The sequence below is a fragment of the Phacochoerus africanus genome, chromosome 3, assembly GCF_016906955.1.
Source record: "Phacochoerus africanus isolate WHEZ1 chromosome 3, ROS_Pafr_v1, whole genome shotgun sequence".
NCBI lineage: Eukaryota > Metazoa > Chordata > Mammalia > Artiodactyla > Suidae > Phacochoerus > Phacochoerus africanus.
Genome location: NC_062546.1, coordinates 103,331,143 through 103,396,837, shown reverse-complemented (window position 1 = coordinate 103,396,837; position 65,695 = coordinate 103,331,143). Strand labels below are relative to the sequence as shown.

General features: G+C 47.3%; 3 protein-coding genes across 3 annotated transcripts in view; 1 reads left to right on the top strand and 2 right to left on the bottom strand.

Moving 5' to 3' along the window:
- Positions 1-5,575: 5,575 nt before the first annotated feature.
- LOC125121940 (putative protein FAM90A14P) lies at positions 5,576-8,499 on the bottom strand. Its single transcript, XM_047770233.1, has 4 exons — positions 8,380-8,499; positions 7,735-7,934; positions 7,211-7,313; positions 5,576-6,619 (listed from the first exon to the last, which is right to left on the bottom strand). The coding sequence occupies exons 1-4, from the start codon at positions 8,497-8,499 to the stop codon at positions 5,576-5,578; spliced, it is 1,467 nt and encodes a 488-aa protein (XP_047626189.1).
- A 22,926-nt stretch (positions 8,500-31,425) lies between these two features.
- LOC125121939 (ubiquitin carboxyl-terminal hydrolase 17-like protein 6) lies at positions 31,426-32,979 on the top strand. The gene has a single exon (XM_047770232.1). It carries the CDS (start codon positions 31,426-31,428, stop codon positions 32,977-32,979), a length of 1,554 nt encoding a protein of 517 aa, XP_047626188.1.
- Positions 32,980-60,067: 27,088 nt separating this feature from the next.
- Positions 60,068-65,695, bottom strand: part of DEFB1 (defensin beta 1) — a 10,664-nt gene continuing 5,036 nt past the window's right edge. Inside the window, exon 2 of the mRNA XM_047772271.1 lies at positions 60,068-60,314. Within this exon, the coding sequence (XP_047628227.1) occupies positions 60,166-60,314 (149 nt within the window). The 3' untranslated portion in view covers positions 60,068-60,165. The remainder of the gene's footprint in view (positions 60,315-65,695) is intronic.

Below are 65,695 nucleotides of genomic sequence, written 5' to 3'. Positions count from 1 at the left end.
GCACAGGACTGACTGTGTGTTGCTGGAATTCTCGAGGGATTCACCCGAGACACGATCCCATCAGACCTGAAACCCAGCCATGTACTTCTGTCCTCCAAGATCTCCTGAAAAAGTGGCTGTGCCCAGGCTCCCTTGGAGAAGATGCAGCTGAATTGGGGGATGAGGCAAGGGGGCGGGGTGGGGGTATGTTCCCCTTCTTGCCTGACCCTGTCCTGGTGCCAATTTGCAGCCCTTTCTTGGATCGATAGCTTTCAAGGACGCCTCTCCCCGTGGAGGGAGGAAGTCTGGAGTTCCCTTTGAGAACATGCTTCCCTCCCTGGGCGACACGCGTGTGTGCAACACCCAACATGCCCCACACTGGCACAGGAGTGCAAACCCCAAGGAGGAAAGCAAAGGACAGCAGGGAAGTCGTCCTCTCACAAAGCGCCCAGTGCATCCGTCAGGAACGAGCAGGGGGTCCCAGCGGCTTAACAGCCTCTCCACAGGCTGGGGAGTGAGAGAAAGCCAAGAGGTGGAGCCAAGCCTAAGTAGGGGATTTGGGCCCCCAAGTGTCTTCGTCATCCCCAAACAATCCCCGACTGCCATGAGGAATGGTTGACAAAAGCCACAGGCGAGAACCCAGGCCCCAAACCTTTAGCCTCGGGACAAACCGTGTGTCCGCTGGGGGATTCTCCGAGGGATAGCTGAGCAACGAATTCAGTCAGGCCTGCAATGCAGCACGAAGCCCCTGTCTGTCGGGAGGTCTCCGCAAGGTGGCTCCTCTCCAGGCTCCAGGACTGAATGTGCGGCCTGAAAGCGGGCCTCCCTCGCAGGGACCCTGGGGGAACGCCTTCTCCCGCCTGATCCAGGCACGTGGCAAAGTCACATGACCTTGAGGGGAACTGCCACATTCCAGGAGGCCTCCAACACGGAGCCTCCCAAGGTGGAATCCACCTGGAGAAAATGCTTGCATCTCTTGCCGACACTCCTCTGTGCAACACCAACCACCCTCCCCAAAGGCACAGAAGTGCAAACATTGAGGGAGGAAAGCGAAGCACAGAAGACAACAACCCCCCTTCACAGAACAACCCGTGGATTCATCCCAAGCGGCAGGGGGCTCCGATGGTAAAGCGCTCCGCAGCTTGGTGACTGAGGAAATGCAGAGGCCTGGTTCAGGGTCGTTTGCACATCCTGCTGTCCTTCCGACGGCTGCCTCCACACAGAAAACCTCTCGCCTCGTCTGGCGGGCAGGATACGGAATGCAGAAAGAAGTCAAGTTGCAAGGGAGAGGATCCAGGCCACACGTTCAGCCACAGGACTGACTGTGTGTGCTGGACTTCTCTGAGGGATTCACCCAAGAACACGATCCCATCAGACCCGAAACACAGCCATGAACCTCCTGTCTCCAAGACTGCTCAAAATGGCGTTCCCAGGTTCCCTTGGAGAAGATGCAGCTGAATTGGGGGATGAGGCAAGGGGGCGGGGTGGGGGGGTATGTTCCCCTTCTTGCCTGACCTGTCCTGGTGCCATTTGCATGCCTTTCTTGGATCGAGAGCTTTCAAGGACGCCTCTCCCCCGTGGAGGGAGGAAGTCTGGAGTTCCTTTGAGAACATGCTTCCCTCCCTGGGCGACACAGCGTGTGTGCAACACCCAACATGCCCCACACTGGCACGGAGTGCAAACCCCAGGAGGAAAGCAAGGACAGCAGGGAAGTCGTCCTCTCACAAAGCGCCCAGTGCATCCGTCAGGAACGAGCAGGGGGTCCCAGGGCTTAACAGCCTCTCCACAGGCTGGGGAGTGAGAGAAAGCCAGAGGGCTGGAGCCAAGCAGAATAGGGGTTTGGGCCCAAGGTCTTCGTCATCCCCAAACAATCCGACTGCCATGAGGAATGGTTGACAAAAGCCACAGGGCGAGAACCCAGGCCCCAAACCCTTTAGCCTGGGACAAACCGTGTGGCGCTGGTGGGATTCTCCGAGGGATTAGCTGAGCAACGAATTCACGTCAGGCCTGCAATGCAGCCACGAAGCCCCTGTCTGTCGGGAGAGTCTCCGCAAGGTGTCTCTCCAGGCTCCAGGACTGAATGTGCGGCCGGAAAGCGGGCCTCCCTCGCAAGGGACCCTGGGGGAACCGCCTTCTCCCGCCTGATCCAGGCACGTGGCAAAGTCACATGACCTTGAGGGGAACTGCCACATTCCAGGAGGCCTCCAACACGGAGCCTCCCAAGGCTGGAATCCACCTGGAGATAATGCTTTCATGTCTTGGGTAATATCTGATGGTATATGTCTTCCACATCTTCTTTATCCAGTCCTTTTTCAATTGACATTTTGGTTGCTCCCATATCTTGGTGTGGGCCTGTCGTCCTGCGGTGAACTCCTGGGGCGGTTGCAGCTTTCCTCTGAAGTCGTGTTTCTCTTATGGTTTTCTATGGATGTATGCCTGAAATGGCACTGCTGTGTGGTGAGCTCTTGACCCACCAGTGTTGGCCTGTGCTGACCCCTGCTGGTCCACATACAACTGTCGCTGACCCCTTCCTGTAGCCGCACTGAGAATAGGCAGATGAGAGACTTCCGGGCCCCAGGGCCCCTGAGGATGGGGACTGGGTATGGTTCCGGTGTCCTGCAGTCCCTGCTTGCCGTTCCGGGGCTGGGACGTGGGAAACTGGTGGGTGTGGAGGGATAGGCATTCTCAGGACCAAATTCCCTCTGTCCCTTGGGACATCCCTGTGAGATTTGTTAGTGCCTGTGTTTCGTGCTCTCTCATGTCTTTCCCCTCCTTGTTTTTCTCTTCCCTTTTGCTCCTATTTTCTGCCTTAATTTTTTTTTTCTTTGTGCAGACCTTGGACTCTGAAGCCAAAATATCTCATGAGACCTGGAATTACTGCCTTGTCATTCGTACAGGACAATCTGTGCTCTTATCTCCCATCACTCTAGGTTTATTTTGTTGCCGTTAATAGTGGTGGTATTATTGTTATCTTTCTGATGGCCCTTACATTTTGTTGTGAAGGTTAGTCATTATTTTTACTAGTGTTTTATTAGTAGCACTCATCATTATTAGTATTTATTAGTAATATTCTTCCTCTTTTTTTGTTGTTATGATGGATGATTTTGTGGGTGACATGTACCAGGTTGAGAGCTTCCTGCAGGACTTTGAAAAGCCTGTGGTTGCTGGTGGGCTGGTGGGCACTTCTGTGTCTTCCAGAGCAGCAGCGTGATCTCTTAGGCCAGTGAGGGGACAGAGAACATTGGCTCAGGTGGTCCTAGGGTGCACCTCAGTTTTTGGCGGTGTTGGCTTCCTGGTTCTGAGCTGAAGTAGAAGATAATGAGGACACAGGGGCAGGTGGGGACGCTTTCTAGAAAGCCAAGAGCAATATTACACATTTCCCCCCCACACCCCCGCCACCCAGTGAAGTTAGAAAACAAGGTGTAGCGCTGGAGGGCCAAGGATGCCCTCCCTCCATCTTTCAAAGCAACACACGTGTGCCTGGGATGCTTGAGGGGACTTTAGAGGGGAGTTTCAGAGGCTTGTGTAGGCCGAGGGCATCGCATAAGGCCCCCTCCCAGATGGTGAGGGTAAGTTCTTGCCCCTAGAGGGGCCCTAGGATGATAAAGTGGGGTTCTCTGACCAGAGAGGACTCAGGTTACCTCAGGAAACTGGCGGTGTCCTTGTGTATGTATGTCTTCCGGACACCCTTCATAATGACACCAGTGAATTGGACGCTCTTCATAATCAAGAAGACAATTTAATGTCTGTAGGGTTTGCATATGACATCCTAGATACGCCAAAGTCTGTGTTGTGTTCTAAATAAAGTCAGATGCCAAGAAAGGACTCTTTTCCACATGGAAGGGTAGGGGGACGTTTACCTTCAGCCAGAGCATCCAGGATTTTTCTAGATTGGATGAGGAGCCCCGGCCACCTTTGCTGTCAAGGGATTTGCAGGGTGTCCTAGAACTGCCCGAGTTTCTGGAAACTGTGTCCCTCAGGGGTCCCTGCCCACCTGCAGCTCTATTGTAAGGTACGGAGGGAGCTCTCTGGCCACCTGCACAATCTTGAACTTCCAAGGCTTCCAAGAGAGCCCCAGATCTCCGTGTGCTGACCTGTTCCACCCCGGACAATCCCGGAGCACAGAGCATGACTCCCTGAACTGCAGTGGTGGAGACCCAGCCACTGAGCTGTCCTGACGCTGAGGGCGCTGGACAGCCAGGTGGCGGGACACCTCAGCTGGTCGCCGAGGCTGCTGTAGCACTCGGAGGTCGTGCTCAACACAGGCAGCAGGCCAGGCTCCTGAACCCCCAGTGGGACCATGTGAGCCCACGTCCTGCTTTCCTGACAGGGGGTCCCACCCAGTCACCCACCCCACCCTCTTGCTGAAAACATTTGAGTGTCCAGTGGCAGGCCAGGCCACTGTCCCCTCTACCCCTAAGCGTGGTCCTGCCATTCAGGGCTTCTCCCAGGAGTCCCCAAGCCTTTCATTATCTTTTTTTTCCCTGGGCTATTTGAAAGGCTATTTTTATTTTGCAAGCAGGAGATTGTTTAACCAGGTTTTGCTTTACTCCGTCTGAATATTTGGGCTCCAGTAAGGGCAATGAGCTGCCTGCTGTCACCTGGGTAGGTGGAAGGACCTCTATCATCCCGATTTGTTTTGTTTTCATGAATTTTATTGGAGTGTAGGTGACTCACAAGGTCGTGTTGGTTTCAGCTGTCCAGCAAAGTGAATCGGCCACACATATACATATATATCCATTCCTTTTCAGATTCTCTCCCATCTGGGCCATCACGAGTACATGAAAACCCCCACCCAAGTCCAGTGTGGCCAGGGTGAGAATAACCCAGTGATGCTTCTCCCATCTTCTATGCATGCAACTCACACCGGACATGGGGAATGTGCATACAGTGACCCTGGGATCCGGGAGAGCCTGAGACTCTGTATTTTTCCTCAGCCTCAGTGCATCCCAAGCTCCTCTTTCCTCTCAGTTACATAATCTGTGTTGAGTCAAAATGACCATTAAGATGACCCCCGAGGCTGAGAAATGAAAACCACATACAATGTGTCCGATACAGGAGAACTTTATTGAAATTGAAGCAAATTTTGAAAACAAAGCTTAAAAGTAAAATTTAATGAAAAATAATAACCCAAGCACCATGGGAATTCCCCCCCACCCGGATTTACAAGGAGTGAACTCCCAGAGCCCACAGGTCTCAGCTCAGGACAGGGTACCGCTCACATCCTGCAAAGCACACAGTTGTGTCCTGTAGCCTGGTTCCAAAAGTTCAGACATTTGCCACCAAATACAGAACACTATAGCTTCCTACTAACACAACAGTGACAACTGACTCCTATATTTATCTCAATGACTTGAAAGGGGGTTAGATTCACCAAAAAAACTTGACATTCCAGTTTGGGAAGCACCATTTGGAATATGCCCATAATTCCATCCTGAGAAAGCGCAGCGTTTGCAGGTGCATGTCCCCGGGTCCGGTCTGGGTTTGCACCCACCAGAAGTGAAGAACCACTGACTTATAGGGACAGGCCGCTCCCTGTGACTTCCTCTCCTCAGGGAATCGTCACCTCCAGGGCACCTGGGGCTGGAGGACAGTCTTAGTGGCCATGGGTGTGTCCCTCCCAGTCACTCTCTTCAGAGGACGAGGACACCTGAAAGTCCTCATAGAGAACACTCCAGGAGCCTGGGGTGCGGGGACACTCAGGCTCCCTGCAGTCAGGGGGGCTCAGAGCAGGAGGGGCTGGCTTCTCAGCAGGCGGGGGAGGCATCTGGCCATGGGTGTCTCCCTCCGAGTCACTCTCTTCAGAGGAAGAGGACACCTGAAGGTCCTCGTGGAGAACACCCCAGGAGCCTGGGGTGCGGGGACACTCAGGCTCCCTGCAGTCAGGGGGGCTCAGAGCAGGAGGGGCTGGCTTCTCAGCAGGCGGGGGAGGCATCTGGCCATGGGTGTCTCCCTCCGAGTCACTCTCTTCAGAGGAAGAGGACACCTGAAGGTCCTCGTGGAGAACACCCCAGGAGCCTGGGGTGCGGGGACACTCAGGCTCCCTGCAGTCAGGGGGGCTCAGAGCAGGAGGGGCTGGCTTCTCAGCAGGTGGGGGCAGGGGAGGCCCCATGTACCTGCAGTTCCACCAGCCTTTGCCTACTCTCCTGAAGAGCATCCTGAGAGGCTGGCCTGGAACAAGGCTAGTGGGCTGAGGTTGGGCTGGGGTGCAGGCTTGGATGGCGTTGGAGACAGATCTGCCTAGTGGAGGCTGTGGGGCAGGGCTTGGCAGCTGGGCAGGTGTCTTCCTGGTCACGTGGGGCTTCACTGTGGTTCCACGTCCAGTGGTACTGCGATTAAGCTGGAGATGCTGGAAGGCCCCCAGGTTTGATGTCAGCAAGTTCTTCCAGGGGGTTCTTGCAGGGCTGAGTCTAGGTATCTTTTGGGGGTGCAGACAAGGCTGGATGGAGCTCTGGGCAGATCTCTTGCCTGGAGCCTGGACGCTGCTGCGGGGGTGCTGCAGCAGACTTTTCCTGCCAAGAGCCACCAAAGGCTGGGTGGATTTCGGGTCATCTTTCCTGACAGGTGGCCTACTTGGCTGCTCCAGTTCCAGGAGGGATTTCCTCTTGGGTGGCTGGATGAGCATTGGCCTGTGAGGATGCTGTAGCAGAAGACAAAACAGAACAACTGAAGTTAGAATTGCCTCACCGTCCAATAAAAATGCAAAGTACCTGACACACAAGTCACAGGATTCACTTTCTACATGGTGAGGTGTGCAACCTCAGGGGTGAGCATGAAAAAGAGCATGACAGCATCACCTGGATATATTTACACATCAACTAGGAAAACAGAAAGATTCCAACAGTGCCTCTTGTTAAAAAAAGAGAGGAACCAAGGCTTTTTGTCCCCTCTTCGAGGGACTGTACACAGCTTGGTGTTTTGCAGGCACTGAGGGCAAATTGAGTTTTGAGGGACAGTTTTGCAGGATGTGTCACAGTTACAGCCATGTGGTCTAACGTGAAGGAGGCTACTTACAGGACGCCACTGGCATCATCACCTCCACTTCCCCACAGCACACACTGCCAGACCTGCAAGTCAGAATGCAAATCAAAGAAACCCAGGAAAATGCCATCTGAAAAGTACTCTGAGGGATCACATTGGTGGGGAAAGACTGGTACAACTTCCCCCCCACAGGAGGAGAGGGAGGCCAACCAGGGTTGCCCAGGGGAGAGAGCGGGACCCGGGGACTCACCCTCACATAGTCGCAGGATTCCGTCACTTCCTTCCAGCACCACTGCTGCCCCTGTGGTCTCCCAGGAAGTCTCTGGAGTAACTTCAGCTGATGCCCCGCTTGCCTGCAGAACAAAGCACGTTAAGCGGCAGGATCCCAAGATCTCCTTGTCACATTTGGGACAGACAACCCCGTGGCCTCTCCTAGTTTGGGGCTGTTGTACCAACCCCTCTTCCCTCATCTCACATCCTTCCCCCACCTCCAGGGACACCTCCAGGTTTTCCCAGGACACTCCTCCTCTTTGTCTCTCTGGCCTGGGTGCCTCTCATGTACAAAGCTGCATATATATGTTCTCCAGCTCCCTGGAGTGACCTCGAGGCGTATTAGGAACTCCTGAGTGTGGCCCCCTGAGGATGTAGCCCCTGTCTGTCTCCTCAGTGTTCCTGCCATTCCTAGACCTGGCTGAGCACACGGTGTAGAAAAGGAGGGGAAGAGTCTGCAGCGAGTTCAACCCAGAGCCTGGTGCCACCTCCCCCATGGCTCACTGTGGCCTCTGCTCCTTGTCTCTCTCAGCCAGGTTACAGGTCCTCAGGGTCTGCAGGACTTGAAGCTTCCGTGGTTCCAGATTCTCCTTCCCGAGTCTGCAACCCAAGGGTTGGGGGGCCAGGGCCCCTTGCCAGCGCTTCATGGGGCACCGGACACTACTTGCTTTGTGTCCGAAGGCTCCACAGTCCCTGCACTTCACCTGTGGGTGGAGGAGAAAAAGGTCAAGGAGTCAGCAGAAATCATGGGCACATGTCCAGAGACAGTGCAAGGACAGATGGAGAGAGGCGAATATGGATTCTGGAGAAAGGACAGAGGCACATGGTTCATTAGGTGCCAGGATCTTCCTGATACTCTGGGGCTTCCCACTGCCTTTGTTAGGGAGCATCTCAAGAGGAAGGGCTGGAGGTCTCAGCAGGAACAGAAAGACCCAGATGGGAAGGTTTGGATAAGACCAGGCAGGACATAACACTAAGGAAGGGTCAGCTGGTTCTGGCCCAGGTTGCCTGAGGAGCAGATCCCAAGGCAACTGCCTTTGGGTGGGAATGGACAAGTGAGTGATGGAGCCGCCGGGACATTCCAGGTCCAAACCCTGACTCTGGAGCCCAAGCCACCCCTGGTTCCCCATGGGCTCGACCCGCACGTACCCTAGGATCTTCATCCTGTGGTGCAGGAGCCCTCTGACCCCCTGGTCCTGGGGGTCGCTTCTTTGCTTTCTGGGCTTGAAAGGATCTCCAGGTCCTAGACTGTGTGCAACGACTGGCCATCGTCCACAGCTCCTTGGAGGTCAATCTTAATTTGTGGATTGTCTCTGTATAAAGAGAGAAAACTTTGAAATTCAGGCAGAGACACAAGTCACCCATGTCTGCTCTGTCCCAAATAATGGTCCGGGGGGCCTCACGGCCAATAAACAAATCCAGGTTTCTGACACTTTGACTCCTCCTGCCCAGACAGTTCCCCGTTGTCTCCTGATTACCTGCCCACAGGTTAGGACCCTGGCTTTGTTAGAAGTTCCAGGCAGAACTCTGAATTTAGATTTGCATCCTTGGAAGACTAATTTGAGAGACTATGTTTATGTGTCCCACAATGCAATCTAAGAGATAAAATAAGACAAGATTTCCCCACGTGGACACAAATAATTATGCTATGGGAAGGCTACCTGTACTATCATGGCACAGACACTTGAAAATCAAAACGAAGTATCATAACCTCTTAAAATTCTGACTCTCGTATTTAATATCAGAGAATGAAATTTTCAAATAAAAATTCACTGAAAATAATTATTTTATTCTCCATGTGATTAGAAGATTCACTGCTGAGGATCTGGACTGTTTTCTGAAAAATATTGTGTTTTTGCCTAGTTACTAATAATGTGAAACCCACCTTTGAACCAAGGATGAGCAAGTAATTTCCCAGGCATTCAATGCCCAAAGACGGTCCCAACACGTTTTCATAACTGCTCCTCCAGTGCCAACTTCAGTGTGCCAGGATGCTAAATTCCTTAGCATTTGAATCCTCACGTAATAACAGCATTCAGAAAGATGTATTTGTCAGCCTCTGTTCTCAGAATTCCTACTGAAATTAAATTATTCAGATCATTCTCTGACACAACACCTGAAACTCAACTTAAAAGGAGGTAAAGATTTGAATAAAACCTGAAACAGTAAAACGCCTAGAAGAAAACAAAGGCAACTTGCTCTTTAACAAAGTGTCCAATCAACAGAAACATGGGTGATGAAAAATAGTACATATAGTCAATAGAAATCTATCCAGCCACCAATAAGTTGAAATGTTGTTACTTTCACCAACATAGGAACCTTACTGTTATGAGGCTAATGAAGTAACTCAGATGCAAAAGGCTTCACTTCTATTTAGAATGCTCAGACCAAATAAAAAGGAAATAAACCACGCGCTCCATGAACAAACCAAATGACCAACACCCCCCCCCACAGGCCCACAGAAGAGAACAGTGGATACTTGAAAGGAAGCTTGTGGACACAGGCACATGGTAAATGAGCTCTAATATGTGGAGACAGAGAATAAGGTATATTTTGGTGGTGAGCATGAACAATGTTTACAAAATTTGAAATCTAGTATTATACAAATTAAACATCTATTATGAATAGTCAATGTTATTTAATTTCACAAATAATATGATAAGCAAAACCTAACCTATTGACAAGCCAAATCGTTATGTATCATTACTAAAATTTTCTTCCCTGGAGAGATATGCTGCATGCCAAATGTAAAGCAAACGATGACAAGATTAAGCATAGTTTCTCCTATCTTTCACTATATTCCAAAAGATCAGGGGGGGGGGTGTGAAATACCTCAAGTGGAGGAAATAAAGCATTCTTGGTGTTTGAGGTAGTTTCAAGGGGAAATGACCCTTAGCTCACCAGGTGTCGTCTAACCCAAAGTCACACGACCTTTAGCTTTTCCTAATCGGTCAAGGAGAGTGACCACTTTTGAACCTAAAACATCATCAAGGCACCTATAAAAAGACCAAAATCTGGACTTGACTCATCTGTGGAACACAAAACAAACAAACAAACAAGCAAGCAAGCAAACAAAGGACTGAAAAAGGTGAGAGGAAATTGAAGGGCAGACTAACACACATCTCTTCAGAAAACAGACCAGTAAATGTGTGATGGGAACCACCAGGGGGCCTAACTGGTGAAAGGGTCTCAGGTTGGTAAGAGAAAACAACCAGAGATTGTGGTGCCAAGCACTTTTATGTTCAAGTGGCTTGAGATGTATTTTTTGACACAGAAAATCTTCTATTGAATGATAAAGGAAAGAAAACATTCCAGGTACCAATTTAGATAATCCATGTCCATGTGTTGGGCAAAATGATGACCTACTTGTATACAGGTGGGTTCCAAAGGATTATCTGAATAAAAATTAAATAAAAAATGGAAACCAGTTGTGTACCTCCTGTCTATCAGGGAATGCTCCACAAAGTGGCTGCTGGACGCATTTGAATGCAACATATGAAACTGTGAATGTGGATGAGGAAAGGGCAACAGGGGAACTGCACGTACTTGTCTGAGCCTATTCTGCCACAAATTGACATGGCATTTCAGTGTTCTACACCATCAAGGAGAGCAGTCACATTGAGTCTATTACATATGGAGTGCACCATGAGAAAAACTAGTATTGGTTGAGGATACTCATGTATACAACGCATAAAAACTCACAGAAAAGCAGAGAAGTGGAGAAAAAAAAAGGGGGGGGGAGAAGAGTAGAGGAGAGCAGAAGAAACACCCCGTCAGTGAAGAGACCAAAGGATCACTGGAGGAAAAACACCCAAAAAAACCCCAACAAAACAGAGGGGTCCAAATGTGTCAAAAGTATCAACAGATTGGTAGGGGAGAAAGAAAATTAGTGGTACCAAGGTTACTGATGTATTAATGGATGGAAAAATATGTTGATAAATGCAGAAATAAGCTCTTCTACTATAAAAAAAAAGATTCACAAAAGAAAAGAGTAAGTTTCCAAGGAAAGAATAAGAGCCAGCATATTTAACCACAAGACTTTCTATTGCTGAATTTCTCCAAGGGAATAGCCTAAGAACAAGAAAGGTGGCGATGCCCAGGGTCCCTTGCAGAAGAATCAGCTGAAAAGGTGGATGAGGAGAGGGTGCAGGGCGGAGGAGGTACCTGCCCTTTCTTGCCTGACCAAGTCGTGTGGCAAAGTCACACGACTTTATTGGATCGACAGTTTTCATGGATTCATATCACTTTGAGCGATGAAGTCTGGAATGTGTTTGAGAAAATGCTTGCATCTCCAGATACACTCATCTGTGCAAAACCAAACATGTCCACAATGGCACAGAAGTGACAAACCCCAAGGAGGAAAGAAAGGACAGAAGGGAAGACATCATTCCACAAAGCGCCCAGTGCATAACTCGGAAAAGAGCATGGGGTCCGAACTGGATACCTGCCTCTCCACAGGCTGGGAGGTGAGAAAAAGCCAGAGGCTGGAGACCAGGATAAGGAGGGGATTCGGGCCCGAAAAAGTTTTCTCAACTAAGAAATATGCACCACTGCCATTAGGAATGTTAAGATGAAATTGAAGAAAATGCGACGAAGAAAGACCAGAGGGAGCATCCCAAGGGTGAGAACCCAGGCCCCAAAGGGTGTCAGAAATGTGGCTGCACTCCAGGCCCCAGGACTGAATGTGCGGCCTGAAAGCGGGCCTCCCTCGCAAGGGACCCTGGGGGAACCGCCTTCTCCCGCCTGATCCAGGCACGTGGCAAAGTCACATGACCTTGAGGGGAACTGCCACATTCCAGGAGGCCTCCAACACGGAGCCTCCCAAGGCTGGAATCCACCTGGAGAAAATGCTTGCATCTCTTGCCGACACTCCTCTGTGCAACACCAACCACCCTCCCCAAAGGCACAGAAGTGCAAACATTGAGGGAGGAAAGCGAAGCACAGAAGACAACACCCCCCTTCACAGAACAGACCCGTGGATTCATCCCCAAGCGGCAGGGGGCTCCGATGGTAAAGCACCTCCGCAGCTTGGTGACTGAGGAGATGCAGAGGCCCTGGTGTCCAGGGTCGTTTGCACATCCTGCTGTCCTTCAAACGGCTGCCTCCACACAGAAAACCTCTCGCCTCGTCTGGCGGGCAGGATACCGGAATGCAGAAAGTCAAGATTGCAAGGGAGAGGATCCAGGCCCACACGTTCATCCAAAGGACTGACTGTGTGTTGCTGGAAATCTCCGAGGGATTCACCCGAGAACACGATCCCATCAGACCTGAAACCCAGCCATGTACTTCTGTCCTCCAAGATCTCCTGAAAAAGTGGCTGTTGCCCAGGCTCCCTTGGAGAAGATGCAGCTGAATTGGGGGATGAGGCAAGGGGGCGGGGTGGGGGTATGTTCCCCTTCTTGCCTGACCCTGTCCTGGTGCCAATTTGCATGCCCTTTCTTGGATCGAGAGCTTTCAAGGACGCCTCTCCCCCGTGGAGGGAGGAAGTCTGGAGTTCCCTTTGAGAACATGCTTCCCTCCCTGGGCGACACGCGTGTGTGCAACACCCAACATGCCCCACACTGGCACAGGAGTGCAAACCCCAAGGAGGAAAGCAAAGGACAGCAGGGAAGTCGTCCTCTCACAAAGCGCCCAGTGCATCCGTCAGGAACGAGCAGGGGGTCCCAGCGGCTTAACAGCCTCTCCACAGGCTGGGGAGTGAGAGAAAGCCAAGAGGCTGGAGCCAAGCCTAAGTAGGGGATTTGGGCCCCCAAGTGTCTTCGTCATCCCCAAACAATCCCCGACTGCCATGAGGAATGGTTGACAAAAGCCCACAGGGCGAGAACCCAGGCCCCAAACCCTTTAGCCTCGGGACAAACCGTGTGTCCGCTGGTGGGATTCTCCGAGGGATTAGCTGAGCAACGAATTCACGTCAGGCCTGCAATGCAGCCACGAAGCCCCTGTCTGTCGGGAGAGTCTCCGCAAGGTGGCTCCTCTCCAGGCTCCAGGACTGAATGTGCGGCCTGAAAGCGGGCCTCCCTCGCAAGGGACCCTGGGGGAACCGCCTTCTCCCGCCTGATCCAGGCACGTGGCAAAGTCACATGACCTTGAGGGGAACTGCCACATTCCAGGAGGCCTCCAACACGGAGCCTCCCAAGGCTGGAATCCACCTGGAGAAAATGCTTGCATCTCTTGCCGACACTCCTCTGTGCAACACCAACCACCCTCCCCAAAGGCACAGAAGTGCAAACATTGAGGGAGGAAAGCGAAGCACAGAAGACAACACCCCCCTTCACAGAACAGACCCGGGGATTCATCCCGAAGCGGCAGGGGGCTCCGATGGTAAAGCGCCTCCGCAGCTTGGTGACTGAGGAAATGCAGAGGCCCTGGTGTCCAGGGTCGTTTGCACATCCTGCTGTCCTTCAAACGGCTGCCTCCACACAGAAAACCTCTCGCCTCGTCTGGCGGGCAGGATACCGGAATGCAGAAAGTCAAGATTGCAAGGGAGAGGATCCAGGCCCACACGTTCATCCAAAGGACTGACTGTATGTTGCTGGAATTCTCCGAGGGATTCACCCGAGAACACGATCCCATCAGACCTGAAACCCAGCCATGTACTTCTGTCCTCCAAGATCTCCTGAAAAAGTGGCTGTTGCCCAGGCTCCCTTGGAGAAGATGCAGCTGAATTGGGGGATGAGGCAAGGGGGCGGGGTGGGGGTATGTTCCCCTTCTTGCCTGACCCTGTCCTGGTGCCAATTTGCATGCCCTTTCTTGGATCGAGAGCTTTCAAGGACGCCTCTCCCCCGTGGAGGGAGGAAGTCTGGAGTTCCCTTTGAGAACATGCTTCCCTCCCTGGGCGACACGCGTGTGTGCAACACCCAACATGCCCCACACTGGCACAGGAGTGCAAACCCCAAGGAGGAAAGCAAAGGACAGCAGGGAAGTCGTCCTCTCACAAAGCGCCCAGTGCATCCGTCAGGAACGAGCAGGGGGTCCCAGCGGCTTAACAGCCTCTCCACAGGCTGGGGAGTGAGAGAAAGCCAAGAGGCTGGAGCCAAGCCTAAGTAGGGGATTTGGGCCCCCAAGTGTCTTCGTCATCCCCAAACAATCCCCGACTGCCATGAGGAATGGTTGACAAAAGCCCACAGGGCGAGAACCCAGGCCCCAAACCCTTTCGCCTCGGGACAAACCGTGTGTCCGCTGGTGGGATTCTCCGAGGGATTAGCTGAGCAACGAATTCACGTCAGGCCTGCAATGCAGCCACGAAGCCCCTGTCTGTCGGGAGAGTCTCCGCAAGGTGGCTCCTCTCCAGGCTCCAGGACTGAATGTGCGGCCGGAAAGCGGGCCTCCCTCGCAAGGGACCCTGGGGGAACCGCCTTCTCCCGCCTGATCCAGGCACGTGGCAAAGTCACATGACCTTGAGGGGAACTGCCACATTCCAGGAGGCCTCCAACACGGAGCCTCCCAAGGCTGGAATCCACCTGGAGAAAATGCTTGCATCTCTTGCCGACACTCCTCTGTGCAACACCAACCACCCTCCCCAAAGGCACAGAAGTGCAAACATTGAGGGAGGAAAGCGAAGCACAGAAGACAACACCCCCCTTCACAGAACACACCCGTGGATTCATCCACAAGCGGCAGGGGGCTCCGATGGTAAAGCGCCTCCGCAGCTTGGTGACTGAGGAATGCAGAGGCCCTGGTGTCCAGGGTCGTTTGCACATCCTGCTGTCCTTCAAACGGCTGCCTCCACACAGAAAACCTCTCGCCTCGTCTGGCGGGCAGGATACCGGAATGCAGAAAGTCAAGATTGCAAGGGAGAGGATCCAGGCCCACACGTTCATCCAAAGGACTGACTGTGGTTGCTGGAAATCTCCGAGGGATTCACCCGAGAACACGATCCCATCAGACCTGAAACCCAGCCATGTACTTCTGTCCTCCAAGATCTCCTGAAAAAGTGGCTGTTGCCCAGGCTCCCTTGGAGAAGATGCAGCTGAATTGGGGGATGAGGCAAGGGGGCGGGGTGGGGGTATGTTCCCCTTCTTGCCTGACCCTGTCCTGGTGCCAATTTGCATGCCCTTTCTTGGATCGAGAGCTTTCAAGGACGCCTCTCCCCCGTGGAGGGAGGAAGTCTGGAGTTCCCTTTGAGAACATGCTTCCCTCCCTGGGCGACACGCGTGTGTGCAACACCCAACATGCCCCACACTGGCACAGGAGTGCAAACCCCAAGGAGGAAAGCAAAGGACAGCAGGGAAGTCGTCCTCTCACAAAGCGCCCAGTGCATCCGTCAGGAACGAGCAGGGGGTCCCAGCGGCTTAACAGCCTCTCCACAGGCTGGGGAGTGAGAGAAAGCCAAGAGGCTGGAGCCAAGCCTAAGTAGGGGATTTGGGCCCCCAAGTGTCTTCGTCATCCCCAAACAATCCCCGACTGCCATGAGGAATGGTTGACAAAAGCCCACAGGGCGAGAACCCAGGCCCCAAACCCTTTCGCCTCGGGACAAACCGTGTGTCCGCTGGTGGGATTCTCCGAGGGATTAGCTGAGCAACGAATTCACGTCAGGCCTGCAATGCAGCCACGAAGCCCCTGTCTGTCGGGAGAGTCTCCGCAAGGTGGCTCCTCTCCAGGCTCCAGGACTGAATGTGCGGCCGGAAAGCGGGCCTCCCTCGCAAGGGACCCTGGGGGAACCGCCTTCTCCCGCCTGATCCAGGCACGTGGCAAAGTCACATGACCTTGAGGGGAACTGCCACATTCCAGGAGGCCTCCAACACGGAGCCTCCCAAGGCTGGAATCCACCTGGAGAAAATGCTTGCATCTCTTGCCGACACTCCTCTGTGCAACACCAACCACCCTCCCCAAAGGCACAGAAGTGCAAACATTGAGGGAGGAAAGCGAAGCACAGAAGAAAACACCCCCCTTCACAGAACAGACCCGTGGATTCATCCACAAGCGGCAGGGGGCTCCGATGGTAAAGCGCCTCCGCAGCTTGGTGACTGAGGAAATGCAGAGGCCCTGGTGTCCAGGGTCGTTTGCACATCCTGCTGTCCTTCAAACGGCTGCCTCCACACAGAAAACCTCTCGCCTCGTCTGGCGGGCAGGATACCGGAATGCAGAAAGTCAAGATTGCAAGGGAGAGGATCCAGGCCCACACGTTCATCCAAAGGACTGACTGTGTGTTGCTGGAAATCTCCGAGGGATTCACCCGAGAACACGATCCCATCAGACCTGAAACCCAGCCATGTACTTCTGTCCTCCAAGATCTCCTGAAAAAGTGGCTGTTGCCCAGGCTCCCTTGGAGAAGATGCAGCTGAATTGGGGGATGAGGCAAGGGGGCGGGGTGGGGGTATGTTCCCCTTCTTGCCTGACCCTGTCCTGGTGCCAATTTGCATGCCCTTTCTTGGATCGAGAGCTTTCAAGGACGCCTCTCCCCCGTGGAGGGAGGAAGTCTGGAGTTCCCTTTGAGAACATGCTTCCCTCCCTGGGCGACACGCGTGTGTGCAACACCCAACATGCCCCACACTGGCACAGGAGTGCAAACCCCAAGGAGGAAAGCAAAGGACAGCAGGGAAGTCGTCCTCTCACAAAGCGCCCAGTGCATCCGTCAGGAACGAGCAGGGGGTCCCAGCGGCTTAACAGCCTCTCCACAGGCTGGGGAGTGAGAGAAAGCCAAGAGGCTGGAGCCAAGCCTAAGTAGGGGATTTGGGCCCCCAAGTGTCTTCGTCATCCCCAAACAATCCCCGACTGCCATGAGGAATGGTTGACAAAAGCCCACAGGGCGAGAACCCAGGCCCCAAACCCTTTCGCCTCGGGACAAACCGTGTGTCCGCTGGTGGGATTCTCCGAGGGATTAGCTGAGCAACGAATTCACGTCAGGCCTGCAATGCAGCCACGAAGCCCCTGTCTGTCGGGAGAGTCTCCGCAAGGTGGCTCCTCTCCAGGCTCCAGGACTGAATGTGCGGCCTGAAAGCGGGCCTCCCTCGCAAGGGACCCTGGGGGAACCGCCTTCTCCCGCCTGATCCAGGCACGTGGCAAAGTCACATGACCTTGAGGGGAACTGCCACATTCCAGGAGGCCTCCAACACGGAGCCTCCCAAGGCTGGAATCCACCTGGAGAAAATGCTTGCATCTCTTGCCGACACTCCTCTGTGCAACACCAACCACCCTCCCCAAAGGCACAGAAGTGCAAACATTGAGGGAGGAAAGCGAAGCACAGAAGACAACACCCCCCTTCACAGAACAGACCCGTGGATTCATCCACAAGCGGCAGGGGGCTCCGATGGTAAAGCGCCTCCGCAGCTTGGTGACTGAGGAAATGCAGAGGCCCTGGTGTCCAGGGTGGTTTGCACATCCTGCTGTCCTTCAGACGGCTGCCTCCACACAGAAAACCTCTCGCCTCGTCTGGCGGGCAGGATACCGGAATGCAGAAAGTCAAGATTGCAAGGGAGAGGATCCAGGCCCACACGTTCATCCAAAGGACTGACTGTATGTTGCTGGAATTCTCCGAGGGATTCACCCGAGAACACGATCCCATCAGACCTGAAACCCAGCCATGTACTTCTGTCCTCCAAGATCTCCTGAAAAAGTGGCTGTTGCCCAGGCTCCCTTGGAGAAGATGCAGCTGAATTGGGGGATGAGGCAAGGGGGCGGGGTGGGGGTATGTTCCCCTTCTTGCCTGACCCTGTCCTGGTGCCAATTTGCATGCCCTTTCTTGGATCGAGAGCTTTCAAGGACGCCTCTCCCCCGTGGAGGGAGGAAGTCTGGAGTTCCCTTTGAGAACATGCTTCCCTCCCTGGGCGACACGCGTGTGTGCAACACCCAACATGCCCCACACTGGCACAGGAGTGCAAACCCCAAGGAGGAAAGCAAAGGACAGCAGGGAAGTCGTCCTCTCACAAAGCGCCCAGTGCATCCGTCAGGAACGAGCAGGGGGTCCCAGCGGCTTAACAGCCTCTCCACAGGCTGGGGAGTGAGAGAAAGCCAAGAGGCTGGAGCCAAGCCTAAGTAGGGGATTTGGGCCCCCAAGTGTCTTCGTCATCCCCAAACAATCCCCGACTGCCATGAGGAATGGTTGACAAAAGCCCACAGGGCGAGAACCCAGGCCCCAAACCCTTTAGCCTCGGGACAAACCGTGTGTCCGCTGGTGGGATTCTCCGAGGGATTAGCTGAGCAACGAATTCACGTCAGGCCTGCAATGCAGCCACGAAGCCCCTGTGTGTCGGGAGAGTCTCCGCAAGGTGGCTCCTCTCCAGGCTCCAGGACTGAATGTGCGGCCGGAAAGCGGGCCTCCCTCGCAAGGGACCCTGGGGGAACCGCCTTCTCCCGCCTGATCCAGGCACGTGGCAAAGTCACATGACCTTGAGGGGAACTGCCACATTCCAGGAGGCCTCCAACACGGAGCCTCCCAAGGCTGGAATCCACCTGGAGAAAATGCTTGCATCTCTTGCCGACACTCCTCTGTGCAACACCAACCACCCTCCCCAAAGGCACAGAAGTGCAAACATTGAGGGAGGAAAGCGAAGCACAGAAGACAACACCCCCCTTCACAGAGCAGTCCTGTGGATTTGTCCCTGATGATGTTGGCCTTCCGATGTTGTAGCACCTCCACAGCTTTTGAGTGAGTCAGTGCTGTTGCCAGTGGTCCCCATTGTATTATGTACGTATAACTGTTGTGTAAATAGCTGCTTAGATTCACAATATCCCTTGACTCTTATTCCTGAATGTATTCTGCCATCAAAAAATCTAGGTTCCAAATGAGAGTATCCTGCCCACGTGTTCAGCCATGGGACTAACTCTCTGCTCTTGATTACTGTGAGGAATTACCCCAAGGTCCCTTTCAAGTTGTACCTATAATCCAGCCCCTTGCTACTGTCTTCTCAGAGATTCTCAGAAATTTACCTGCTCTCCAGTCTTCTTTGCAGAAGATTCATCTGAACTTTTGGCTGAGGAGAGGTGCAGGCTGTGGGGTGTCCCAGGAGGCCCATCCTGTCCTTTCTTGCCTGCCCTGTCCTTCTTCAAATCATATGTCCTTTATTGGGTTGACACCTTTCAAATATACTTATCACATTGATCCTATTATGTCTACTATTCACCTTTAGGAAATGTTTGTATCTCTGACTTCTTGCCTCTGTGCAACATTTTACACATTATTTAAGGACTCTTAGTTGATAACATTGATTTTTTAAAGGGAAGGATTGAAAATAATATCCTTCTTTACTGTACAGATGCATGGTTTCTTCTGGAATCATCACTGGGTCCCAAATTGTAAAGCATGTCCCGTTTTGTAATTGCAATATACAAAATCCTGGGTCCTGTGTTATTATATTCTTAACTATGTCCTTTAAATCTGTACTTTGACCCCAAGAAATTATCTTCTCTTATACCAGCAATGGTACACAAATGAATATTTTTCATTTTTCACGTTATTCAATCATCTCCAAAACTTTTAGATTCAGGCTTACTGTCCACTGGTGGATTTCTCTGTTGGAATAATATAATAAGAAATTACAGTTACAAAAAAAAGCATTGATAAAATAAGGAGGAAATTGAAGAATAGAGAACGTCTCTTCAGATAACAGACCAGCAAATGATAAATGAGTTACATCAGGGAAACTCACTGCTGAAAATTCACAGATTGCCAAATAAAGTATGTGAAATTTTGGTCTTGAGCACTTTTATGTTCAAATGGTTTGAGATCTATGTTTTGAAACAGAAAAGTTTTGTATTATAAGGAATGATAATGATATTAAAACTTTCAATGTATTAAATTAGAGAATCCTTGTACAAATTTTGAGCAAAATGTTGACCAGTGTGTATATAGGTGGATTCCAAAGAAGGATCATCTGAATAACAAATTTAAATCAAACCTAGATTGCAGCAGTGTACCTCATGTGTATCAAGAAATCTTAAGCAAAATGGTTGCTGGCCACTCTGCAATGCAACATATGAAGCTGCAAAATTGGTTGAGGATAGGGCAACAGGAGAGTTGCCCCTTCCTCTACAACTTTGCCTGCTCCAATGTCACATGATCTTTAGGTATACTAAAACAAAAACAGTGACTGACCACATTGATCCTTATCAATCCTGAAGACACCATTAAAAAACACTAATATCTTTGGACTTTATTCCAGTCCCCAAAACAACACATTCCAAATAATTGCATAGAAGTGAACAAAATTATGGAGGATAGTAACGGACAAAAGAAGAAACATCTCTTCACAGAAGAGACCTGTAGAACAGTCTGGAAACTGCAGGGTGTGCCAATTGAAACAGTGCCTCAACAGGGTGTTAAGAGTTGAGGAGCAGCATTCCTTGTGCTGATTTATATAAGTTACACTGGCCTTGAAAACTGTTGCTGTACAGAGAAAAGACTTTACTGTTATGTGGAGCCAAAGGACAACATTTTTTTCCTACTGGCGAATCTCTCAGAGGGATTAGCAGAATAATGAATTGAACCCAAGTACCTATGGTCAACTAGTGTGTGACAAAGGAGGACAGAACATACAGTGTAAAGAAGAAAGATAGCCTCTTTAATAAATGGTGCTGGGAAAAGAGCAAAGCTACATGTAAAAGAATGAAAGTAGAACATTATTTAACACCATATAAAAAAATAAACTCAAAGTGAATTAAAGACCTAAATATAAGGCCAGACACTATAAAACTCCTAGAGGAAAACATAGCCAGAATGGCCTTTGAAATAAATCACAACAACATATTTTTTGGTCAATCTCCTAGAAAAATTACAATGAAGACACAAATAAACCAATGTGAACGATTTTGATACTTTGATACTCCTGCAGAAACTTGCCTTACCAGGGTCATGATGTTCTGGGAAGCCTGGAAAGTGCAGTGAAGATCACGGTTGTGTCCCCACCAGGGCCAGAAGGGGACAGATGGTGTTGGAGGGATGTTGGAATGAGTGGAGCTGAATTGTGGGGAGAGAGCTGTTGGGAAAGAGAAACTCTGAGATTGGGGCTGATTCTCTTCCCACTTGCTGGGACACTTGTCCTGAATCCCTGTGTGTAGAGGGATAGAAATAAAACTAGACACAACCATTTAGCTCCTTTAGCCACAGGCTTTATCGTTTGAATATCTGAAGCTATTATTCTATTTGCAAATCTTAATGATATACAAAACCCCATATTTCATAGAGCTCAAACTCTTCACTGTCCATGTTATCCCACATTTTCATGAAGAGGTATTTCCCCAAATCACAATATGCCTGATAGTGTGTAAATCATTCTTTAGAGGCTCCCCTCCCTGACCCACTCCCTTTTTGTGGTATGAAATCTAGCTGTCACTCTACTTTGATTTTGAGGATTGCTACATCCTCAGTGTGAGGATTTAATGTTGTGATCCCTGCAGACTTTCTCACTTCATGGCACTGAGGGTGTTTTCTCCAGTCCAAATCCATGCATGGGCCAGAGGCTTGGTTCTTTGAAAGGAGAACTTCTCAGGCTTTAGATTGAAGTACTTTTCCAAGATGAATTATTTCTAAGTATGCTTTAATGTTCCTCAGCATACTTTGGTATTTCTGATACATCATGTTCTTTCCTGTTTCAGTGTTTCCCTTTTCATTGAGTGCCTTATGCATGTCTAGCCTGGTGCTGGGCTGAATGTTTGTTACCAGTGACTACAGGCATAATGCTTCACCACGTGGAGTTGGCTCCCATTTAACAATAGTTATCAATGAAGAATGAGGGGTTATCCTCTGCCCAAGTTGTCTAGGTCTTTTGAGTTGAGAGCTGTTGCTGAAAACATGCATATTATATTTACAGACTGAGTATTCATTGTTTCCTGGGGTCAGGTGGTGACTGAAGGCTTTGCCACAGGGACAACACACACATGATCCACTATCTTGTACTACAGCCTATCTGGATTGAGGAGAATGATGCCTGAAGCATCTTCCATTTTGATTACAGAGGATTCTGCCTTAATGGGTGTGTATTGTGGTGTGTTTAAATAATAAAGTTATGACTGACTTTTCCTGCACTCACCTGACATTTGTGCCACGTTGCCCCAGGTCAGACTGTCTCCTGAGGGCCCCATGATCTTCTCTTCAGTGCTGTGTCCCCTCATGTCGTCCAAGGGGAGAACTGTGACTGAAGTGTCTCCCACAGAACTGACACTCATAGGGCTGCTCTCCAGTGTGGGTTCTGTCATGTCATCTCAGATTAGCAAACTGACTGAAGGCCCTCCTACACTGCTGGCATTCATAAGGTTTCTGTCCAGGGTGGGTCCTTTTGTGCCAAGTCAGTTCAGAGCTTTAATTGAAGGCCTTCCCGCACACGAGACATACATGTGGTTTCTCTCCAGTGTGGATTCTCTTGTGCTGGCTAAGGCCAGAGTTTTGACTAAAGGCTTTCCCACACTGATGACATTCATAGCGCTTCTCTGCAGGATGGATTTTCTCATGTTTTCGAAGGTAAGAGACTTGATTGAAAGTTTTCTCACAGAGCTGGCATGCGTATGGCTTCTCTCCTGTGTGAGTTTTCTCAGATTGTCTCAAGTAGGAACTGTGACTGAAGACTTTTCCACACAGGTGACATTTGCATGGCTTCTCTCCAGTGTGGATCCAATTGTGGTTTCTAAAGTCAGACCTTCGCAAAAAGCCACTTCCTCACAGATGGCATTTATATGGTTACTCTCCATTGTGAGCCCTCTTGTGCCTTCTGAGGCTAAGGCCATTACTGAAGGCTTTCCCACATAGAGGACATTCACATGATTTACCTCTAGTGTGAATGTGATCATGTCCATTATGCAATGACCTTTCACTAGATGATTTCCCAAGTGCTTTTCTGACATTATGTTTTCTTCTTAGGTGAGCTGATAAATGTTGAGGTGGAGGTCTGTGAGTAAATTCATCACTCAAATCATCACATTCAACAGGATCAGATTGTGCGTGGGATACCTGCTTTGGGCAAGAAGATATGAGGCTGTTACAGGTTGGCCTACATCCATGCACCCATTAATTTCCCTACATTAAAAACCCTAGAGCATCAGTCAGTATTAGTCTCATTTTCAAATATTTCTAGTAGTAGTCTCATACTCATGTTGTGTTGCTACCCTGCTGGCACATTTTCTCATTTATAGAATTCTAACCCCAGAGTTGTCCAGTTAATTTGAAGACATCACTATGTTTTAAAGACTAGGAGAAGAGCATGTTTGTGAAATTGGATGTTTTTCCTTAAGTTAACAGTTTTGAGTTCATACTAATTTCTTAACTGATTTCAGGATTTCCAAAATTTGCCCATAAAGAATACCTTAATTCCACGAATGCAATCATGCTCAGTTCCAAGCTTATCTCTTTCCAAGGTCTTTAATTTGGGTGAATATTGTTCACACTCACAAAACTTACTATTGGTGTGGTAGAGGATAGGTGCTTCTTGTTGAGTAGTTGCATGGACATTATTTCTTGTTGGCTAAGGGAAATTTCACTGCCGAAAAAAATAGGAAAACCTTTAGATTTAGGAATGACATTAGGGGAATTATAATGTAGGCAAATAGCAAGATCTTTGGGAGTAAGTTTCAAAAATTGGCACTTAGATGGGGAAATTGTGTCAAATAAAGAAACCCTAGAAACACTAGAAAAATAATTAGCTAATAGGAGAAAAAACAGGATTAAAATATACAAATGTAATATGAAGGAAAATAACTTAAAAGGGAGGGTCAGGACAAGAATCACTATGTGAAAGTTGAACTCTATACACACATTCATTACACAAGTATCCTTCTTCCTGTAGAAAATAAAGTGACATGAGGACATATGAATTGTGACTGATGTATGCACAGAATGACAGCAACGTGAGGAATTTTGCCCCAATGTCCTCACTTCCATTTTAGAATGTATCACTCAGTTCACAAGAGCTTCAGTTGGTATTTCCAAACATAGTCCCCCACGGACCTCAGCCTCTTTGCATTGAAGCACAAGGCCCTGCTGCTCACCTGGACTCTGGCCTTGAAGACTTCCTGTTGCTTCTCTCCACAGCTCTTTGCCTGGCTCCAGCTGGGATATCATATCTACTTTGCTGATTCAATACCCTGTTTAATGAAAAAGAGTGTGTATTTTGAATCTGTGCTAGTTACCCTTTGCTACCCTCAAGTCCAGGGTAAGGTAGTGAGGAAAATAAAGAGATAGGTCAGTGCAGGCAATATCTTCAACAGACAAAACAGTGGGGGTCCTTCCACAGAGCAGGAGGACATCCAGAGCAGGAGCCAAGAGTGCTCACCTGTAGAGGCTGATGTCTATGTGCAAGTTCAAAAACAGAATATAGTCCCCAGTCTTTTCCAAAAGGGAAATATTAAAAGACCCTACATTGGCAGAATATTATTATAAAATAGTATCAGATTATGATGAGCCCCCACAAGAATGATCACAAGTATGTCATTTACACAACTCTGGTCTCAGTCTTCATGCAGTGACTAGAACAGAGGGATTATTTGAAAAATATTTGACAAATTTATTTATGCACTAAAATATCCTTTGAATCCCCAATTCTGTTCTGAGTGTTGAGACTTAGTAGCAACAAATACATGAAATGTGACAAAAATTACATTTCAGTGTGATAATGAAAAGTGCCATGTAAAAAAAAATCTTCCTTTTAGGTAGTTATGATGATTGTCAAAGAATCAGGAAGTAGTTGGAACAGGACACAAGGAAGCTGCTCTAAATACTTGTTCATGGAGTGAATGAATGGACTGGACAAGTTCATCCCTGTAGACAGACTCATCTACAGAGGCCAGATGGTTAATATTTTCCAGCATCACATCTCTGTACAGCTTCTTTGGGGCTATGTCCAGCAGGCTCTACTCTTCCTTGGTGAAGTCTATAGCTACATCTTCCAACGTCACTGATTCCTATAACATCATGAATATGGGTGTATAAGAGATTGTTTGTGTTTGTGGTTCCCCTCTATTCTCTTCCATTGCTGAGCTGGTATCTGTCCTTCAGTTATATTCACAGTCATCTACATACTCTCTGACTTCATAAATCACTTATTTTACAGAATTAGCACATGCAGTGTATTATGAAGCATGATGGAAGTTTTTTAACAACCTCATAATTAGGATTCCAGACAGGTGATAATAATATATTCACTTGAAAATTCATAACTCAATCTCTCTTCCGTATTAATTTCAAGTAACTACAGATCCATGACAAGATGAGCAATAACCATGATGTGCTACTATGAAGCATGACTACTGGTTTCAATTATTTCCCTAGAGGAAACCTTTGATTCTCCAAATATAAGCTGACTTAATAGCCTGTTATGAGTGTTGAAACATTTAATGTGTGATTGGGGGAAAGAATGGGTGATAGTCAATAAGGTCAAAGTTCAGAGAGTTTGCAAAGAAGAATATGCTTAACACTGAGCTTTGTAGGTTTATTAGCCTGTGGGTATCCAGAATTATTCAATGTCCTCCTTGATTCCAATGCTAGGGAACCCTGCCTCCTGCTTCCTGCCTCCTGCCTCCTGCCTCCTGCCCCCTGCAGGAGAACACTGAGGGCCACCCCTGCCCAATTCTCTTGCCTAAGGCACTAACAATGATTCTCTCCCTCTGGATCCTCCCTCCCTTCCAGCTCTCCCTCAACCTTGATTTTTAGTTCTTGGAAGGCAATCAGCTAAGAATCTCTTTGAGGATGGAGTTAATTCAAGGAACCATGGTACCCACCTGCCAGACTAGACTTTACCATCCCCATCACCTGAAAGCAGCAGGGGGACAAGAGTCCTGTTACCGTAATAGATGGTTTCATTTTGAGGTCAAGGATACTCAGAAATAATGCAATGTCTGAGTGTCTGAGGTTTAGGAGGAAATTGGTTTTATTTTTAATTTATTTTATTTTACTTCCCTTTACTATACATTTTATTTTATTTTGCTTTTCAGGACTGCACCTGTAGCATATGAAAGTTCCCAGTCTAGAGGTCAAATCGGAGCTGCAGCTGCCAGCCTACACCACAGCCACAGCAACACCAGATCCAAGCTGTGTCTTCAGCCTACACCACAGCTCTTGGTGATGCAGGATCCTTAACCTACTGAGCAAGGCCAGGGATCAAACCAGCATGCTCATGGATACTAGTTGGGTTCGTAACCCTCTGAGCAACAACAGGAACTCCTAGATATTGGCTTTATTTGCCAGTTTACAACTGACAAGCAGACATTCCAAAAACTTTAGTATATGGCAAAGTTACACATCTAGAATAAGCAACAGCTATCAGTTTTGCTCAGTCTGTTTCCTCTGCTCAAATTCCTTTGGCACAACCAAGATCACCTAGGTTTTACCTGTAGTACAACCTCTAATGTTAAGCATCAGAAGAAGCTCCGTGTTATTACAACCTCTTTCCCCTCTTGCATTTTCCCCATATGTCTCCTTATTCCCAGATCTCTATTGCATGGGAACCTTGGGGTATTGATGGATCTTTCAGTACTTCCTAATCTCTCTTCATTTTTATCACTCAGTGTGGGGAAAACCTCTCCATATATCCACAATCTTTCTCTTCGTTATGTCCCGTCTCTCTTGAAACAGAAATCTCCCTAAAGATATTTGCTAAGTTGCTGTTCTCCTGCCCTCCCTTCACAATCAACCTGGAAGTGCAGTTACCAGCTTCAACCAGAAATAGAGAAGCCCTGGGTTAATCCACAATTTGCTAACTGTGGATATGTATCAAATATCCAGGACAATTCATGATGTATTAATTCTTTGGAAGAAATAAAATAAATATCTCAAGAGATTTATGTTATCTTGAGGTAATTATTTTAACATAAAAACCTGGGGAGTTCCTGTTGTGGTGCAGCAGAAACGAATCCGACTAGGAACCATGATGTTGAGGGGTCCATCCCTCGCCTCACTCAGTGGATTAAGGATCCAGCATTGCCGTGAGCTCTGGTGTAGGTCACAGATGTGGTTTGGATCTGGCACTGCTGTAGCTGTGATGTAGGCTGGCAACTGTAGCTCCAATTAAACCCCTAGCCTGGGAACCTCCATATGCCGCGGTTGTGGCCCCAAAAAACACACACAAAACAAACAAACAAAAAAACCCACATAAAACCTATCCCTAGACATATAAGAAATAAAATGAAGGAAATCATTTGATGAAATCTGTGAAAGGAAATTAATTCAGAGAAGCAGAAAATGAAGTATTTCCAAACAAATTAAATAAAAGCATCAGATGTAGGTCAATGTGCTAGTAAACGTTCCAAGATGAAGGACAACCTTTACATCTGCTTGGTACAAAATAGTAACTGCCATGCATGTCCGCTGACAGAATATGTGACGTGGTGAGCACTACCAAGGATATGAAATTTTGCTATTTAGTTGCCTTGATTTCAATGTAGTGGCCATGTGAGGCTGGTAGTTACTGTATTGGACAGCACAAATCTAGGATCTTAGGTGAGGCAGATAAAGTAAAGAGATTCAAGACAGTAATGTTGGAGTTAGGAAAAAAACGGGCATGAACCATCAAAAGCAGGAAACCAGAGTGGCAAAATAAATGTTGACACAATGTAATTTAGAGAGCATAAGAAGCTGCTTTGATAGGAAAAGCAGCTGAAGACAATAGGACTTATCAAAATTTAATTGAATGAAGCCAGATCACATCTCACAGTTGGGAGAACTCACCAAAATCCGAAATTGGAGGAGCTGTTGAAACCAAATGAGTTCTGAGCAAGTTCCCCAGCCGGCAGTTAATTCCTCTTCCTCCAGTGTCCCAGACTGTCCAGTGTCTCCTTCTCTGGACCAATGCAGCTCTTTGTCTGTTTGATTCCCTTTATACCTGCAGGACAATTTATAACCCAGTCTGGGCTACTCTCCAGGGATACACCCTATCTAGAAGGTTACTGACCCTAATAGGGTTTCAGTCTGGGAAATACACCCTGTTCAATTTGATTGGATTTCCTCAATTAATGCAAAATTGTAACCTCATGCAAATCTGGAGATCAAAATGTAAGGACATTTTGGAAAAAAAGAATCCATTCATTCTTTTCTTACTCATAAGTACTTTTGAGTGTGTTCTGTACACTGGGAAACATTCTGTGTCTTCCAAATAAGCAGGGCCTCAGGCAAGGGGATTCTGTGGAAATGGAGCGGGAATTCCCTGGGAGAAATATAGAATTGAAAATAAAATGCAGGGAGTTCCCATTTTGGCTTAGTATGTTAAAAACCAGGCTAGTACTCATGAGGATGCAGTTCGATCCCTGGCTTTGATCAGTGGGTTATGGATGTGGTGTTGCCATGAGCTGTGCTGTAGGTTGCCCATCTGCTGTTCCTGTGGCTGTGGTGTAGGCTAGCAGCTGCAGCTCCAATTCCACCCCTAGCCTGGGAACTTTCCTATGCTACAGGTGCATCCCTAAAAGAGTAAAATATCATAAAATAAAATAATAAAATAAAACAATTTTTCTCCATTTTCCCAGCAATCCTTTCACATGTGTCACTATTTTGGTTCCCAGAGGGCAGGCAAAAAGGGGTTCTGTGTGCTGGATATTTTTTTCAGGATGATCTCGGAGTGAAAAGTCTTTGGAAATGATGAGGAGGGAGAAATACGTGCAAATGGGAAGTCGAGCTGCGCCTCAGCCTCGAACAAGAGCCTGTCAACTCCACAGGTTGCGGCGGGGTCCTAGCCTGGTCCTTGGTATCTGTGTGAATGGGGCCAGAGCATCCAGGGCAGTATCTTCCCTCCCACTGCCACTCCCTGCATGTCCCCCCCTTCTGGGGAGGCTGTCCCCTGAAGGCAGGTGGTTCTTTGGAGCTGATCATCTTTGCCGGTGCTGACATCAAGTCCTCCAGTGAGCCCATGACAGGTCCCACAGCCCTGTCACCATGCAGATGGAGGGTGATGAGGATGCTGATCTACAGCAACTCTGTCCCTAGCAGGGTCTAGAGGTCTGAGTCCTGTGGGCCTGACAGCTGCAGCTGGCAGGAATGCAGCTTTGTGTGAGGGGGGACAAAACCTGAGCGAGGCTTCAGTGCCAGGTGTGGCCAGGATCTGCCTCCCCAGGTGGACCACGCCCTGTCAGCCAGCTGCCCTCACTGCTGAGAGCTGATAGTGTCTGGTGGGGTTCCAGGCTCAAGGTCTCCCTTTGCCCTTCAGCCTCTGCTCCCACGGCTGGCGGAGGACTAAAGTTCCCCTTGCTCTCCAAGGGATAGGATGGCTTTATCTTCCTGCCAATAGGCTTTGCCCTTGTGGAACATACTCCTCTGTTGAACCCAGAACTGTGACAGCTACCCCCTGAGAAATAATGTCATTACCTCTTCCCCCATCAGGGACGTCTGTCCTCTCATCTCCATAACTGCAGGGTTATCACATGAATATATACATTTCCCTCGCCATGATCATCATCAGCATCATCCTTACTGTTGTTCATCTTCACTATTTCCACCACAACTTTCCTATATATATTAGATGGTGGTTGTTGACCTACAATGCTGAGGGGATTCTCTTGAGGGAAATGTTTCCTGAGCATCACATGATATTTTTGCTTGTGAGGAACATCCTGAAACATGTCAAGCCAGTCTCCAAAGTCAGCACCAACCCTTTATACTACAAGGCATGAAATAGACTAGTAACAGAGTTATAATGTACAGCCATGGCTGTATAGCCAATATTTTATAATTACTTTACATGCAGTATTATTGATAAAAACACTGAATGACTGAGTTGTATACCTGAAATGAATATCATACCTTATATCAACTGTACCTAAATGAAAAAATGAATAAAAAATAATAAATAAAACAATAACATAATAAATAATAAACACAATAAAATAATAAGTAAAACATAACAAACACAAAAAAGAATGAGCCAACTTTTCTTTTTTTAGGGCTGAACCAGCAGCATAGGGAAGTTCCCAGACTAAGGGGCAAATGGGAGCTACAGATCCTGGCCTACACCACATCCACACCAATGCAGGATCTGAGCTGCATCTGTGAACTACACCAAAGCTCAGAGCAGTGGGATCCTTAACCCACTCACTGAGTGAGGCAGGGATCGAATCCCCATCCTTACAGAACCTAGTCAGATTCATTGCCACTGTACAACAACAGGACTCCCTGAGCCAACTTTAGGAGCTGATTGTGTTCCCATCCCCCACACTCATATGGGAATCCCTCACCTTTAATACATCAGGCTGGGCCTGTATACCAGATGAGAAGGGGCAGATAAAGTGGTGGTTAGGTTACAGTGACCCTCTGGGGTGGGTCCCTCATCCAATCAGACTGATGTCCCTAGAAGAAAATCAAGAGACTCCAGGGTGTGTGGAGGGGAAAGGCCATATGAGGACACAGCAAGTCCTGAGCAGTCCACACTCTGTGGACAGAGGCCTCGCAGAAAACAAACCCACCTACACCCTGACCTGGGGACCTCTGGCCTCCAGTACTGTGCTCTGTTAGAAGCAAAAGCATCGGATAGCAATTTTTAAAAAAGAGTTACAGTTCTAGGAGTTTTCCCGTGGCCTGTGGTGAGGGATCTGGTGTTGTCACTGCTGTGGCGCAGGTTCTATCCCTTGCCCAGGAACTACTGCGTGTGGGGCCTGGCCCAAAAAAATCCAGTTCTATATACATTCTGGGTTGGAAGTAAAGGGATCTGCCTATGTAGCATGTGAACTCACTTTGCAAAATGCTCATCCAGTTCATGAAAAACTAAATGTCCCATACTTCTGGGATCACTTGAAATGACTCTGAAAGCCAGGGGATATTCATAAACTATTTAAATTTAAATCAAAAACTCTCAAGAAAACCTGTCTGGAAAGAGTACAGTGGAAATTAGAGTTGAGAAAGCGGTGTAAAAATGTTTGTTTTTCCTTTGGGTGAGGGTGGCCTAAAGGGCAGAAATCTTTTGAAGCAGTTTGTTATGAACTGAATCGTGGTCCTCCCCACTCCCCCAATATGAGTGGGTTGGGCAAGGCTAAGGCCTGTATCTACTTGGCCCCAACTCAATCATATTCGGAGCACCTTTACACATAACCCTATCAGAGCTGTTTCCAAGGGTTTGTGAACAGAAATCCTTGTATTCATTCCTCGGTCAGGGGATTAAGAGTGGCCACGCCCACAGCCCATAATCCAATCCAGAGCTCGCAGCGGATTGGATCTTGGCCCTGCCGCGAGTGGGATGGGCTATAAAAGGGCTGGTGGAGCGCCCAAAGGGGCCATTTGCAGACAGTCCTGGGGAAGGCCGCGTCCTTGTGCAGCGCAGCTCTGAGATAGGAAGTCTTGGGCGGTCATCTGCAGTCATGGAGGTTGCTTCTCTTGGCTGGGGCCAGGAGCGTCTGCCGAACATCTTTCCACCAAAACGCACATCTCCGTGGTCAGCTGCAGCTGTTGATTTGCCTTGGGGACCCTCTGGACCCGAGAAACCATCGCCATCATCCCAGGCACTTTGCAACTGGCAGGCTGATGCGGCTCCTGTGGCGGCAGTAGGACCGGCGCCCACAAAGGGGCCTCTGAGTTGGAGACCATCCGTGGTGGGCGCTGGGCTTCAGAACCTGGGCAACACGTGCTACGTGAACGCAGTGCTGCAGTGTCTGACACACACGCCCCCCCTGGCCATCTCTCTGCTGAATGGGCAGCACCAGAGAGCCTGCCAGAAGCAGCCCTTCTGCATGCTGTGTGCTGTGCGAGCTCACGTGACCCGAGCCCTCCTGCATCCCGGAGATGTCATCCAGCCTGGGAAGGACCTGGTCGCCAGCTTCCACAGACACAGGCAGGAAGATGCCCACGAGTTCCTGATGTTCGCTCTGGATGCCATGCAGAGATGTCCCTCGGAAGACACCCTCATCCAGCAAACCTTTGGAGGGTGCTGGAGATCTCAGATCCAGTGTCTCCGCTGTCTTGGTGTTTCAGATACTTTTGACCCTTATCTGGACGTCACCCTGGATATCACGGCAGCTCAGAGTGTGGAGCAAGCCCTGAGAGAGCTGGTGGAGGCTGAAAAGCTGGACGGGGAAAATGCCTACCATTGTGGTGTTTGTCTCAGGAAGGGACCCGCCACCAAGAGGCTGACTTTGCACAGGGCCTCCAAGGTCCTGATCCTTGTGCTGAAGCGGTTCACGGATGTCACTGGTGACAAGATGGACAAGAAAGTGCGATACCCCGAGCACCTGGACCTGCAGCCCTACCTGTCTGTGCAGAAGGCAGGAGCCCTGGACTACGAGCTCTTCGCCGTGCTGGTGCACTCTGGGTGGACCTGTCACCAAGGACACTACTTCTGCTACATCAGAGCGGGAAATGGCTGGTGGTACAGAATGGACGATTCGAAGGTCACCGCCTGTGACACTGCTTCTGCCCTGAGCCAAAGTGCCTATGTCCTCTTTTACATCCAGAGGGGCGAGCTGGAAAGAGCCACCGGTGGAGCGTCAGCAGACAGGGCACCTCGGTCTGCGGGGGCTGACCCCATAGGCAGGGATGCAGCGGTTGGGGAGCCCAGAAGCCCCGCCAGCGTCAGAGCGTCTGCATCGGAGGGGCCCCTGGCAGAAACCGACATCCAGGAGATCACCTTGGAGCAGTGGAGACGCCACCAGGAACACAGCCGACCTAAGGCTGAATTCAACCTCAGGAAAGTAGAGCCTGCCCTCCCGACCAATGCAGTCGTCATCCACAGGTCGAGATTCGGAGATGGGACCGGAAGGAAACTGCCCGCACAGGAAAACTGCGGGGTCAGCACTTCAACCAGGGATGCCCCACCTGAGGGTGCAACGAACATGGGGAGCATCCCTTGTCTGGAAGGGAGGACCAAGGCCTCCAAGAAAAAGAACAAGAAGAAGCAGAGGCCTCTGGCACTGCAGTGAGCTGTGCTGCACCCCTGCAACACACTCAAACACTCCTGGACACATAAAGGAAGCAGTTTGTGTTGCAAGTCCAAAAGTATTCAGTATGAACTTGTTACAGGGGAGCTCTGAGTGGGGTTGGGGGTGTGGTGAGGGTGGGGGGCTTCCACAATGACGTTACTGGAGAGGACCGCTTGATCACTGGGTCTGGAAACTGCCTTTGGACTGGCCATTTGTGCTGTGTTTGAAGAGCTCTTTGTTGATGGAGAGTTTCTTTGGGATTTTGTTTGAATTTTTTTGTTCTGTTTTGTTTTTGGCATATTTGATTCTTGTGACTCATGTAGCCTGAAGGCTCCTCAGAAACGCTGATATCCATCCAAGCAAGAGCAGTTTTCTGAAGCCCTCATGAAGTCTATGAACCTCTTCCGTGTGCTGGGCCTCCCTCTGCTGGTCCAGCCAGCTGTGGATGAGCCCAGTCCTGGGTCATTGCTGCACAGAGAAGTCTGATCATTCCTGCCTGAGACTTAGAGGATCCCTGGAATCCCTGCCACCAGGCTTTGAGGTCAGAGATCACTCTGAGACTGGACACCTGGGAACATGCCTGAAAGGCCATCACTCGCCCAAATTTGTATGAACAAGGACACTTGTCCACAGGGATCTGGGGCTTGATTTCTATTGGAAGAAATACGTTGGAAACTATGAAAATGCCAGACACCACGAGGAAGGAGGCAAAACAGCAACTTGGTGCATGCCCAGGAGTAAAGGGCAAAGCAGGACAGACCTGAATGAACCTGATGGCCGTGTCAGCAGGAAGACTTTTTTGGGAACAGTTATTTGAATCAAAAGGTAAAGTGCAGAATGGAACAGAGCTTCTTGGTAAATGGGCATGTTTTCACTCCCAGGACATATTAAGTTTAAAAGCATACACGGGTATGTGTATGAACAGATTTAATTGCTTGGAAATGTAACCAAAAGATTACCTGTTTTTCAGGATATGATGAGATCACCTTAAGGGTCACCTGCCTGGGAAAGAAGCTGGGAGGGAACCTTCTCGGCTTCCTGGCAGCTGCATCGTGTCCAGCAGAGTTTGGAAGCATCCCCCTCTCTGAGAATCTGCTGACAGAGAAACTGATAGAAGGATTTCAGGTTGGTTTCTATTACATTTTGGTCCCTGGTTTTTACCTCAGAAAATTAGTCCAACTGGAGAAATAGGCACCAAGATGGGTTTTCATTTCAGGTATGGATTCTTTAAGTTGTAACCACATTTCCTAGGAGAAAGGATAATAAAATACATCCTTCAAATGACGATTATGACAGGATGGTTCAAACTCCCCTGCATGTGAGGGGCAGTGCCCAAGCAGTTATGGAATCTGTTGGTTGGCTGAGTGCATTTAGAGGCTAAGCAATTTATTTTTCATTCTTTGTTCAGATACAGAAAGTTCACACTTTCGAGACACTATTTTAAAAGTGGGTGCCAAAGAAAAGCAGTGAATAAAGAGCAGTCCACACCTTAAGCCATGAAGCTCCCAGGCTCCCAGACAGAAAACATTTTCCTGTGTTAAGTTGTAGTTGAAGTTTCCTCCTATCCCATCAAATTGGAATCTTGGAATTTTGAGGAGGAAAATATGCCTTATGTCAGAGTTTCAAATGTCCTAGCCAGAGGCGAGCTGGAGCATTCTCGCACCACTCTTTTATTTTGTGTGTCATGCAAAGTGTTGTCTGTCTTTCTCTAATATTGTCAATTGAGAAAACCTTCACAGAGTCTCACACTTCAGTCTCTTTCAGTGAGTGAAAATTGACATTCGGCATTCATAGTCATTTTGTCTTGTTTGTGTGGATTCTGTTCTGAGAAAGGCCACCTGGAAAAGGATGGTCAATGTCTCTTCATGTGATGCCATTTTGTGTGAAGAAGAACATTGTCCTTGGTTTGAAGAGTGGTCACTGAGTGGTCACTTTGAGGGGAAGGTGCAGAAGGGACATAAGTACTAATGTGACATAATTTTGCTTTTCATGGTTCAGGATCTCTGACATGGACACTGAGGAGGACTGCCCTGGAGCTTCAAGAAGGCAAGGCCGAGGGCAAGTCGACAGGAGCAGCATTAGCACCACATGCCCCTACAGGTGAGGATGGGATGTAGGGACTGTGGGGACCAATGTGACAGGGTCTTCTCCGCAGAGGGAGGACCCTAAGGTGAGCAGAGGGCTGAATCTGTCCTGAAGGTCACCTCTGAAAGCTGACTGTGTTTTCTGCCATCTCTCTGAGCACAGGTGTAGAAAGGATGAACATGCCTTTAGGAGGCAGCAGGAACAGGGGCTGCCCTAGGAAGGGCCAGGATGGGGCTTGCCTTCCCCCACCTCAGGCCAAAGGAAGAGAAGGAGAGCCAAGGATGCCCTGGGGCCAGCTGAACACAGCCTCCTTCAACAAGACAGAGAAGGAACGTGGACAGTGGTGAGCAAGGTGTAAGGCTTGGCTCATCTGAGGTTATTGGGACCTAAAGGTGCTCTGTCCCTCCACCCCTGACCCTTGCTCAGGCATCAGGGGCAAGGCCACGGGTAGCCTGGAGGGAAACAGGGAAGCCATCCCTTCTGTCCTGGGGTGCACACCTGGAAGGGACTCAGTCCACTGGTAGAGAATCCCCAGGGGGAGAGGGCGGGGCACACCTGGGAGCTTGGCCCAGACAGAAAGGAAAACAGCACAATGAGTGGGAACCCTGGGAGACCCTGGCGGTGATGTATGGCTCTGAGATGAGAGGCAGGAGGGCATGGCACTTCAGTACTTCCCACGACTTAACACTGAGCAGGGAATTCCCTGGTGGCTCAGCATTTTAGGAATCTGGTGTTATCACTGCTGAAATGCAGGTTCAATCCATGGCCTGGGATCTTCTCATGCTGTGGGTGGGGCCAAAAGGAAAAAAACTCGGAAGAAGACTGGGCCCAAAGGATTGTTACCCATCTTGAGGCCAGGACCTTGAGGCACATCCACTTAACAAGGTTTGTTTTGCAGGCCAGAAAAGTCCATGAGGTAGCCTTGTGATCCAGAAATACATGAGGAGACTCTGAGGATGAAAGCAGAGATTGGGAAGGGATTGCCGAGGCAGACGGCTCTTGCAGGGTGAGTCTCTGAATCGGTACCAGACCCACTTTCGATCCTGGGGAGCCTTGAACTGCCTTACTCACATGTGCATGTGTGAAAAAGCATCCTGTCCAGTGTGACTCCGGCTTATTTGTGACCTTCAGTTGCCATCTTTCCTTCAGTTCCTTCAGTTTCCATGGGCTTACTCACATTTCTGCCCACAGCTCGCTAGAGCAGGACTGTGGAAGCCCTTTAATCTGATGCCTCTGAACCTTAGAGCACTAAGTGCAAGAGTAGCTTTGAAATAGCAGTAAATACTCCCAGATGGTCCATCACCCACATTAGCCATTTAACAGCCTTGAAAACAGCGTCAGATCGGGCATTCCCAGAAGAGTGAATAAAAACCTTGTTTACACTTAATTAACAAAACTGTATTTTAACACTTGTTCTGCAGTTCCCTGGAAAATTATAACAGGTTGACATTGGGAATGTATTTTCTCTTCATCATCACAGTGATGGGTTTCTTTTCATAGTAAAATGACCACATGTCATAATTTTACTGTTCAGTTTATTTTTACATGCTCATTACTGGGATTGTTTTCTATTTTCTGCCTGATTGAGACAAATCTAAAAAATATTCACTATGTGCCATTTTCTCTTACAGCATCTGAAGGCCAGTGCCCCACCCAACACCAGGAAGACATCTTCCCTGGAAACTGCCCAGGAGTAGTTGTGGGTGAACATTACTGAACCCCCAGTGATGGATCCTTCTGTCATTGTCCAGCTTCCAGATAGCAGGCCTGACTCTGTTTCCCATGGCGTTCCCTAGGCTGCCACCAGCATGCTTGGCCTCAGCCCTGCCCACACACGGAAGGTTCAAGCCCAGGGTCCTGATGTGAACTAAAAGCCAAGCTCATTCTCCCCAAACTCCACACTCTGCATCCTGGCCCCAGATGATGGATCTGCCTAGGTCCCCATGCAGTTCCCTCAGACAAACTGATGCTCAATCCCTTCTAGACCCCAGAAAAGCACTGAGAGCTCTGTGCTGGGCAGCCTTCCGGACTCTCCAGGCTCTGCTCAGGACAAGTGGACTGGGGTCCAAAGAGGCAGCCCCACATCACCTGAAGGACACCTGCTCCGATGGCCAGAATGGCTCTTCAACCTCCTCACAAGAAAACTCACCTGATGACAGCCCAGGCCTACAGGTGCCCCACTCCCTCCATCCTTCTGTGTTCCAGGCCAGCCCTAGAGTGGTCTTTACCAGAAGGGACAATGGGCAGTCGGGCCCCAGGTTCAGACGATCCCCTCTCCACCTCCTGGGACAGCTTCCCTTTTCAGTGACTCAAACCTTCAGTGACTCTGATCAGGAGGACTGTAAATGAAACTGAGGAAACTGGCATAGGAAAGGGCTTTGTTTCGCTTCATTTTTCCTTTTTGGCCACCCTTTGGCATATGGAGTTCCTGGGCCGAAGATGGGCTCCAAGCCATAGTTGTGACCTACATACACCCCAGCTGCAGCAATGCCGGATCCATAACCTACTGTACTGGGCTGGGGATCCAGCCTGTGTCCTTGCGCTACAGAAGAGCTGCTGATCTGTTGTGCCACAGTGGGAACTACAGGAAAGGTTTTTAGTTCTGTTAAGTTTGTAATAAACTGAGTCGAGCAGTTAGATATGCATTTAATTATGAATAAGGACCCATGAAATTAATCTGAATTTTGGGAAACTTTGGTTAAAGGACTGAGCTAAGGTTCTGTATCTTTAAGAGACAAGAGTTTTGTTTTTTAGAGGACAAGACTTTTTTTCTGTGGAAGAGTTTTATGGAAAAGTACATTTTGTTATTAAAGATCACTGTAAATATGTGTTTATTTACAATGGCTTTCAATGTTAATAAAACGACAAAAGATGATATGTTGTACAAGTATTTTGATTTCTTACCATCACAGGTCGATTTTATACTATTTTTTGTTTATTAACTTTATTATTCCTGATAATGAGTAGAACTAAGCTCCCCCAGATTCCTCTGCTGAAGCCCTAACATTTGATTCATCGGATCGTGACTATACAGGACACAGGGTGGTTCCACTGGGGTGGGTTTCCCATCCACTCAGACCTGTGCTCTGGAAGGAAGCCAGAGGCTCTGTTGGGCTCTGGGCCTCATGGGCATGATGTGTGTGCATTTATGGATCCCTGGGCCTGGGATGCCTGAGGTCCCATGATTCAAAAAAGGCTCAGGTCCTCCCAGGTTCCTCTGTCTTCAGTTATATCAGCTCTGATCAATGATCTTCAAGCTTGGGAATCAAAGCCACACACAGGAAGAATTTTTGGTAGAATTTTATTCACATCGAAAGAAAAATTTAAACCAAAGTTTTAGAATAAAATTCACTAAAAAATAACCCAAGTACCATGGTAATCCTCCCACCCTGATTTACAGGAAGTAAACTCCCAGAGCCCAGGTCTCAGCTCAGGACAGGGCACCGCTCAGGACAGGTCTCAGCTCAGGACAGGGCACTGCTCACGTTCTGCACAGCACACAGTTGTGCCCTTTAGCCTGGTTCCAAAAGTTCTGACATTTTGTCACCAAATACAGGTGAACAATATAGCTTCCTACTTACACAACAGTGACAACTGACTTAAAAGAGGTTTAACTTGACATTTATTTGAGAAGCTTGACAGGTACCATTTGAAATGTGACTTTAATTCCATCATGAGAAAGTGCAATATTTGCAGGTGTATGTCCCCAGGTCTGGTCTGGGTTTCCACCATCATTTCACCCATTAGGACTGAGGAACCCTTGACTCACCAGGGACAGCCTGCTCCTTGTAAATTCCTGTTCTCAGTTCAACAGTGGCCTCCAGGGTACCTAAAGTGTCTTATATGGAGGGAATGGAAATTGGTGATTGAGGTGTCTCCGTTGAACAAACTGCTGGGTGTGGGTGGTGGTTGGAAATAACCAGAATGTTGGCCAGAATTGTGCTAGCGGTTCATCAAGAGCCCTAAGATTCTGATTCTTCAGCATCTCTGTTCTGGTGCCAGGGAGGAAACCACGTGCAGCCAGGGAGACTCTTCCCACCCCCACCTCCAAGCCAGGCAAAAACACCTCCTTTAAACCCATCAGCACGAGCCACTGTGTCTTTGCAACTGCACTCATGTTCTCTTATGAGTGACATACAGTATATCTTGAGTGGTCAGTGTGTATAGGGTATATACATGGATGAGCAAATAAAAAAAAAAAAGAGTAGGGATGGAAGATGATACTGCAGCTCAGCCTGGTTTGCACTGGTGCAAATATTTCTACACCACTGCACCAGATCTTCCAAACCCTGGGAGCTCAAAATTCTGATTATGGTTGATCAGAGGGAGGAAGGGGAAACGTTTATCTTCAAAACCTATCATGCAGATATTGGAAAATGACTTGATATGAAAATAAATCTATTTTAACATCATTAAAATAATCTCTTATACCTGCAAATCTTAGGTAATTTAAAAACGCTTTGAAAACTATTTTAACAGACCCAGCACACAAGTCTATGGGGGTCTCTGCTCACGGAGACTCAGGGAAGGAGAGTGTCTCTCCCAGGTCAGTTTCTGCACTAGGAGGTGGCAGAGCCAAGGGTAGTACCCAAGTGAGACCAACTTCTATGCAAGTTGTTCTCCTATGGGACCTGTTTCCAGGAAGACACTTCATGATGCTGTGGCCAGAAACCAGAGTCATTAAGCTGCAGGGCAGGACCTGTTTTTGCCTCCTTCCCCTCCTTCCTCCTGGGCAGACCCCAGACACAGGGTAAGAAAAGGAGGAGGCAGGAGTTCCTGTCCTGGCTCAGTGTTTTAACGAATCTGACTAGAAACCATGAGGTTGTGGGTTCAATCCCTTGCCTCGCTCAGTGGGTTAAGGATCCAGCGTTGGGGTAAGCTGTGGTGTAGGTCGCATACGTGGCTCGGATCCCACGTTGCTGTGGCTCTGGCGTAGGCAGGTGGCTACAGTTCCGATTAGACCCCTAGCCGGGGAACCTCAATATGCCACGGGTGTGGCCCTAGAAAAGACAAAAAGACAGGAAAAAAAAAAGAAAAGAAAAAAGAAAAGAAAAGAAAAGAAAAGAAAAGAAAAGAAAAGAAAAGAAAAGAAAAGAAAAGAAAAGAAAAGAAAAGAAAAGAAAAGAAAAGAAGAGGAGGCAGGTGTTCGGACAGAGCAAATTATCTTCCTATGCCTTGGGTGCTCTGCCCTGACTTGTGCGTTCCTCTTCCCCACCTCCGACCTGCCAGGAGGGGGCGCTGCTGGAAGATGTAGTTGGAAAATCAGGTTGCTACCTTTCGGTTCTGATTAGGGGACTGCATGGTCCGTTGTAAGACTGGGCACCAAAACTGTGCCCTTTGCAGCTCCTGCATCTGCAGGGGAAGGTTTGCCCCAGCTCTGGAGTCTCAGCTGTGCTTCTAACTTGCTTTGGTCAATATAAGGAAGTATAAGGGGAGACCTGGGAGCCTAGACTGCAAGATATCTTGGATGCTTCCTCCCATTTCTTCAAGATTCTGGAAGCCACCATGAGAACCTGCCAGTGAGCCTGAAATGATGAGAGTCCTGGACTCAGAGGCTTGATCATCTTGGCCACTTTCCAGCTCCCTTTTGGCCTGGAAGCTGACTGCAGGTGCTGGTCAGGTGTTCTGGGGTGAACCGTATCCCCCCAAATTCACGCGTTGAGCTCCCAAGCCCTAGTGCCTCAGAATGTAACTCTATTTGGAGAAAAGCTCTTTAAAGGGGTGATTCAATTAAAGTGGGGTCCTTAGCCCTGCCTGCTGACACCTTCATCTTCAGCCTCCAGAACTGTGGAAAACACAGTTTTGCTGCTTAAGCCGCCCAGGCTGTAGTTCTTTGCTATGGTGCCCAGGAAAGAACAACACCCCAGGTGAGACCAGAAGAATTGCTCCGCTGAGCTCCTCCCACTAGCCAATAATAGCATCATGAGCTAGGGAGGTGGCGGTCATTTAGGACCATTAAGTTTTGGGGGTGGGGTCTCACGCTGTTAACTGATAAAGTTTTGAAGGGCCGAGAAAATTGTTCAGCATATATGGAAAAAGGAATAAGGTAAATTTCTGGTTAAATATCCTGGCTTTTTACTCCCTACATATAAGTCTGCCTAATATAGGCACACAGCGCACAAGGAACATCTTTCCCCACAATTACTTATATACCAATTATACCTCACTTCTATCACATAACCGATGCCCCAATATTTCGATGTAAAAGCACCTCCCATTTCAGCTACACCAGCCTCCCGCTCCCACCTGCCCCAGCATGCACTCGTCATTCTCTCTCTGCTTCAAAACACGTCTCTCCCAAACACTTTTATGCACAGTAATTGCCTCTTGTAAATAGAACACTGGGTCACTTCTTTAGTTTCAGGAAATCATACAAGAGAACCAGTTAGGTCAGAGCTTTATTTCATTTCCCACATTCTCGTCCCCCATATTCTTCCGCCTCGTCCCCCATATTCTTCCGCCTCGTCCCCCATATTCTTTCGCCTCGTCGCCCATATTCTTTCGCCTCGTCCCCCATATTCTTTCGCCTCTTCCCCCTTAATCTTCCGCCTCGTCCCCCATATTCTTCCGCCTCTTCCCCTTTATTCTTCCGCCTCGTCCCCCATATTCTTCCGCCCTCATTGGCCTTTGCAGCATTTCTTTCTTTGCCATAATAGGAACTGACGGGTATCTGGTGTATTGCACAATAAAATTTGCACTGGGCCTCTCTGGGCACAAGAAGCATTTTTCTGTGTGGCCGGGAAGTAGGCTGTGGAAAGGAAGATGTATCACTTGCTCAGTTGGGAGGAACAGTCAGTATAGATGCCGGGCCACCGAGAGTGCCCTGAGCAGACGGCAAGGGTGACTCCTTCTGCAGGTGCCAATCTCTGAACCTTTGAGGAGCCCACGTTCCCTTCTGCGCCCACGGGTTGGCAGCTTGGCGGGGTGGGGTTGGATGGGATGGGATGGTGTGGGCTGGGGGACGGGGGGGCCTCCACTCTGTGATTCACAGCTGAGGTTGGTTGATGGATTTTTGAGTGGCTCCACATTTTCAGTATTACTGAAAGGCTGCTGTAAAGACTGTAAAGACATGCCAACCATTTCTGGATATAAATCTTGGAGTTGAATCTATGAGTTATAGGGTAGGCAAATGTTCAAGACTGCTAAATAATGCCAAATTATTTCCGAAGTTATTGTACCAATATACACTTGCAGCGGCACTGTATGACATCCTTTGGTTCATCTGCATCACATAGCATTCTTAAACCTTTTAATTTTGCAAATCAATTGCAAATGTTATGGGTTTTTTTTTTTTTTTTGGCCTTTGCCTAATTAATCATGAACTGAGTATCAGTTCATGTGTTTATTCACTGTAACTTTCTTCTCTGATATTTGCTCATGTCTTTTTCCCATTTTTCCATTGGATTGTCACGTTTTTAATATGTAGGATTTTATTATGGTTTGTGGGCAATAATTTGGTATTTTTCATCTTGCAAATATCATGTTTCATGACATCTTTTCAGGTAAGATAACTTTCTAACGGCATTGATATTTATACATCTTTTCTTCTGTGATAAAAGATTTTTGCATTTCCTTAAAAAAATTTACATACCTCAAAGTCAAGAAAGTATTCCCTCTTATTTTCTTTAAAATATTTTGGGGAAAAAATGGAGTTCACTTTGGGGTTCAGCAGTTAACAAACCCAACTAAGATCCATAAGGATATGGGTTCCATGCCTGGCCTTGCTTGTTGGGTTAAGGATCCTGAGTTGCCATGAGCTGTGGTGTAGGTCGCAGACGCGGGTCAGATCCTGAGTTGCTGTGGCTGTGGCGTAGGCCGGCAGCTGTAGCTCTAATTGGACCCCTAGCCTGGGAACTTCCATATACCACAGGTGTGGCCCTAATAAAGCAAAAATAATAAAATAAAATAAAAATTTGGAGTTTGGCTGTTGATATTTAAATTCTTTAACTGAAGTTGACTACGAAATTTTTTCAACCCTAGTTTGATGCTAGTTCCAGAGATTGTCTCAAACCCAGTTCTCTTCTGTAACTTTATAACTTTCATTTTATATTTAGGGCTATGACTTATCTCAAATTAAGTGGTCTGAATTACAAGTTGAAAATAATTTTTTTGATGGCACCCAAATCATGCAGAAGTTCCCAGGACAGGAATTGAACCCACACTGCAGCAGCAACTCTGAGCCACAGCTGTGTCAGCACTGGATCCTTAACCCAATGAGCCACCAGGGAACTCCAGGTTGAAATCAGTTTTTATCTGTGTGGGTATCTATATCTATCTGTGTGACAACTATTCTTGAAAAGACTATTCTTTCACTGTAATTGCTATGCTAACTCTTTGTAAAAATCAGTTTACCATAAATGTACACAGGTATATTCTTGTGTCAAAACCACACTATCTTGGCTTCTGTAATTTTACATTCATTCTTGAAATCATGGGAGTTCCCATTGTGGCTCAGCAGATTAGGAACCTGACTAGTATCCATGAGGACACAGGTTCGATCCCTGGCCTCATTCAGTGGGTTAAGGATCTGGTGTTGCCATGAGCTGTGGTGTAGGTCACAGATGTGGCTCGGATCCTGAGTTGCTGCAGGCTGGCAGCTGCAGCTCCAATTTGACCCCTAGCCTGGGAACATGCATATGACTCAGGTGTGGCCCTAAAAAGCAATAAATAAAATAAAATAAAATAATTCTTGAAACCAGGGGTTTAAATTTTCAAGGTAGACATCTTACACAATATCTTTTAGATTTGTTCTAAGTACTTTGACCTTTATCTAATTGAAAACTGTGTTTTTCAGTTTAACTTTCCAGTGTTTCTGTTGTTAATGTAAAGAAGACAAGATTTTAAAATATATTGATCCTTTATCCAAGAAAAAAAAAAAAGAGGCCCAGAGGACTCTGCACCCTCAGGTCATCTGCTGAGGAGCTCAGGACCCTGTACACTGTCCCCACCCCACCCCCAAATCCCACCCACAGGAAAGGGCAGCAGAGATCTGGCCAGAGGACCTGGACAGAAGGAGCAGCGGAGGCAAGGGATAGCACCCCTGCATCCAGAGCCTCAGGAGGGGCTGGCGTTGGGTTAGGGGAGTGACAAGTCATTGAACACATGGGATGAAAAGGACAGGAACAACCAAAACAGCAGCTGTCCCTTAAATGTCAGAGCTGCTGCCTAAGCTGCGCTTCATTTGTCCTCACAGGCCCTCTGTCCCCTGTGGTGCCTGCACTCTCATCCTACAGGACACACCTGAGTCTAGGACAACTCAGCCACCTGTCTGAGGGCACATGGCCCATGGGTGTGGAGCAGAGGATGACACTGATATTCACCCCACCAGCTTTCTCCTCCCTGGCTCCCCCAGGCAGGGTGCTTGGCAGATGAGCCCTGGGTTGCCCCTTGGATCTGGGGGTGCTCTCCAAGGCCAACTTCAGCACCAACTGCATCTGCCAGGACGTGGTGGGCATGCTCATGTCACTCTGTCCCTGCTGCCTGCGTCCTGTTCCTAGGAGACCATCATCCCTTCTTCATTTGCAGGGTCAGTGTGTCAGTCAGTTAGAAAAAGATGAGAATTTCCCTGAGATATTGGTCCTGTGATTGTTGCTCAAGTTCAGTTCCCATTTCTAGACCCTGCCCCACCCCCCCATAGAGCTCTGTCCCTGTTCCCTAGGCCTGAGACTCCCGCACCCCACCCTACTCCAGGCCCCTGACTCCTGGGCTGGCTGACCTTAGGCCAACTGAGCAAAAAGGTTGGAGGAGACCAGAACCAAGGAGCAGAGGGTCCTCATGGTGGGTCCTGGGTGGTAGAGAAGAAAGAGGAGGGAGCTGGTGGCCGAGGCCTAAGGAGCTGCTGAGGAGCCTCTGTTTCTATGGCTCCCAGGCACTCACACAAGAGGCAAGTGCCTCAGAAATATTTCTGGGCTGATCCTAAGTATAGAAAGACATGGCTATCTGTCCACGGGCCCTGACCAAGGGAGCCGCCCACCCCTGCCCTGCCAGCAACACTGCACAGGTGAGCACAGGCTCACTCCCTGCTCCAGGGCCAGGCTCCTCACCTGCACACCTGACTCAGAGATTGTTCCAGAATGGACCCCTCACCTAGGCCTTGGCAACTGGACAGGATGTTCCCTGGGTAAGGATGATCCCTGGGGATGGGCTGTGGTGGAGACGTCATTATGGCAAAGTCCATTGGGTTTGTTCAGTCACTGAGAAAAGAAAAACTCTTTTTCTCCACAAGGGGACTAAAAACTCAGCATTGCCCAAGGTTTCAGCAGCCAACTTACTACTGTGAAAAAGTGGGTCTGAGAATAAATCAGATCCTGGTGAAAATACACTAGGTTCTTGATGACTCTGGGTCCCCACTGGATCCTGAGACCCTGATGGTTCTAACAGCAGCCCTTGTTTTCTCTTTTTGTTTTTGTTTTCAAATCTGGTTTGGTCTGAGTTTCTGGTTTGTGAGCTGGCAGTCGGCTTTTCCACAGTCAAATCGCCAGCAGACTTCCAAATTCCTCTCTGACCTAGTACTTCCAGCTGGAGAAACATGAGCTTTCTGCTACTTCTCTCATTAAAAAGTCCCCAAGAATACCAGGAGTTCTGTTTTTTCATTTTACCATGTATGAGTAAAAGGTCTGTTTCTTGGGTAACTGATTATGGTAGCATGAGTTTTAAAGCGAAATGAGAAGTCTTCTTAGTATTGTCAAGGACAGAGCAAGGTCACTGAAGCCCAGGGCTAAGCTTTACATTCTTCAGTCTCCTGTTTCTTGTCACGAGGCCCTGCCACAGGTGTGCTGAGTGAACCACAGCCAACCCCACACCTGGGGTTTCTGCCTCAAAGTTTCACCACAGGGAGATGGGGCCACTTTGCCCCACAAAGGGAGCAGCTCAAAATTGCTACTTCAGGTGGGGGTGGCAGAGACACTTCCATGGGGCACGTTCCTGAGTCCTCACCTGGCTCAGGTGTGCTTTTCCCTTGGGGAAGCGGTGCTCCTGAATCCAGAGAGCTGATGCTTGCTGGGCCAAGCATCAGCACAGCAGGGTGGAGTCCAGGCAGGTCAGGCCTCCAGCTCCTTCAGAATCTGCATGTCCTGCCAAAGCAGCTGTGCCTGTGGCTTGCAGATTACGCCAGAGAAGTGAGTGGTAAGGATCCTTCATGAAGTGCTTCCACATGAGAAAAAGACTCAAGGAAGTGGAATTTTGCTGTTGGAGACCCAGCTTAACAGGCTTTTCACCTTGAGACCTCAGATGGCAGGGCCCAGAAATGGACAGAAAAGTCTGTCAACCTCTCATTTTAAGAGTCTGCAGGAGGATCAAGACCCTACACAGAACCAGCCTGCAGGCTCCTTGCAAAGGTCAGTGCCAAGTGTCCCCTGGGCCACAGAGCTCAGACAGCTGGTGTCACACAGCTCAGCCAAGGGAAGCCAGGGGTCCAGGGTCTGGGTGTGGGGAGAGAGAATCTTTCTCTCTCTCTCTCTCTCTCACACACACACACACACACACACACACGTACCTGCATACCCACACACATACACTCACACACACACACACATATGAGTGCCTGCAAACCCACATGCACACACATGCAGTCACACACATGTGCACACTCACACATGTGCACACACCCTGAGCTTAGTACTAGCAGGGCCGTGGGGGTGTCTGCATTGCTCACAAGAATCTGATTTGATGCAGCTGAATGAGGTTGGTCCTACTTCCTTGGCCACCTCTCAACCTGGGGCGATTTGTAGACTTCACCTTTGGAGCCAACTGGAAACTCCTTTGGGCTTGCCCTTCTCGGTCCCAGGTCAGGGGGATTCTCCCAAGGGCCCGGCTTTCAAGGGTCTTCTCTGTGGCCAGACCCATGTCCCTTTTTCCCTATAGATCACTCTCTGGGTCTTGGTGGCCCCAGAATTACTGATCCTCAGGAGGAGAGCACACTGTCCTGTGTGAGAGCACAAGGGACACCTGGGTGAAGTATGGTCTGTGGCATAGGAGGAGAAGAGAGGGGCTTCCAGCCAAGAGCCCTGAGCCCCCAGTCCTGGCTCATTCTGGTCAGGGGCTTTTGGGGGGTCCCAGGATCCTGTTTTTACCTGGCCCCCCAGGTTGTTGTGGTTGTATGTTTGTTCTGGGAGGGCAGGGGATAGGACAGTTTATTTAGCAGTTTAATTTATAATCGTTCATATTAGTCACTTGTTACCTGAGCCTCTGGTCATGTTCCTCCCAGAGCCCAGAGTACTTCCGCTTACCAAGTTGCCTCCAGGAAAAGTGACTCAGCTCGATCCAGGGCAGGACTGGGCTTCCTGCCTGCATCGGTGCTAGATGTGGCTCTTGGAAAATCCTGGGCATTTCATGGGGTTTATCTCATCTCTGAACTCAGCCCTGTCCCAGAGGGCCAGACCAAAAGGCTGTGACCCCAAAGCAGCCTCAGCCCCCAGCTCTTGTGCGAGGGAAACCATACCTGTGGGGACACAAGGTGAGGCTTCCTCCCTCTTGTTCAGTATCAAACAAGCCATGTGGCCATAGCCACTGAGAGATTGGAGCAGATATAGCTGGCAAGACCTCCCTGGGTGCAGAACCACTGTTCAAAACAAGCCTGTGGACTTTATGTGGCCTTTAGACAAAGCTTTTCACACTTAACCCCTGGGAATCCATCAAGTCCATGAAATATGTTTTCCTCAAGGGCATGATCCAGAAGGATCAGGGAGTTGGTTTTGGAAAATTATATCACAGAAACTTAATCATTCAGAGCTTTGGCTTTGAGCTGAGGAAATCCTAGAGCTGGAGATGATGTTGGCAGGTCGAACCCACATTCCACTAGATGGCGCCAGAGAAGGGCAAGTCTCACCCCACTTTCCCTTGTAACCAGGCTGACCTGAGCTGCTGCTTTAAACCAGGCCTCCGCAAAAAGCCTGGAGGGACATGTTAACCAATGAAATGCAGATGCTCACTCAAAATTGCAGAGGAATAGGTGGAACTTGAGACCTACAACTCCTTTTAAAATGGCTGGTGTATTTTTTTTTTTTAAGTGCTATAAAAAAAGAATCTTAAGGAAGTAGTTACCGTGCACACTCAGTCAATATTTGCTGGTCAATAAGGGAACTTCTGCTAAGGAATCGAGTCCCTGGGAGGTTCAGAAGTGGGTGGTCAGGAGCCTTCAAGTCTCCAAAGGCAGGTGTGAGCGCACGGGGACTTGGCTAATGAAGAATGAGGTCTGAGATCTTGGGCCTGGGCCAGGAGGCCATTAGTGCATAAAGTTGATTAAATAAGCCACACTCTGCATTGATCAGAAGAGTCTGCATTTAGGTGGGTGAAGTGCTATCACACTGGGTGGCTTGGAATTTTTTTTTTTTTTTTTTTTGCTGGAGCAAATGATTTTTTTTTTCCCACTGTACAGCAAGGGGATCAAGTTATCCTTACATGTATACATTAAAATTACATTTTTTCCCACCCTTTCTTCTGTTGCAATATGAGTATCTAGACATAGTTCTCAATGCTACTCAGCAGGATCTCCTTGTAAATCTATTCTAAATTGTGTCTGATAAGCCCAAGCTCCCGATCCCTCCCACTCCCTCCCCCTCCCATCAGGCAGCCACAAGTCTTTTCTCCAAGTCCATGATTTTCTTTTCTGTGGAGATATTCATTTGTGCTGGATATTAGATTCCAGTTATAAGTGATATCATATGGTATTTGTCTTTGCCTTTCTGACTCATTTCACTCAGGATGAGAGTCTCTAGTTCCATCCATGTTGCTGCAAATGGCATTATGTCGTTCTTTTTTATGGCTGAGTAGTATTCCATTGTGTATATATACCACCTCTTCCGAATCCAATCATCTGTCGATGGACATTTGGGTTGTTTCCATGTCCTGGCTATTGTGAAGAGTGCTGCAATGAACACAAGGGTGCTTGTGTCTCCTTTAAGTAGAGTTTTGTCTGGATATATGCCCAAGAGTGGGATTGTGGGGTCATATGGAAGTTCTATGGATAGATTTCTAAGGTATCTCCAAACTGTTCTCCATAGTGGCTATACCAGTTTACATTCCCACCAGCAGTGCAGGAGGGTTCCCTTTTCTCCACAGCCCCTCCAGCACTTGTTATTTGTGGACTTATTAATGATGGCCATTCTGACTGGTGTGAGGTGGTATCTCATGGTAGTTTTGATTTGCATTTCTCTTATAATCAGGGATGCTGAGCATTTTTTCATGTGCTTGTTGGCCATCTGTATATCTTCCTTGGAGAACAGTCTATTCAGGTCTTTTGCCCATTTTTCCATTGATTGATTGGCTTTTTTGCTATTGGGTTGTATAAGTTATTTATATATTCTAGAGATTAAGCCCTTGTTGGTTGCATCATTTGAAACTATTTTCTCCCATTCTGTAAGTTGTCTTCTGCTTTTCTTTTTGGTTTCCTTTGCTGTGAAAAAGCTTTTCAGTTTGGTTAGGTCCCATGGGTTTATTTTTGCTCTAATTTCTATTGCTTTGGGAGACTGACCTGAGGAAATATTCATGATGTTGATGTCCGAGAGTGTTTTGCCTATGTTTTCTTCTAGGAGTTTGATGGTGTCCTGTCGTGTATTTAAGTCTTTCAGCTGTTTTGAGTCTATTTTTGTGCATGGTGTGAGGGTGTGTTCTAATTTCATTGCTTTGCGTGCAGCTGTCCAGGTTTCCCAGCAATGCTTGCTGAATAGACTTTCTTTTTCCCATTTGATGTTCTTGCCTCCCTTGTCAAAGATTAATTGACCATAGGTGTCAGGGTCTATTTCTGGGTTCTCTATTCTGTTCCATTGGTCTGTCTGTCTGTTTTGATACCAGTACCACATTGTTTTGGTGACTGTGGCTTTGTAGTATTTCTTGAAGTCTGGGAGAGTTATGTGGGTGGCTTGGAATTTTAGTCATTGATCAGTTTTTGTTAGTTAGAAGCAGCTAGATTGAAAGGCAGCCTTCTGGAGTTCCCATTGTGGCTCAGTGGTTAAGGAATCCAATTAGGAACCATGAGGTTGCGGGTTTGGTCCCTGGCCTGGCTCAGTGGGTTAACAATCCAGCGTTGCCATGAGCTGTGGTGTAGGTTGCAGATATGGCTCAGATCTCAAGTTGCTGTGGCTCTGGCTTAGGCCAGAGGCTACAGCTCCGATTCGACCCCTAGCCTGGGGACCTCCATATGCCACAGGAGTGGTCCTAGAAATGGCAAAAATACAAAAAAAAAAGAAAAAGAAAGAAAGAAAGAAAAGAAAGGCAGCCTTCAGGTTGGGTGTGTTCCAGGCTAGGGCTGCTCTAGATGGAAACACTTCCTGTTCCATCCCTCAAGCATCCACAGAACTTGGCGGCCTTTCCTTAGATAGATCATGCCTGAGCACAGCATCTCCTAAAATTACTCCAAGGAAGACCCTCCCTGGATCTGAAAAGACCCCCTGCTTTTTTCCAATGGGAGGGGGAGTTCTGTGACTCCTTGACCTAAGGAGAGGGAAAGGATATGAATATGCCCCCAAGATCATTGGCTGGGCACAGAGTTCTGAGCTCACCAGGAGGGGGATCTGCTATGTGGGGTGTGGTGAGGACTGTGCTCTGAAACTGCCCAGGAATTAGAGTGGCATGTACCCCATGAATGCCATTCTGAAAAGAAAGTACATGGGCCTTCCAGGACTGGAGAGGTATGAGGGCAGAACAGGTCAACAGCAGATTTGACCAGAAGAGTGCTATTTTAAGTCATTTTTGTTTCACTACTCTTTTGTAATTTGTTTGATTCTGTCAAGACTCTGTGGTTCTACTTATGTTTTGTTTGGTCGGGGTAGAAAAACCTTGGTTAAAATAATCATGGTACAAGAACTTTGTCAGCAAGCTCTCTTTGACCTGCCTGAGCAGAAAAGGGACTTTATTTCCTTCAAGAACCTGTTGTCATCCAAGCTTTGGGACTTACACTAATAAAACTTTAGGTGGCTTTTGTCCATAAATTATGTTCATCCTGTGATCTATCAGAAGAAATAAAAGCAGTGGAGTTAGATAGTTCTCCTAAGCCTTCATAATACTGACACCGGAAAGATGATACTGGAATCCGGGCTCTTGTTCACGGCAGTCGAAGAATGAATGCCACGATCACACAGGCAGCAAGCAAGCAAAGTCTTTATTAAAGAGAAGCAAATAGCTCCCAGGACAGCTGGGAGTGGGAAGAAGAGCCCCCTTTCTCTATTGTCCTTTAGGGGTTTTTATTCCTTAAAGATGGGGGGGATACCAATGAGGGGTCCAGAAGGATGTGTTTTTCTCCCATTGGCCTTGCTCAATTACTTGTATCAGTCCTTGTCCAATAGGGATTTTAGGGTTGGAAATATCCTGTAAGTTTTATGGTTTCTTTGTCCTTTTCTTTCCTTAGTTAAGTCACCATTCTTCTCATTCTTTTTTTATCAGTTGAGGAGTGGGCTAAAGATTTGCATTTCTTATAGTAAACAAGTCTGCGGGAAATGCACATTTCCTATAATAAAACAAGGTCTGTGGAGGTATTACTCCCTGGAGCCTTTAAGCCACATAGGTTAATCAATATCCATATCAAAAGAATGTATCCGAGCCCATGCTCCTACACTAACTACCTGAGTTAGTATTCTGTCTCAACACTATGATTTTTAAAATTATTTTTCAATATTTTGGGATGCTTCATGTATTTTTGGAAAAAAGCAGTCATTAAAAAATATATTTTATGTATTTTTATTACATATTTATATGCTCTATATTATATATGTATGCGTATATATTATAGTAGAGCACAGACATGTGCAGGGCGTCCCTTTAGACCCACCAACTGTGATCACTTTGTAACATGCATTTGCTCTGAGCTCTTATGAGCAAGTTACCAGCATCATGACATTTCAGCTCTAACTCCTTCAGCTTGTACCTCCTAGGAACAGGCCATTTTTCCACAAGACAACGTGGGAAACCAACACTGATGCAATTCTCCTAGAAATTGTTCTGGCTTTGTTTTTTTCCACTGTACAAAAGTAATGTCTTTCATCTTCAGGATATACATTCTGTACTCTGCATACATTTTACCAAAAAAAAAAAAGATACTTTATGAAAACTAAATTCTTAAAAATTATTTATAACAGGAAGCCACTGCTCCTTTGCTAAAGGACCTGCTTGCCCCTCCTGTTTTTGATTTCTAACTTTAAACACCACCTGTTATCCCAGAAACAATGAGGAAGTAGCTGATACTACACAAGCCTCTCCCTCTCTTATGTCCAAATTTTGATAAGCTTGTTATTATTTTCAGTTTTTTATTTGTTTAGTTTATGCCTTTATATAACTTACCTATTGTCTAGTCTGGGCTACTCTAGCAAGATATCATAGGCTGGTACAACTTAAACTACAAACATCTATCCCTCAAAGTTCTGGAGGCTGGAAGTTGGAGAGCCGGCTGCCAGCAGGGTTTAGGTTCTAGCAGAAGCTTCTTCCTGACTTGAAGGCAGCTGCCTTCTCACTGTGTTCCTAGATGGAGAGAAAGAGATCATCCCTCATACCCCTTATGATGAGGACATGAATCCCATTCTTAAGGGCTCCATCTCATGCTCTGATCACCTCCCTAAGGCTTCACCTCAAGTCCTACCACACTGGGGATTTGGCTTCCACATAAATATTTGGGGAAGACATAAACTTTGCAGTCTATAGCACTTAACGCATCTATTTCTTTTTTTTTTCTGTCCTTATCATACTTTATAATTTTATGACATTTATTATGATTGACTTATTATAGTTCATTATTTATTTTTGTATCATTTATATATATATATATATATATATATATATATATATATATATATATATATTCTACTGTACAGCATGGTGACCCAGTTACACATACATGTATACAATCTTTTTTCTCACATTGTTATCCATCATAAGTGACTAAACAGAGTTCCCAGTGCTACACAGCAGGACCCCATTGCTAATACATCCCAAAGGCAACGTTTTTCATCTCTTTACTCCGAGCTCCCAGTCCCTCCCACTCCCTCCTCTTTCCCCTTGGCAACCACAAGTCTATTCTCCAAGTCCATGATTTTGTTTACTGTGGAGAGTTTCCTTTGTGCATATACTAGATTCCAGATATGTGATATCATATGGTATTTGTCTTTCTCTTTCTGACTTACTTCACTCAGGATGAGAGTCTCTAGTTCCATCCACGTTGCTGCAAATGGCATTATTTTGTTCTTTTTATGGCCAAGTAGTATTCCATTGTGTGTATGTATGTGTGTGTATGTATGTGTGTGTGTGTGTGTGTGTATATATATATATATATATATATATATATCACATCTTCCTAATCAAATCATCTATCAGTGGACAATGTCCCTGATTATCCACCATGCACACAAAGAGGCCTCTCTCTCCTTCTCTCCTTTTCCATCTACCTCCCAACTGCTCTCAATTATATGCTAATATTGCCACATCTGTAACAATTGTGTTCTAATCTATAACCATAATGACATCTTCTGTACATCATCTAGACTTGATGCCAAGGTTTGAAAAGTAAGAAATTTTATATTTGGACAAAAATTAAGCCCTTGAGATATTTTCCAGTGGCTGTTCAATGGTCTGTGTGTGTGTGTGTGTGTGTGTGTGTGATTACCTTATTATCTTAGAAATCCACCTGGCTGTTGGACACTACCATCCAATACATGGCATCCCTTCAATTCACAGAAATCCATCCTAGAACTCAAATCTCCTTTTCCAGGTTGCTCTGCTTGGTCTCCAGGTCCATGGAGTTACCAAGAGAGGTTTTCACTTTTCATCAGCCTTGAGTCAGAGGTTATGTATGGACCCATTTCTAATAGTTAGGGCCACTTTACCTACAATATCAAATAAACCTTCAAAGTTTAGTGACTCCGCCCACTAGGAGATCTTTTCTAGATGACTTAAGGACACAGTATGGGTGTTCCTGGCTCAGGATGGGACTTTCTCCACATCACCATTTGTCAATCAAATGGTTCCACCAGCTCCTATGACTTCGGGAAACACAGGGAATTTAGGAAACCTTCATTTAATGTCGAAACATCTTTTTTATTCACCATTTTGGATGGAAATGTCTCTCAAAAGCATCACAACATTTCTCTGCCTCATTAAATATCGCATTGAGCTAAAAAAATGTATTTTGTTAACAATGCAGAAAAGGCTGTCTTCTTTGCATTCTCTGCTGTTTTCTCAGAATACTTTGTTAGCACCTTATGATGGCAATATCTCCTTTTGTCCATTTGATGATGTTAATAACAATTTTTACAAGTTTTCTTCTGTTCCCAGAACTAACAGCATTTTCTCAGAGGCAACTTGCATTTGTTTCCTGTGGCTTTTCTCCATTCTGCCTCTGGTTGTCCTCACACGTCCGCTTATTCTCAGTTGTATATTCCTACTCAACAATGAAGATTTGACTAGTTGTATGTAGGAAGAGTATGTATCCTAAGCTCTTCTGCTGGAAGATCTGATTTCCTACTAAGATTTTTCTTTGATAGGCAAAACCAAGAGGAGTTTAACAGGGACAGGTTGTGCTAAGAGATCTTTGTTTGAAGGTACAAATGGGGGGACCCTATCCAAGAGGATGAATGTTTGTAAAATGCCATTCAAGGTGCTTTGATTGGTGGTTTTCCATGTCAGCTGGGCTGGGCCATTGTGCCCTGGTATTGGGTTGAACATTAATGTGGATTTTCTGGGAGGGTGATTTTGAGACGAGATTTACATTTATTTCGTGTTCTTTTATGAGATGGTCAGTCAAGTGTGGCCACAAAAGGAAGCAGAGGAGAGGCCCAGAAAACAAAGTTTTTTATACATTACAGGTCCTAGAGATGGGAGGCATGGCACATTTCATGGGGCCCAATGGGGAAGCACCACTGTGGGCAGGAGACAGAGCGGCAGGAGCAAGGGGAAGGTTTAGGCCACAGCCTTTATTAGGGTTTCTATGGGGAAGACAAGGCAGGATAGGGAATTTGTTTAGGAGTGGCTGATGTGGATAATTTTGGTTAGCTTTAGGCTGGAGGTATTCTCTAGATGCCTGGTGCCTGGCACTGGGATGGTCCAGGCAGAGGAATAGTGCCCCCTGCAGTATAAGAGCCAGAAAAGGAGGCCTTGCCCTGGACTGGGTAGCTGGCATAGCAAAAGTATACTCCCAGCTGGACCCTTCGCTCTGACAATTGACTAGCACTAGGAGGGGCAATCTCTCTCAAGTCTGAAAGGCCTCCCCAACCCCAGCAAAAAAAAAAAAAATCAAACCACCCTAATATATAGGAAATGAAATATATCCAGTGCAACTTTGAAATCAGTGGACTGTGGGTAAGCAGATTGTCCTCCGTTGGGTGGGCGGGCCTCACCCAATCAGTCGAAGGCCTGACTAGAACAAAGGCTGACTTACTCCAGAAGAGAAGGGATTCTTCCAGGAGACTGCCTCTGGACTCAAACTGCAACTCTTTCCTATTACTCTAGCCTGCAGGCCTCCTTCATTCAATTTTGGACTCCCAAAATCTCCACCACCTCATGTGTAGATTCCCCCTGGCTAGATACACACATCCTGTTGGTTCTGCATCTCTGAGAACCCCAACTCATACAGATGCCTTTACTCCATGACAACCATGTATGCACATTGCTTCAGTTCTCCCCCATTCATTCTTTTTTATTGGCGAAGAGCTTGCGGCAGATTATTATTATTATTAAGGGAAATCCCTGTGGAGGAAACTGGTGATAGAGTCTTAGTTGGCTGACCCTTGTCAGTGCCTGTCAAAACCAGACTGCTTCTGTGGCTCATTGGAATTCCACAGCAGGCAAATCTCTGCACCTGACGAGGTGGTTCGCCTCTTGGGCCCACAAGCCACAGAAATCATGATGCCACTTTTTTCCCAATATGGGACCGTATGATGTCACTACCAAAGCTGAAGTGAGCCTGGGGGGGTATTTTGCCCTGTGATTATACCTCCCCCTTGCTGTGAAGCACCTCTATGACCCAGGTAGGCTGGCGGGCTGATTACACAGCTCCACATCTGTCTGTGCTGGTAGACAGCAGGCCTCAGTAAGTGACAATGCATGGCACCCTCTTTCAGAGAGCTTGGTTGTGATGCTGACACTTTCTGACACAACTGAGTGATAGTAATCATTTCATGCTGGCATTTAAGTACCTCCTGACCAAAGTACATGCTGTATTGCTCATGAGAAAGAAGAGAAGCCTCACTGATGTAAACCAGGCTTCCAGCTACCACAGGACCCCAAAAGGCCACAGTAATTAAGAGGGGGAGAGACCCCTTAAAAGGGCAGCTAAGCCAAACCAATCTCTTCCAGTGGGCACTTTCCCACTCAGAGTGGTCAGCATGGTTAATAACTGAAGGGCCATGATTCAGCAACTCCTTGATGGCAGCCATGGTAATAAAGCATAAATAAGAGTAGTTTATTCTCATCCAGGCAGATGCTCTTACATGGAACTGGGCTGGGCAGGCATCCGGGAGTGAAGTGGACTGTAGAACACCCTATGTGCCCCTTTCACGTCAAAGCCAGCTTCCTTCTGTTAGGGGCTATGTGGGGGCTCATTGTTAAATGGCTCTTTATGCTGACCCATGAGACGGACCACCTTGCTCAAGCGACATCCTGTTTTCGCCCCTGGCGCCTACTTTCCCAAGACTACGAGACCCTTCCCCCATCACCATGGGACACCACACACCTCCAGCTTTCTCAGCATTACAAGACCACCCTACCATGAGGCACCTACAACTTTCTCATCACTACATGACCACCAGAGTCCAGTTGCAAGCAAAAGATAAACTAAACTTCCCTTGCCTCAGGGAATCCAATTTCCCATCCATGGGGTATACGAAGGCCCTGCAAGAAGGGCGGGGGCGGGGATGGCTCTTCTTAAGGGTCAGTCACCCTCTCCCTCTCCACTCTAATAAACTTTCTTCTCTTTGCCTGAACACCTGGCTCGTTCTTTTTCTCCACGCTCGCCTTATACCTTCCGGGTTGCTTCAGGTAGAGTCTTTGGTGTCCCAGTGTCACCAAAGGAGGTGCGGGAACAGTGGGGGAAGGGGTGAGAAGGGATAAATGGACATCATGGGGGGAGAAATCATGAATTGTTAAATCTGTAGGGGGTACACTCTTAAGGAGGGAGAAGAGAGGTAGCCGCATTGGTTCTGCTCAGATGGGAAAGTGAGAATTTGCAGGGGCACCGAGAGGGCAGAACACACCAGCTGCTGTCCCCTTTCAGGCGTGGAGGAAGGGAGACTCAGCACCCCATGGGGCAGTGTAAGCGCTGGGACCACACAGTGCTGGGCTGCGAGAACCCTGATAATGTCTCTGGTCTGAGCCTGTGGTCTCTGGTGACAGGGCTATTGACAAGACGCCACCACCTTCCTCAGGTGGGTCTGTGACCTCTGCGGCATGGCATCCATAAAACGATGACTTTAGATTTTTCTCTATCTTGTTCTGTAGCAGAGTGACTGACATTGAATGAGTCAATACACTAGTACACTTAACTAGAGTTCCGCTTTGCATTATTGCAATCTATTTACTGTCCCTGAAACTTTGGATTTCTGATGGTGATTGCAGCTTCTTTGGGTACAAATTAAACTACTGTATTAAAAGAAAAGCCTACCATTTTGATAATTCGGGGACCTCCTGGCAGAGCAGGCTAAATTGCCACAACCTTGTAAACTGAAGAGGTGGGGTGAACCCAGAGATGTGGGTTTTTCTTGCCTTAGGAGCTGGGTTTTGGGCAAAGGAAATGTCGGCTGTCCTAAGTGGGAAGACTCAGTTGGAAATGTCTTTAACTTAATATCCAGGGCTTGGAGTAGTGGTAGCATAGTAGTAATGAACCCAACCAGTATCTATGAGGACACGGGTTCAATCCATGGCCTCTCTCAGTGGGTTAAGGATCCAGCGTGGCCATGAACTATGGTGTATGTCGCAGATGCTGCTTGGATCCTGAGTTGCATAGGCTGGCAGCTGTAGTTCTGATTGGATCCCTAGCCTGGCAACTGCCATATGCTCTGGGTACGGTTCTAAAAAGAGGAAAAAATAATAGAATGGCCTTGGATTACTTCTTACTTCTTAGCTTTGCAGGGGAAGGGAGAGGCCAGGATGCACTGTAACAAAAACCACTTGTTGTGTTCATGTCACTGAGGATGCCTGAGTAGAGGAGAACCTGCGGAGCATAGCCGGTATCTCCTCTCTGCCTTCCCCTCACAAAAGAGGGCTGTGATGACTAAATCTCTCTCTGGGGGATGAGAACAAAATTTCTCCATTGGTTGATTTTCATTTGTGCTTATACCTTGATGTGGAATGTGAAGTTGCTCTTGCCAGATGAAGAAGAGGACAGAACTGTATGCACCAGCAGGAGCTGTAAGACATTTATTGATTGAAAGGGAAGGCCCTCCACTTCCCCTGCCCCCACCCCATTAGTGTCTGCAGGCCTAACAGTGCAGAAGGAACGAGATTCAGAAGCAGTGGTCATAGGGGTGCTTTTCTAAGCCATATGCAAATAGATTATGTGAATTTGATGTAATCAAAAATTGTCATCTGGGAGTTCCCATTGTAGCTCAGTGGATTAAGAAGCTGACTAGTATCCATGAGGATGTAGGTTCAATCCTTGGCCTTGCTCAGTGAGTTAAACATTTGGCATTGCCATGAGCTGCAGTATAGGTTGCAGATGTGGCTCAGATCTGGAGGCTGTGGCTGTTGCATAGGCTAGCAGCTGTAGCTCCTATTCAACCCCCAACCTAGGAACTTCCATATGCTGCACTGTGGCCCTGGGGAAAAAAAAACGTCATCTGGTCATAATGTCTATGAGGATGTGGGTTTGATCCCAGCCTTGCTCATCCCGGTTAAAGATCCGGTATTGCCATGGCTGTGGCGTAAGCTGGCAGCTGCAGCTCTGATTCAGCCCCTAGTCCAGGAACATCCATACACCACAGGTACGGCTGTAAAAAGAAAAATAAATGTCATCTGAGAACCCAGCCATTACGCCTACAGAGTGAAACTTACAAGGGATTGTTCTCAAATGCTAAGGTCAACCAAGCCACTGCCCAGGCCCAGGGAGTAGAAAAGGCAGCAGATCTGGGCTCTGTAGGTGGACTGTTGTACTGAACAGACTGCTGAGACAAGTGAATTTGGGCCGTGCTTCTGCTAGGACCAAGGAAAGCCTGAAGCTGCATCATCCCCTCATCACATGTCCTTGGTCTTGTGTGGACCCTCTGCATCACTCGTGTAGATCTAATAGGGATAGAATAGGCACAGGTAGTTGTAGAAGTCCCAATAAAGGACCATAGTTAAAGAGGGAAGCTTAGGGGAACATTGGGGGATCACTATAATTTAATAACTGCTCAGGAAATCCATCATGACAAGGCACACTTGCTTGACTAGTGGAGGCATGAGAATTGCTTCAGATCATTGGGTGGGGATGGGATAAGGCCTACACTCAGATTCAAACCAACAGCAGGAGTTGAGGACCTCCCTTCTGCTGATTTGAATGCACACCTTACTGGCTACCAAGGAGGAGCTACTACTCCCAGAAAGGAGGAGGTGGGCCTTTCCAACCCTATTCCCCCTGCATGATAAAACTGTAGCCCACCAGATCCTGGGAGCAGAGCTTCCTTGCTTGACTGATTGCATCTCTCACAAGCATTCTATCTTAATAAATCTACTTTTTGCCTATCACTTTGTCTCTTGCTGAATTCCTTCTGTGCTGAAGCACAAAGAACCCGAACCTCAGTAAGTCCAGACACAGGGTGAGTGATTCTAATTTAAAACCATGAGTTTAAATCCCAATCTGCGTTTAGGCTGGGTTCAAGTCCCGGCACATGGGCTCAAGTCCCAATCTGGGTTCTGGATATGTTCAGGCCATTAATGGTGTCAGTTTCAGTTCTGTTAATAAAATGAAATGCAGGTGACATGGCTCCAGTCCCACCCATCATCCCCCATCCTGTACTGGGCAGGCTTTGCAACCTGGTCTGTCTGCCTTTCCAAACTTCCCACTTTCCTAACTTTTTTCTGAAGGAGACACAAAATTCATTGGGGCCTGAAGGAGGTTTGCTTCAAAAAAAAACTTCTTTTATTAAAACAACAGTTGCAAATACTTCACTTGGCCTGTGTGTCCCCTCTGCTGTGGCTTCTGGCTCAGGGTCAGCGGATGCAGCACTTGGCCTTGCCACTGTAACAGGTCCCTTCAATCCTGTTGAAGAGCGGGCAGGGGGAGAAGTTGCAGGTCCCCCCTTTCTTGGCACATATGTAGTGGTCGGACCTCTGGCCAAGACCCGTAAGCAGGTTAATACCTGTGAGAAGGGAAAGATAGCCCTTCAGACTCATGGCTTGCAGCCCCGGTAGCATCAGAACACTGGGTGAAATCAAAGCACTTCACAAAGCCCTTCTCTGGGTTTTCTCTTCCAAGAGATTTGCATCCACTTGACCTGTGGGACTAAGGCATCTAAAGAGCTCCCTCCAACTGAGGTCCCTGCTGGCTGTGGCCATACAAAGCTAGGGATGAACAGCAGGGCTCCCAGGGGGCTTTCTTCTGCCCAGAGGGCTTTAAGGTGTACAGGAAATTCAAGTTACTTCAAACAGATATTCTACCAATTTGTACTGTTGCCCAGACAACGCTGTCTGTTTCTAACTCCAGGGGCATCCCTGTGCTTTCCTCCCTCCCATGCTGTATAGTTACACCTTTCCTTCTGACTTGAATCCCTGCTCCCCACCTCTGCTCTCATCATGTCAGTTGAAATCTATGATCCTATGATGCCAGACTGAAATTATGGCTACTCTATAGAGCTTTCATCATTTTCCCAGTTGGACTTTATTTTGTCTGCCTCCCAATCACAGAATCTCTCATTTGAAGTTCTCTAGACCTCTGCTATATCCAATAGACAAAGCTGCCCTCTGATATTCCTGGCAAGTGGCTAGGGAACCACTGTTTTGTGTGCCTCTATTGACAGGTGTTATGGCCTGAAATGTGTCCCCCTCAAATGTTGAAGCCCTAATATTTAGGGCCTCAGAAAGTGACTGTATTTGGAGTCGGGGTCTTTAAAGAGGTGATTAAGGTTAAATGAGGTCATAATCAATATGACGCCTAATCAATACGGAGGTGTCCTTGCAAGAAGAGAAGTTTATACACACAAAAAGAACACACACGGAAAAAGAAACACAATGGATGTGTGAGCTAGCACAGAGAGAAAGGGCCAGTGAGAACAGAGAAGGTAGCCATCCTCAAGCTGAGGAGAGAGGCATCAGGGGACACCAAACCTGCTGCCACCTTGAACTTGAACTCCTGCCACCCAGAACTGTGAGACATAAATATCTGTTGTCTAAGCTGCCCACACTGTGCTATTTCGCTCGGACAGCCCCAGGTAACTAATGCAGCAGGCCTTTGCCACACTAAAGGGGCATTCTCATGTCATACGTTTCTGCCTGCTGCAAAGTTGGTTTTCACCCTGATTGAAATTGTCCTCTCAGCGACTTCCAGCTAGTGGACCTTTTCCTAATTCACATGAATAAGTTGAATCATGCCTCTGGAAGGCAGTACCATGTTTAGTCATCCTACTTCTTTGAAAGTCTTCTTTTTCTCCTTTTTCTCCATGCCTTGTTTCCAGGACCTTCACAATCCTGTTCATTATCCTCTGGATGTATTCAGGTTCACGGACAGAATTCCTCAAGTTTAAGGCCCCTGGCCTGGTTCTAGAAACAATTTATGTGATTTGTTCGAACTTCCTGAGCCCCAGCTTCTCAAATTTAAAATCAAGGAGACTAGATGATGTAATCTTTGATTTATAAAATTCTTAAGCTCATCATCTTTCCTTTGGTGGGGAACAAAAAATTTATGATTGCATTTAATACTCCAAGGAACGTATCAATTTTTCCTAATTTATACACAGGGAAATTGAGGTCCAGAGATTAAATGATCCTATTGTCTAACCAGTCAGTAATTATGTTATCTCAATAGATGCAGAAAATAAAAAAAAAAAACTAACAAATAAGGAACTGGAGGAAACTTCCTTGATCTGATCAAGAATACCTACAGAAGCCTACAACAAACAGTACATTTAGTGGTAAAGCATTGGAAACATTCCATGAGATTGACAATACGATCAACAAAACTACTATTGTTACTATCATTCACATTGTACTTGAGGTACCAGTCAGGGGATAAAATAAGAAAAAGATAAACAAGAAAGTTCCCGTCATGGCTCAATGGTTAATGAATCCAACTAGGAACCATGAGATTGCGGGTTCGATCCCTGGCCTTGTTCAGTGGGTTAAGGATCCAGCGTTGCTGTGAGCTGTCGTGAAGGTTGCAGATGCAGCTCAGATCCCGCATTGCTATGGCTCTGGAGTAGGCCGGCAGCTACAACCCCAATTAGACCCCTAGCCTGGGAACCTCCATATGCCAAGGGAGCGGCCCTGGAAAAGACAAAAAGACAAAAAAAAAAAAAAAAAAGGACAAACAAAAGGTATAAGATTGGAAAGGAAGAAATAAAATTCTCTATTTGCAGACATTATGATTATATGTAGGCAGCCCAAAAGGAATTATGAGATCAATATACAAACAGGAAAAAGAAAAAATGAATTTTACTTTTGTGTATTAGCAACCAACAGAAAAAAAGGAAATAAAATAAAAACACCAGGAGTTCCCATTGTAGCTCAGGGGTAATAGACCCAACTGGTGGGTTCGACCCCTGGCCTCATTCAGTGGGTTAAGGATCTGGCTGTTTCTATGAATTGCAGTGTAGGTGGAAGACAAGTCTCAGATCTAGCATTGCTGTGGCTGTGGTGTAGGCTGCCAGCTGCATCTCCCATTCAACACCTAACATGGGAACTTCCACGTGCCACAGGTGCAGCCCTAAAAAGCAAATAAATAAATAAAAATAAAAACAAAATATAGAAGAGAATAAAATTTGCCTAGTTATAAATCTAAAAAATTATGTTCAGAGTTCCCTGGTGGGGCACAGCAGGTTAAGGATCCAGCATCACAGCAGCAGCTCAGTCACATGTTTGATCCCTGGCCCAAGAACTTCCACAAGCCACTTGCATCGCCAAAAAAAAAAAAAAAGAAAAGAAGAAGAAGAAGAAGTTATGGGAAATACCTTTATCTATAAAGAATACAGTATTATTTTGTAAGTTAAAGAGGCCCTAAATAAGCTTTGGAAGATTATTTTAAAACTGTTAATTTTCCCCAAATTAATCTGCGGATTTAACCCAATACCATGAAAATCTTTTTAGTGACACTTGATGAGCTGATTCTAAAATTTATATGGAAAATTCAAAGGACCAAGAACACCAAGGCACTCTTGGAATAGAAGGTAGGAGAACTTGCTTTACTGGATTTCAAGACTAATTATAAAGCTCCTGTAATTAGACGGTGTAATGAAGACATGAGGTTGGACAATACACAAATAGAACAGCATAACAAGGGCAAAGAGAGGTCCATGCCTACATGGAGAGCTAATGTAGAACAACAGAGGTTCAGCAGAACAGGGGAGAAGAAATTGTCTTCTCAGTAGTTGGCTCTGGGAAAATTGGATATTCATAGCAGGAAAAAAAAAACCCACTTTTATCCTTAACTCACACCACACATGCACACTAAAAACCACTGCCAAGTGGATCATTAACATATAGGCAAAAGGAAAAACAATAAGCCCTCAGAAAAGAGCATTGCAGACTTTCTTCATGCCTTTATGGTAAAAAAATGTCTTAGAGCGCAAAAGCACTAACCCTAAAGGAAAAGATCTGACCAATTTAACCACATTAAAATAAGGTGGAGAACCTATATCTAAGGAAAGTTTCCATTAAGTAAGTGAAAATTAAGGCCCAAGATAGGAGAAGATATTTGCAATGCTTACAACAAAATTCTTCCATGTGGACTACAGGTAGAACTACTGTAGATCATTAAGAAAAGGGAGATAATCTGATAAAAAATGTGGGCAGAAGATGAACAGATACTTCGCAAAAAAAATATCCAAGTGGCCAGTGATATACAAAGGAGCTCAACTTATTATTTATCAGGGAAATGCTAATAAAAACTCCAAAGCAACACCATGACCCTCACCAGATGGCTAAACTTTAAAAACAGTTGATGTTATCAAGTGTTGGCATGGAAATGAAGGAAGAGGAACTTTCACTCACTGGCTGTGGAAGGGTATGTTCTCTGGAGAACAGTTTTGCATTATTCATTAAACTTCAGTAGGAGAAGCATATCCTATGACCCAGCAAGGTCATCACCTCTTGATCTGCAGCCAATTGAAACAGATGCACAAAGCTATATTCTTTAGAATAAATATTAATGTGGTAAAAGTATAAGATATATAGGAAGTTGTGACCATACAAGACAAGTGATGAATGCCCTTGGGGAAGAGGGAGCTGTGACTGAGAAGGCTGGAGGAGAACTTTACAGGTGCCGGCCAAGTCCGGGCTCTTGATTTAACATCATGGTTATGGGGCTGCTGTTTCATAATAATTCATTAAGTTACACATTTGTGTTTTATGTACATTTATAGATCCATGTTATATTTTCCAATTGAAATTTTTAAAATATTCTAGGACCCCACCCCCACCCCTCCTCCCACCCAGGACTGCACTACAGAACCAGCAGAAAAGCACAGGATGAGGGAAGCTCAGGAGCCAGAATGGAGTTTAAGGGATCCATCACTCTGAGACCTGAGATGAGCAAAAGCAGAGAGATTTTTGCAGGAGCCAGAGAACGCAATCTAGGTTTTCTAGTGCTGGCTGTGGGATCCCACCCCTATGGTGACACATAAGCAGACTTGTCCTTGCCTGTGGGCAGTAATGTTAGGCTGGTCACAGGTGAGGACCAGCTTGTCAGAGCCCCATGAGCTTCAGCAGTTAGGATCTTTCTCTGATCTGGGCTAGGGGGTTGGTGGGTTGTCCTGCCAGGGGAAGGAATGCCCATGAGTCAGTGGGTTCCCTCCTGTTGGGGGCATTGAAGTAGAGACAGCTGGCCAGCTTAGGGGAGGTGCTGGTGCTGGTGCTCTCCAGGTGGTCCGTGGAGACCAGAAAGGATTGGACTTCAACTCTATGAATATTTTAAAGCCATCTGGGGAAGAAACCAAATATATACAAGCCACTCCTGCAAAATAAATAATAGAATTCCAAAGCAACCAGGATATAGCCAAAGATCTGGGGCACTCTTCCACAAACAGGTAACCCACAATGACTCAGAAACTTGGGCTGGCCTTTTATAACAGGAAATGCCTCTTACTAAGTTCATGAGTTTTAGTTCAGTTCCCCCTAGATTCTCCTTAAGATAAATTCATGTGCCTGGTGACATATCCAGAGGCCTTTAGGAAGTTTGAGGAAAGAATATAGGATTGTGGATCAGAGCTGAATTCCAGCCCTTGTTGTTTGTGGGCCAAGCATTTGGAAAGCCAGCTTCTCTGAGATTTGCATCTACGAATTGGGGGAAATAGTCATCCTAGCATGATTCAGATGCTGGGGACGGTCAGTGAGATGATATTCACAGAGCTGCTTTTTTTGGCTATAAAGTGCCTCAGGTGGTACTCTGTGACCGGTGTTGTTGAGGACAGCTCTGTTCCTCCTGCACTGCTAATCAGGTGCCTCTGTCAACTTTGTAGGTAACAGGGGCCTGTGCCTGAGGCAATGGGGAGCATGTTTGTCCACAGGGGACAGCAGGCACATTCCTGGTGGC

Excerpts from the sequence above, each read along its gene's own strand:
- LOC125121940 (XM_047770233.1), bottom strand. The coding sequence starts at position 8,499 with ATGGCCAGTCGTTGCACACAGTCTAGGACCTGGAGATCCTTTCAAGCC. Across the intron at positions 7,935-8,379 it reads CACAGGATGAAGATCCTAGG|GTGAAGTGCAGGGACTGTGG; the intron begins GTACGTGCGGGT and ends CTCCACCCACAG. Across the intron at positions 6,620-7,210 it reads AATCCTGCGACTATGTGAGG|CATCCTCACAGGCCAATGCT; the intron begins GTGAGTCCCCGG and ends CTTCTGCTACAG.
- LOC125121939 (XM_047770232.1), top strand. The coding sequence starts at position 31,426 with ATGGAGGTTGCTTCTCTTGGCTGGGGCCAGGAGCGTCTGCCGAACATC.